At 52.8% G+C, this 72,089-nt stretch overlaps 1 pseudogene; it reads left to right on the forward strand.

The window, feature by feature from the left end:
• Positions 1 to 19,419: 19,419 nt before the first annotated feature.
• LOC142422316 (glyceraldehyde-3-phosphate dehydrogenase-like) lies at positions 19,420 to 20,516 on the forward strand (annotated as a pseudogene).
• Positions 20,517 to 72,089: the final 51,573 nt, after the last annotated feature.

Consider the following 72,089-nt stretch of genomic DNA (forward strand, 5'->3'; position numbering starts at 1 on the left):
AGGAAGTGATGAGTGAGATGGATAAGATAAGGCGGTCTCTCTCAACTTGTTCTATTGCTCCAAAGACCGGGATCATGGAGTCATCCATGGAAGGCTCCGGAGACTGGCAGTCAGGCCAGTGAGCCAGTATGAGCAGAGGTCCTGGTCAGGAAAACTGCGGCACCTTCCCAGAGTCAAGACCTGCAGTTACCGTGTCACTCCATCTCCTGAAGGGGCTTCCTCTTTACCTGCTTTTACCAAGCAGGCTGACTTACTGCTGACTCACAGGATGATTGCATCAGACCACACAATGCAAGGTAATTACATGATGCTGAAAATCGTGGCCTAGCCAAGTTATCACATTTGGGGTGGGGTGTGGAAGGGCACAACTCAATGCATGACCTTCAGCTTTCAGTTCTCTGACGAGGCAACTCTTATGAACACACCGCAGGAGTCTTTCCTCAGGAGGCTGGTCCATCAATGTGGGAGATGCAGAAGCTCTCCTATCCTGTTGCTATAGTTACTGCATCCCCGTCCCAGGCAGGGATGCTTTCTTCCAGGGAAGTAGTGACTTGACTCTATTTGCTAATAATTTTAAGGCAATGGCAGGGTGTGTGTGTGTGTGTCCTTGATTAGAGATCAAAGTTAATCTTAAAAGCAAACTCTATTCTTAAATGTCATGATAATCTGGCCTTTTGTTTGGAGCCTGTGAGTCATTTGGAATTGAAGACACTTCTGCCATGGAGCAGAATACCTAACCACTGTTCCCAGAGGTGGGTTCATGAGCGTGAAGACAGGTGGTGCAGTGACTAAGCATTCGGTTGCTAACAGCAGACTGACATTTGAACTCATCCAGTTCTGCAGGAGAAAAGATCGGGGTACCTGCTCCTATACACCTGCTGGCCCAGGAGTCCTATGGTGGAGTCCACTGGGCCCAGGGGCTAGGACACTCTCATGCTGGGTTCTCGAGAGAAGCCAGACCAGTCACGTGTGTACGTGTCACAGAGAAAGAGATTTACATCATGACGTGGCTTACACAGATGTATCCACAGGTCAGCCCAGTCTGGTCAAAGTCAGACTTTGGATTTGTGGAAACTGACCCAAAGGAAGACCACAACAAGTGAAGGGGCTAGAAGCAAAATCCCACAGAAGGCGAAGGGCCAAAGAGGATTTGACTCTGCTCTTTCTTTCTGATCCAAAAGGTCACAGCCCCAAGGAGGCATCAACCAACTGAGACCCAATAGATCGGTTGGGCTCTGCCCATACCTTCACTCAGGTGACTTATTGACATGAACCCTAGCCATCGCAGAGACTGTAGTTGGGAATGGGCTTGATGGGGTACACACACGGGCTAGTGCCTATCAAGTGCACTGCTACCGCGGCTGAGAGCGGTCATGCCTTGGCCTCCGCAGGTGCAGTTCTAAAACTATAAGTTGACAAGGACAGGCAGGGCAGTCAAAGCAGGCCCAAATCCCAGGAGTCTCTCCAGGTCCAGGGAGATGGTGTGTGCATGGACTGAGGAGAGGTCAAGACATGGTTTTACTGAGGAGAAGAAGCGGGGGGCTCCAGACAGTCTGTGATTCACCTCATGGGTCTGGAGCGAGTTGTAGCTGAGAATCGGAGCGCTGGCGGGGCCTCTGCAGGGGAGCAGTCCTTCCCTGGGCCTGTAGCGAGCATTCACGGATGGAGATACTGGATGGAGACTCAGAACTTGCCTTGAGGACCTTGTAGGAAAGTGACCTGGGCGGGGAAAGGCCAGGTCCGCATGGACATCAGGGCTGCTGGTTTCAGTTCCCCTGGGCGATGTCATTTACTGGCGTTGGGTGCCCTTGTGCCCATCCTGACTCATGGCAACCGTACGTAATAGAGCGAAGCCCTGCCTGGTCCCGCGCCATCCTCGCCATTGCCCTTGGAGGCAACAGTACCACCCCCTTTTTGAATATGTCCCCACCACAGAATGTTCCCTTTCCGCCCCTGAGCCCAGTGACCCCTGGTTCATCTCCTATCCTAGGATTCACCTGAGGATGGAGTCATGCACATCATCCTGGTCTGTGTATGGCTTCTGCTGAGTGGGCTAAACACAAGGTCAGTGGTTCAAAGCCTTCCACTGCTCCTTGGGACTAAGAAGAGACTTTCTGTTCTCATAAAGATTGACAGCCTCGGAAACCCACGTGGACAGGTCTTTTATTTCCTAGTGGGATGCCATGAGCTGGAGCTGAGGGTGGTTGGGGATTTTGTTGAGTAGTCTGATGCATTTGGTTCTCACCCATGGGGTGTGTGTGTGTGTGTGTGTGTGTGTGTGTGTGTGATTCATGCATTTCTCTCATTGAGGGTTGGAGTTCTACCAGTTTGTCTCTCACTTCCCAGTTAAGGGACATTTAGGTTGCTTCCAGTACTCGACTGTGGTTGTTTTCAGTTCCAGTGCCATACACACTTGCATGTCGGCTTTGGCATGAGGGAAGGTTGTGAGCGCAGGCTGGTAAACTCCCAGGAATGGGACTGTTGGCTGTGTGACTGTGTATGGGACTCCAACATGATTGTGCTTTCTCTCATCCCTCCAGCAGTGGGGGCTCCGCCCCTCAGAGCTCTGGTGGTGCCTACGTTGTCTTTCCCGTGTGCGTGGGTTTCCATTCTGATCTGTCTCACGGTGAGTTTTACGTGTATTTCCTGAGCCCTGGTCACACAGTCGTTAAGCTCTCTGATGATATAACTAAATGGTTGGTTGTTCAGATCCCCCAGTTGCTCAGTGGGAGAATTGCTGTTCTAGCGAGTGTAGCTTTAGGAGCCCAGCTTGACTCTGTCCCGCAGGTCTGCTGTGAACCAGAAGGGACTCAGAGGCCGCAAGTGTGGATTTCACTCTCCCAGGAACGTAGGGCCTCATTCCACGTGTTTTTATTCCATTCATAGGTGTCATTTGGCAAAGTGCCTGTTCAAATATTCTAGCTTGCCGTGTTGTTGTTTACTTCCCTTATGTATTGAAGGGCCTGCTGCGATTTTTATTGCAAAGGTAAAAGAGGAGAGTACAAGAAAAACCACACCGTGTGTGTGAACAGATGGGATACAGGTTGAAGTAAGGCCTTCCAACTCTGCATCTCGCTTCCAGTACTTTCTACAGAACTCCAGATAAGGGTGACATGTGGGAGCTCAGCACGGTGAGGCAGACGCCCTCCCCAACACAGCACCATCCTGATGACAACTTTCAACTGCATGTCCTGAGCTGTATTTATGAAGAGGAAGTAGTCAGAGTCTGGTCATTGCTGTGGGGGATGCTGTCATGGTAATTGTTCCCAAATCATGAATACTGTATGCTAATTGTTTAACAAACCTCTTTTGTTCGTTACTTAACAATGGCCCTGTTCTTCGGGTCCTCTGTTTGTTTGGAACACCAAGATCGGTGTCTCCAGAGAAATCATTAAAAACTAAGATATGACCTACTAGAAATGGACACTGGTAAGTAGGTCAATAGATGGCAAGATCCGGAGCCCTAGTGGCTAAATGGTTCAGCACTTTCCTTTCAATAGAGGGGTCAGAGGTTCAAACCCATGCAGTGACTCCAAGGGAGAAGGACTCACGGTCTGTTCCCATAAGCCCCCTGGCCAACAAACCCTGTAAGACAGGTCTGCCCTGTCATGTGGGGGTGCTCTGAGTCTTGTTACCTCCGTGATCTCCAGCAACCACCACATACAGATGTGCAGGGGAAGGGGCGCTCGAGGGGGAAGGGGGAAGAGACATGAGACAACATAAGAGACAGTGGGAAGGACTCTTGGTTGAGAAGAGAAGAGGGGAGCAGTGGTGTGTTGGGGGCCATGGGGTTAGGGACTTCACTGTTCAGAGCAAAAGGCATACACACAGAAGGACATGCAGGGTTAGGAGTGGGGAGGAGCTGAATTCCAAAAGGCCAGAGAGCGGGAGGCCGAATGCTGGGGGTGAGTCCCGACCTGAAGCGAGCCATTGGTCTTCACTCTCCCACTCGTGAACTATTTCCCCAAGGTTTACACTGGGCAGGTGAAGCTGCAGTGGGAAGACCACTTGAACCCGCTCTGCAAACCCGCTTGCTAAATGGAACCATTCTTGTCAATGTCCTCTTCACAGGTGGCCACCACTTCAGCCAGAATATTCCTTCCTGTTGGATCCACACTCGATGTCCACGGAAGCGGCAGTCAGGAAATCAACCCACATATTGCACTGGGCAAATCTGCTGCAGGAGACCTCTTACAATCGCGGACAGTGTAAGATATGACAAAATAATAACAATTTATAACATATTAAGGGTTCATTGGGGATGAGGGAGTGGGAAGAGAGGGGATAAATGAGAACTGATACCAAGGGCTCAAGTAGAAAGCAAATGTTTTGCGAATGATGATGGCAACAAATGTACAAATGTGCTTGACACAATGGATGCATGTATAGATTGTGATAAGAATTGTACAAACCCCCAATAAAATGAGTTTTAAAAAAATCTCACACAAGCTGTGGTAGCTACATAATCTGTTGTCAATTGAGATTTATGAGTGCAGGGGTGGAGTCTAGCCTGTCAATCAGGTCATAGCCAATGAGGCCTCTCCTGAGGATTCTGGGAATTTCTGCATTCCTCCTTGGAGGTGGGGAACACTCTTTTCCTCAGCTCACTCCCTGGGAGACACTGCAGCTGACAAGACACGTGGAACTACAGTAGTTCCTTGAGCTGAATGAGCCAAGTGGAGACCCCTGCCAGCGCCTAGATGCTTACAACGCCACTGGATCCACAAGACTTCCCACCCACTGGCCTGTGAGCTTCCTGCATTCAGGGTTATTGCATGTGTTTCGTGAGTCTGAAGAGGACTTTATAGACTGGTCTTGGGCATATGGGCTAATGTCAGGTTTACGGACTTGCTCTGGACTGGGCTGGGATGTTTTCTCAATGTTCAATTGCTCTTGCATGTTAAGCTCTTTCTCATACACATATGTGTGTCTATGAATTTGTTTCTCTGGTCCACCTGGGCTAACACAAGAAAAGTTGCCGCCATGATGACGAGGTTGCATGGCCTCAGCCACGGCACTCTTCCTAGCACACATGCATGCAGGGGTGGATAACGAAGACAGAAGACTCAAGAAGAATCGACATACTTCAATTAAGGTGTCGGCAAAGGAGATTGGAAATGCGCATTAGGAGTGAAAGTGCTGAGATTTGATCTCATGTACTGTGGCCATGTTATGAGGTGGGAACGCACCTTGGAGAAGGGGCCTCGTGCTCGGGAATGCTGGGGTCAAGGTAAGAGGGAAAATACTCACTCAACAAGATGAACTCACACCATGGCTGCCCAAACACGCTCCAACAAGACCGCCATTGTCAGGCTGGCCCTGGACTTGGCTCTGTTGTACCTCTCTGGCCACTGGGCAGGTATCTTTTCATGGGCTGACTTTACTCCAACCAGAGAACCCCTAACATCATATCAAACAAACAGGCCCAACCCGGGACTTGTGTATTTTGTCCAAGGGAAGGAAACTCCCCACGTTGTCCAATGGGGATGCTCGGCGCGGCATCTCATGAGACGATGGGAGAACGCTTCCTGGGCCTCCAGCCCGCAGAAGGACCTACCAATGTGCCCGCAGCGAAATCGCTTTCCTTTAGGTTTTTGGCCACTTCTCAAGTTCCTTACATATCTTCTACTTAGTTTCTCTTATTGAACAAGCGATCCATATGGGCATTGATTCGGCTGCAACAGGAACAATGATTCTTTCAGCTGCTGTGGAGAGAAATCTATCTGCCACGGTTAACTCCATGGTTCGCCCAAGTCCCCAGGGACCACCGTGTGCAGGATGATGTGCGGGGCATCCATGGCTGGGTCTTCATCTCTCCAAACAGACACTTAGCTGTCGTTGGCCAGGCTAAGCACTCGAGAAGCATGCGGTCAATGAACCACAGAAAAAGCAGCACATTGACCTCTTGCTCTGGATTCAGCTGGACCCTCACTCACTTGTCCCGTGACTTCTTTGGTCCTTCTAGGATGGCAGCTCCACGGAAGCCCTGCTGCCACTCGGTCTGTAGCAGGGTCGGGAAGAGATGCCTAGATGGTGCAGGATGAGGAGGCCTTCTGAGCAGACGCTGCAGCCATGGGGTCGCTCCTGCAGCCATGGATTCGCTCTGTGCCCCGGGACGAAGTACTGCAAATCTGAGAAGTAGCCTGCAGTTGGGTGCCTGCTTGCTATTGCGGTCGGGTGCGTTCATTGGTCCTCACTCAGGAAGACTCGGTGCCAGGGTTGACCCGTGCTCCATGCCTAGGGGTTTGATCACCAGGCCTGTCTTCTGAGGTACCTTTGAGTGGGTTCCAAATGCCAACCCTGTGGTGGGTCATTGAGCACTGTTGAACTTGTGTTCAGCTGCTCAGGGATGCCCGTGCTAGGTCTGTTGGTCTAGAAACTCCCTTAGGGGAGCAGGAGCATGCCATTACACAGTGGCTCATCCCTGTGGCTTGTGCAGAGGCCATGTCAGGGCTGGCTGACCATTCCCATGGCTGGGCCTCCCAGGTGGCCTTGGTCCTCAATCGACGTGCTCGAGCGCTTCTGCAACGCCTCCCCAGTGGTCGCTGTGGCATGGGCTGCTGGTTTCCATCAAGTTGGCTCTGCCCCTCGGTGGCCTTGGGTGTCACCGACGGGATCACTGTCCCAGCCTCTGCCATCGGCATCCTCCTTGGTTTGCCGGAGTCCGTTGTTGCGGCTGTTGTGTCAGTCTTCCCATGAGCGCTCCCCCCACCACTTTCTGTGCACAGACCCGCGCTGGGCCAGGCCTCCACCATGGGTCTTCCCTGTTTGAAGAACGTGAGGCCAGGGCCCACCATCCTGGCTCTTCTTCCTCCAAGACGGCTCTGTCTGTTCCCCTGCGAGCCCATAGCAAGTCCGCCTGCTTCCTCCCCAGCCCCACCATCCACGTGCTTCCTCTCTGTCTCCCTTTCTCCTTGGCCCAGCTTGTGCACGCCAATGAGGCCGCAGGAAAAGTGCCCTGTGGGGTGCGGGTCAGTGCACCTTGGTCATCCCCAAGGGCAGTCTCTGCTTTCGAAGACTCAGAGAGGCCTTTGGCACCCGAGGTCTCAATGCAATGCATCCTTGCACAACCCACCCACTGCTGCTTCTGTGCATAGGCTGTCCTGGGCCACAGCTGCACCTGTCCCTTTGAGTATCACTGACGACTGCGCAGGTGGAGGTGCACAGTTGCGGTCTGTGACCGACGGCTGCGCAGGTGGAGGTGCACAGTTGCGGTCTATGACCGACGGCTGCGCAGGTGGAGGTGCACAGTTGCGGTCTATGACAGATGGCTGCGCAGGTGGAGGGGCATGGCTGCGGCTGAGCTGTTGGACAGCTCTGCCTCCAGCTCATTATTTGGCCTTTTGTATGCAGGCTTTCTCAAGTCTGATAGACATCAGAGAGTCGGCTTCCTGTGGCCAAGGTCCCACCCCTCTGCCCTCTGGGACGGGTGACAGCTGACACAGCTTCTCAACCCTTGACTGGGCTGTCCATCCACTCCCCCACCCCAGCCATGGCTCCCACCTCCCAGGGCTCCTGGCTTCTTCTGTGTTTGCGTCCCTCATTGTGTGAGCTCGCAGGAAATGTGCAGGGCACTTGATGGACTCTGCCTGCGGCTATCGACAGGCACGATATATGTATGTGCAGGAGGTGGAATTTAATGATGTTTGCAGTTCAGGCAGCCTGGCCTGCAGGGGATGGGAGATTGCCCAGGTGACGCTGGGGTGGACTGGGCAGCTGTGCTGGCTCCCGCGCACTCCCCCACCTCCATGGCGCGGCGCTTAATTGGCCAAGAGCAGAGGTTTGGGGTGGCTCGCTTTTCTGTTCCAAAGGCAGTCCATGTTTCTTTTATTCTGGTTTGTGGGATTCCTCCTCCTGTTGAGTTAAGCAGAGGCATCTGCTAGCTGAGACACCTGGGCCACTCAGCCTGCAGGGGAAGGGCTCTCAGTCCAGCTCCTGCGAGCAAAGGCTTCTGGGGTTCTCGTTATGATAAAGGCCCCAATGCTGCAATGTCGCACCTCGTGCTCAGTTTTCCTCGCTGGAGGGCAGCATGTGGGAATGTAAACATAAAATCCCTCCTTCTCTTAGAACTTGAGGGTCCCAGCCAGGGACTCCAGGACGAGTGACCCTGCTTGAAGGAAAGGCAGTCTTCCTCCCGAGGCAAAGAACTTGGGACCCTCAGCCTCGGAGTCAGCGGAGTGAGGAACTGGAGGCCCACCTGTGTCACACAACCACCACCACCGCCAGCGCCGCCGCCACCACCACGTCCATTTTCAGTTAGGGAGCGCATCTCCGTGTCCCCAGTCAGCAACGTGTGTGTCACTCAGCAGCACAGTCTGAATCTGTGACTTGACTGTTGAAGTCACATCAGTGTGGGGGCATTACACGTCTATTGGGAGGGGACGACGCCCCCTCCCCTCTGCAAGTCCCCAGGGCTTCCCATGGGCTTCTGCAGAGCTGTGCTGATCCCCGGGCGTGGGGGGTGGGGCAGAGAGGCCAGGTGGAATTCACTGGCAGAGCCCAGCCCCTGAGTCAGGTCTGAGGCGTGATCGATGGGCACTTAGGCGGCCCACCGTGCCCTCTGTGAGCTTCCACTCCTCATTTGTGAACAGTTCGTCTCCCTTAGCGAGGGCTTTCTTCTGTCTCGCTGGACATCCATCCTGCCACGGAGGCCGCAACTGAAACACTGGCAGACGTGGAAATCAGGAATGAGGACTGGGTTTCTCTGGAACTTCCGGGCATGGCTCAAAGGTGTCCTTGCTCTGGAAGGGTGCGTGTCTCACTGGAAGGGGTGAGGAAGGAAGGGTGTTTGTAAGAACTCTTCAACCATGAAGTCTCATGTCTCGGGGCTGAGGGTGTCTGGAGGTGGGAGCAGGGACTGGACATCGCAAGGGCGGCCAAGAGCTCACCCTCAAAGGGCCTGGAGCTCTTGGGTCCCTACCATCTCCTTTTCATCGTAGGGATGTCATCACAAGAAGATTGGCTGGGACTCTTGTGGGTCACAGCACCCGACTTTCCAGCTCCCCTCGCAGATTGCTCCCATCCAGGGCTCAGTGTGGTGTCCTTTGGGAAGGCCCCTGGGGAGTCACGAGGACACATTGCAGAGGGAACATCACCTTGGCTGTTTCCCGGCTGCCCCAGCACTGTCCATTGGGCTGTGTTTCAAGGTGGGGGATGAGGTGGAGCTTTGTGAGTGGTGAGGGAGGGGCGGGGTCCTGGTTTCACCGTGGTTGGGAGTTTGTCCCCCCCCCCCCCCAGTGGCTGAGATCTGCTCCCATAAAGAGCATCCCAGAGAGACCTGCCTGTTTAGACAATCCCACTCAGTCACCTGGGGCAGCCGTGAGTCGCAATTGACTCCCTGACCCTCTGGAATGACAACAGCAGACAAGGGAGGCGCACCAGGGAGCCCTGTGTATGTCAGCATAGAACTGGGCTCCTTGGGAAGCCAGGTACATCGGGTGCTCTCTGATCCCTGGCAGCCCCGTGGGTGTCAGAGGAACACCGGGCTCCGCCAAGTTCTCAGTGGCCGGTCTGACAGACAGAGACCACAAGAACTTCCTTCCAAGACACCTCCCAGTAGGCCACATGGCCGTCGGGTGGAGAATGGCCAAGGCCAGTCCATGTCATCTCTCAGTGGCTAGGCCGTTGATCCTTATGTGACCCACTTCATCGATGACCACTCCCGATTTCCCCAGGGTTCTGCTTTCTACATTCCACAGTCCAGCTGCGCCTGCTCATTGGGAGTCACGTCCCATCAGAAAATGGAGATCCTAGAAAGTGACATACTTAGCAAGCTGCATCACCAAGGTTGGCTCTGTGTTGAGGAGGCAGCTCTTGCTTGGTCGTAATTTTCCCCTATTAATTTCCATGCATAACTTTGTATTTTTTAAAATCATTTTATTGGGGACTCGTACAACTCTTATGACAATCCATACTTCAATTGAATCAGGCATGTTTGTCCATATGTTGCCCTCATTCTTTTCTAGACATGTACTTTCTATTGAGCCCCCTCCCTCCCCCCTCAGAACCCCTGATAGATTGTACATTGCTATTATTTTCACCCCTCTCACCAACCACTGTCCCCCTCCCCCATGTTTCATGTTGTTCTTCCACCTGTAGAGGGGTGTATGGTTATGTGTCCATCGTTGCGATCGGTTCCCCCTTTCTCCCTTCCTCTCCCCCTCTTCCCCCTACCCTTCTATTATCACTGTTCCCACTCCTGTTCCTGGATTCTGTGTGTCATGAGCTCCCATCCGTTTCTATGCCTGTGTACATGTTCCGGTCTAGTCTGAACTGGGAAGCAGCACTGGGTTGTGGTAATGGGAAGGGGGTGGTTTGAGGAAGCCTCAAGGAACCAGAGGAATATAGTGTGTTTCATTGATGCTTACTGCACCCGGGCTAAATCATCCCTTCCCTGTGGCCCCTCTGTGGGGAGATTGTTCCACTGTGTACACATGGGCTTTGGATCTCTGCTCCAGCCCCCTTCATTCTCAACAATATGTTTTTATTTGTTATGTGTCTGCTGATGCCTATTACCCGGTCCCTATGACTCTTCATGATAGCACCGGCGGTGTGCTTCTTCCATGTGGACTTGTTGTTTCACTGCTGAATGGCGGCTTGTGTAACTTCAAGCCTTTAAGACCCCAGACGCTATATCTTTTAATAGCCAGGCATCATCTGCCTTCTTCACCACATTTGCTTATGCACCCATTTTGTCTTCAGCAATTGTGTCAGGAGGGTGAACATCTCAGACTGCTGATTGGTTAGAACAAAGTGTTCTTGTATTGAGGTAGGGTATGAGCAGAGGCCCAAAGTCTGTCCCCCCACCCAGTGAGAAGTTGTCTCCAGAGATGTTTTGTCATTTTTCTCCCATCATGACCTGCAAGGGCTGTCTTAGGAGAGTTTTGCTGGGAGATCTTCCTCCGTCCACCCAGAGCCCTGGTTGTGTCCCTTCGGATGTCCAGTTGTCTTAAAAACTCAAAAACCATTGGTTTGAGTCGCTCAGGATGCCCAAACTTCCTTTTTGATGTGGTCTAAGTCAAAGAGTGCAGACCACCTCGGGAAGGTCTAGAGAAACTGAAATAACACCTTTCTGAAATGTGTGGCACTAGACGAGGGCTATGCTAAAACACAGTGATGTGGCATGTTTATATTTTTGCTTATAAGGGTCCTACAATTTTGCTGGAATCTCTTTACTTATCCTGGCGCTCCAGCAGACATGTCAGATGAACGACATTAACAGAACGGTGGGATTCAGTGCTGCTCGCTGCTGCTCCACCCACACACTCCTTTCCATGACTGAACTTCTTGATGGGGCCGCCGTGTCCACCCATCTCGAAGGCCTTCTCTTCCCACTGGCCCTCCCCGGCACGGAGTCCTTCTCTCGGAGCCGGGCCCTCCTGGGAGCAGTAAGTGAGGACACATCTTGCCACCCTCACCCCTAAGGAGCGTTCCGGTTGTTCTTCCTCTCTTCTTCCGGGAGCCCCGGGTATCGTGCAGAGTCTTTGTCAACAGCTTAATTCAAAGGCATCGTTCTTCTTCTGCCCCCCCCCCCCCCGGGCCCATTGTCCAGCTCCCAAATGTGTATGACTCGAGTGGCAACACCATCGCTTGGGTGAGGTGCATCTTTGACCTCAAAGAAACGTCTGCTTCTAAATCTTGAAGGAGGGATTTGCAGCAGACGCCCCAACGGAACAGGCTTTCTCATTTTATTTTGCCCGCTACTTCCATGGATGCGGATGGTTGGTCTGAGTGAAGTGACATCTTTGAGCACTGGACTGTTCTGGTCATCTCAATGTGGGCTGCCCCACTCCACACCTGCCTCCACAGGGTGCCCATTGGTCGTCTTGCCTTTAGACCATGGGCTCTCACCAATACTCAACAAGCCTACCCGCGTCGTGCTAGGTCATGAACCTTAGAGCAGTCAACCCGCTCTCGTCTTCTCCTCTTTCCTGTAAACCAAGTCCCCGGTGTCAGTGGCCAAACTCAACCCGTGTCTTTATTGCTGCATTTGCCCCCCTTCCACTCAACAAGTAGATGCAGGTGGTCACCTAGCAAGCATTTCAGCCTGCTCACAGGCTCCCTTTAGCATTCAGTCCCAGAGAGGAGTGTTCTTCATGGTTCCAGATTTTTTTCCAGCTTCTGAGGAAGACCATTGGTTCTGGAGTCCTCCAAAGCACCGGGTGAGGCATATCTTTTCAAAGCTTTCTTTACAGACATGGTCTAAACCCATCTAAAGATCATTTTTTTAAATGGCTGAAAGCAAGTGGGCTTACAAACTTTCTATTTTAATATTTCTCTTATTTTCCCCAGAAAACACCAGAGCAAACAGTGTGGCTTTATCTGACCTCTGGCTAGACCAAGAATGAAAACTACCATGGGGGAGAGGTCAAACAAACATCTACTCTCCATCTTATGATTTGTTTCTCCAGTACCCCACTCCCAAGGTACAATAGTGTGATAGTCTGGGCACTGTAGAGAAACAAATCCACAGAAACTCATGCATACGATAGAGTTTTACATAAAGGGTAAGTTCACACCAAGAAAACACCCCTACCAAGTGCTGCCCAAGCCAACAAGTCCAACATTAACCCATTTGTCCGACACCAATCCTCAAAGTCCTCCTCCACCTCACAAAACACACACTACGATGCCGACTGCAGGAGGAATGCCTAATCAGTGAGCATGTAAGCATCTCAGTGCTGGCAGGGGTCTCCACACGGCTGCTCCAGGTTTGGGGATTCCGTTTGAGTTTAGATTTATCCCATTAGATGCCGTGCAACTTTGGAACAGTTTTGCAATACTCTACATCTCAGAAAGCTGAATCCTTCATACAATGGGTATAACTCTTATCAACTGTAAAGGGCGGCTGCTGCCAGCTGCGTTGAGTCAGTCCCAGCTCATGGTGACCTGCCGGGAGCAGAACAGAACAGTGCCTGGTCCAGGGTCATCCTCATCGTCATGCTTCCATTCCACCGCACCTCGGAGACCCCTCGGCTAGCGCAGTTCATGAAGAGTCCCCCTTGGTGGGATGGATTCTCCCTGTAGTCCCAGCTCCACCAAGGTCAATGTCCTCCTCAAGGGCACCCATCCTTTCTGATGACATGTCCAAAGCTAGCGAGTCAGACAATGTTCTGCTGTGATCCACACGGCTTCCCTTGACCTTGGCCCACACGTGATGATGGAGAATCGTAATAATGAGGACGCGAGGCTAACGAGGAGGATTCCGTGCCGGATGCTGCCCTTCCAGCACCGTTTTCCCAGGGGCCCGCTCTCCGCCCAGCCCAGGCCTTGCCTGTCAGTCTCCGGCCTCATTAGAGCCGTGCTCTTAACGAGCTGAGTTAGAACCCAGCCTGCCTGCAACAAGGTGACGTCCAATGACACAGAGGTGCCCGGAGAGAAGTCCAAGGATAGACATGGTCTGATTGATTCTTCCTTGGCCTCCTTTAAACGTTGACCGGGGAATGTGCCTGAGGACCCCCCTCGGCTTCCAGGATAATTACCCAAATTTGGATCTCTTTGCTTTAAGGTATTTTTCCCCCCCTTTTCTTTCTAGGAGCTCAGGAGAGAAGCTAGTGCCAAAGACATTTCTGTCCCTGCAAAGCTGATCATTTATATCTGTTTTGCTGTCCTTCTGCATGTGGGGGAGGTGTGGCAGTGGGGAGGCGGGTGCTTGGAGGGAGGGTAGATGTGCCCAGCTCGGCTAGCTGGGACAAGTTTTGCAATATGGAAAAGCATGGTATGGCTTTGCTTCCCGTTTTTGCCTTTGTGTTTACTATTGTGTGTTTACAACAGGACACCACGGTCTTGCGTGACTGTGCTTCCGTGTGCTTGAGTTGACTTCCTGTGATGCTCACAGCTCCCTGCAGGAGGGCCTACAGGACAGATGAGGGCCTTCGATGGCCCTGGACTTGCCCTCGGGGACAGAGCCTGGTTCCTGACTCTGAGATAGGGCCCCTCTCACTGAGGTGTCCAGGCCTCTGCACTTGGAGGAGGGAAGGTGGGAGACATCTCAGACGATAGGTCTGCCTGATGACCGGCTTCCGAAAGGTCACAGCCATGAACGTCTTCCGAAGCGTGGTTCTAGTCTGCACATCACGTGGGGTCACCATGATTCAGGGCCCATCGATGGCCACAGAGAACCACCCACCCCTACCACGTTCTCCCATGTGGGCTCTGCCGTAAGTCCATTACCTCTACAGCCTTCCACCTCCGGCGTCTCTGTAACTCACATCTCTGAACATCCCGGAGGGAATGGCTGAGGCCGGCGGCATCGACACACTGTGGGCTGCAACGCTGCCTCTGTCTGTCTGTCTGTCTGTTGCCCCATGTCACACCCACCACGAGTGGTAAGAAGTTCGGGGAAAGGAACAAAGGACAAGACCAGCAGGTGGCCGTGGTGCAGTTGGTAGTGACTGGAAGGCCCAGTGAGCGGGGTCTGCCCGTTCCTGCACCAGGGCTTCTGAAAGTGCCAACCTCCTGGCTGCTGACTGAAAGCCTGGGGGAGCCAGAGGCAGCTGAAGAACCAGACCATAAGCCCACCGGAGCACAGCTCTGCTGGCAAACCCATGGACTGGGTGCTCACTCTCTCTGCGGGCTGGGGTGGGGCTCAGACCTACTCCTGCTGTGGGGAGGGGGCTCCAATCTTCCTCTGGGACGCTGCCCCAGGCCTCCATGCCTGAGTGCCCCCTACCCCCTTCCTGTTCTTCTCCCATTGCACCAGGATGGTCTTGTCCTCTCCGGTGGCCTCTGGGTCAGCCACGTCCTGAGCTCAGCTCCCCAGCCCCGCGTATCCTCCCCTTCCACCCCTGTAGCCTCTCTGAGGCCTTCCCTGTCCCCATCTTCTGTGTGGCCCCATCTCATCTCCCTGGCCCCTGCCATCTCCATGGCTGCTGCTGGCCTTCCTCCACCCTTCGCAGTTCCTCTGGGCCCCTTTCACAGGGAGGCTGACCTCCCCCTCTCCGCCCCCTCCCCCCGCCCCACAGCCCCGATATAACCTACTTTGGATAGAGCCATCAAATACAGTGTCACTTACTCAGTGCCCATCACCACATTGAGGAACCCTGGTGCCACCTTGGGCCAAGCATTGGGTTGCTAGTCCCCTGGTTGGTGGTTCAAACCCTGGAGCTGCTTCTGGGGAGACAGAGGAGGCTGTCTGCTCCTGGAGAGATTGCCGGTCTATAGGGACGCGTGAGTCATTTGAACCGTAGCTGAGTGCCTGGCAGTGAACGCAGATGTCTTGAGAGGCTCCAGGTTCCTGCAGGGTAGGGCTGGTAAGTCCACCGCTGTCTACCCAGTGCCTGGGAGTCTCTACCCACTGGAGGGAGCCTGGTGGCACTGTGGTTTAGTGCTCAGTAGCTACTCAGGGGTGCTGGTCAAACACACCTGAAGCCTCCCTGTGTCCCCCTGTGTCCATCCTCCTGGCTCGGGAGGCCTGCGGGTTACCGCTCTGAGTGCCTGTGTCCTATCTCCTGGCGTGGACGCAGGCAGTCGTGGTTCTGGATGAGTCTGCAGAACAGGTTGGGAGGTTGCTGTGTGCCCTGAGCAGAGGCCAGGCTCCTCTGACTGCCCCTTGCCCATCTCCGTCCCTTCCTCTCTGCCTTTGTTGAGGGTCCTCTGCTGCGTCTTATGCCCGATCATCCTCTTTTCATCCATTCCACCCACAGGACCCCCCCATAGGCTGGCGTTGGCCTGGCCACCCACTGAGGGTGCAGAACCCCATCCTTCCAGCCTGCATGCTCTCGAAGTGGGAGGTGCTCTCTGTCACCCAGCACATCGCGGGAGATGGGTCCACGCACGGGCTGTCCATGGCCTGCAGCACCGCCATTGGCTGCCACTGGTCAGCACCGCCCTGACCACCCTTCCAGCAGCTGAATAGTCTTCCCCGGGAGACCCCTGCCCCTCTTTCAGGGTCGTATAACCTTCAGGAGAGGGACATTCCCGTGAGCATTGGGAGAGTCCCCCGCCCCCGCTGTACAATAGCCTCTCCCTCCCACCCATCCGGAACATGATGGGTGGACTCTCATACCGACAGTTTGAAATGGAGCTGAAGTTAGCAGCCCCGAGGCTCATGGGGAGCGGGGGTTACTGGAGAGGCCGGGTCAGGGGCTGACTCCTCATCCCGCTGATGTTCTTGCGTGGTCTGTGGAACAGGTCCGTGCTGAGCACGGAACCTCTGCCTCCAAGACAGAGCCTGAGAGTCCCTTGGACATTGGCTGGACTCCTGAGAGGGCTGCCTCCACCTTCCCTCCCCCTGGAAGCTGTAAAGTCCCACCCAGTGCTGACCAGTGGGATTGGCACTCCAGACCACGGCCCCCCAACAGAGGGACATGGCACCGTGTCATCACTGATGCAGCGGAGAGCAATGAGGGGGGCAAGGGAGGGTCCCTTAAGCAAAGTTGCCCTCTAAATGCAGCTATAAATCCCACACTCATGGTCACATTCAATCCATCCCCACGAATCACGCTTCCACAGGCCGCAGCAGTCCCGGCACAGCCTTGCAGGGACGGGGTTGAAGAAGATGAAGAGTGTGTCTCTCGCGAACACTCTCTTCTCCACAGGACACTGCGTCTGCTGAGCTCAAATTAGATCTCCCACAGGTCAAGGGCCCAGGCTCATTCCCTCTTGATTGACTGTGCTTTTGAAGAGAGTCGGCCACAAAGTGGATAATGAAATACGATGAGACAGGGGAAGAGGGTCATTATAACCGAGGGCCGAAAGATCAGAATGGAAATTGGCTTCAAAGCCTCTGTGTTTGACTGCACACATGACGAAGTGGTGGCTTCCAGCCAGCGGGACGCGTATGCATGTGGGAGGGGTGGCGGTGGGCATGGCTTTGAATCCGAGAGTCCTTCAGAGGTGGCATCTTCACCATCTGTGGAGGGGACCTCTCTGTGTTTTGTGGTTCTGAAAGGTGACTCAACAGAATGTGGAAATTATCGAACAAGGGCATGGCTATTACACACAGGTGAAATCTTGCTGAAGATCACCTAGCAATGATTGCAGCAGAACATTGACAGGAAGCTGCCGGAAAGTCAAGGCAGATTCAGGAGAGGGCTGAGAACAAGGGCTATCAGATGTGAGCTGGATCTTGGCTGAAAGCTGAGAAGACCAGTAAGATGTTTTCTTGTGTTTCACTGAGTAGGCAAAGGCCCTGGACATCGTCCATCAGCACACACTCTGGATAGCCCCGACAAGAATGGGGATCCCACCACACTTCACTGTGCTCATGAAGAGCCTCTACATGGACCATGACGCAATTGTACAGTCAGGGCATACTGCGTGCTTCAAAATCACAACGGACCAGTGTCAGGGTTGTGTCTTTTTCAGACCGAGTCACTCTGCATGCTGAGTAGGTAACACAAGAGACTGGATTACATGAATATATGCGGCATAGGGATTGGAGGAAGGCTCATTCACAATCAGCAATACACAGATGACACCACCTTGCTCTCTGAAGTTGAGGTTACCCCCCACCCCCACCCCACCTGTGGAGCACAATAGTGGTCTCTCACCTGGAGTGCCCAGGAGTGTCGCTCAGGAGCAAGCCATCCTCGCTGCCCCCGTAAGCCAACAGTGGGTGACATGTCTGCATGTGATATGCCCGTCGGTGAATCGGGTCACAATTAGCCGGTGCCTGGCTACCTGTCTTGCTTCAGCAGGTAAGCACACCAGGTGGGCCCAGGACCAAGGAGCGAGGGGGTAACCTCACTTACAGGAAAATAAGTGTCTATTTTGGAAGTCAGACGCAAGCTTGCTCTGAAACTCTGCATTGATCTGCTTACTCAGGCCAAGGGGAACCCAAGCCTGCTGCTCACGTACCCAAAGCAGTCTTCTCCCAATATTCCTTCCCATCTGGACCCTGCCCATCTTCCTGACTTCATCTCCTACCACAACTCTGCTTGTCACTATGCCTTAACTCACTGCCACTGAGTCAATTCCGACCCAGAGCGACCCACAGGACGGGGTGGCACTGCCCCTGGGGTGAGGGGACTGTTGCTGTTGGCAGGAATGGAGAAGCTCAACTTTCTCCCACAGAGGAGTCCAACCTTCGGTTAGCGGCCCAACAAGTAACCACTACACCACTGTGGCCCCTACTTTCTTCCTTCTGAACCCGAAATTCTGCTCACCTAGCCCCTCAAAGTGAAGGTATCATTGTGGGGGCTCAGGTGCCATCTCCTCACGCATGCAGAGGCCGGGTGACGAAGCCAGGACACGGTGAGAGCAGAGGAGCTTGTGCAAGGTAGTTCACGGGCCACACACTTCCAGATCATCACTGGGCGGCTCACCACAAGGTCGCCAGCTCAAAACCACTAGCTGCTTCCAGCAGCAAGATGGGGCTGTCTGCTCCTTCGCAGCCCTGAAAATGCTACAGAGGAGGAACGGACTCAGTGGCTGTGGTTGGTGCCAGAAGAGCACACATCTCCGTCTTACAAGCTGTCCATCCAGAAGTGTAGTGAGATCTCATCTCACCTAATCTGGACCCATTATCAGGAAGGACCCGAACCCCCAAACCCCCAAAACCCCAAGCTAAACTCACAGCCATTACGTGGATGCCGACTCAGAGTGAGCCCGCTCTGGGTTTCTGATACTGTAATTGTTTATGGGACTAGCAAGCCCTCTCTTTATCCCATAGAGTGGCCGGTGCTTTCTAACGGCTGACCATGCAGATCAGAGCCCGGCGCATAACCACTGTGTGCCATTAGGGCTCCTTCAGGAAGGGCCCGGCCCTGGAGAAGGACATCAGGCTTGGTACCCGGCGGATTGACACAGTGGCTAGCACCGCCGGCTCAAGCAGTTCAACAACTGTGAAGACGGCTCAGGACAGTCAGGGTGGATGGTCCTGCTCTGCACTGACCTCAGTGTAACTTAACAACAACCCCTCAACCCCGCTCCTTTTGCCCAGCTGACTCCTCTCAACTGCGGCTGGGCCGTATCTCCCGACATTGTTAGTGGGGGTGGGGGTGCCTTCTCAAGTGACCTTTTTGCTACCTTTGAAAACCAAGGTGCTGTAAGGCAGGCTTGTGGTTGTAACATCAGTCTTAAGAATGGAAAGGGGGGGACATAGGGACACAGGGACACCCCAGCTGACCAAGCATGGTGACTGAAGAGCAGAGGCAGGGCTCCCCTGGGCAGGGGTGGTGGTCCTCCCATTTCCATCCCGACTGTGTCTCCTCTCACGTAGTCCTTCCCAGGCCTCCCCATGAGTGTGTCCAGGTTAGACCAGCTCCACGGGGTTTCAGAAACACCACAGCTCTGCCCTCCTCGGATTTCGACCGTGAACCTCCCGGAGCCTCCCTGGCACAGGGCCAGCCTTCCACTGTGGTCCCTCCTGCCCCTGTCTTCCTTAAGAATCAATCCACAAGCTCTCTGCTCCTCCTCATGCAACAGACAGCTGCCTCTCCCGTTCCCATGCAGTCCCAGCTGCATCCCTGAGACACGATGGTGAAGGTTGGAATGAACGGATTCGGCCGCATTGGGCGCCTGGTCACCAGGGCTGCTTTCAATTCTAGCAAAGTGGATGTTGTTGCCATCAATGGCCCCTTCATTGATCTGAGCTACATGGTCTGCATGCTCCAGTATGATTCCACCCGCAGCAAGTTCAATGGCACTGTCAAGGCTGAGAATGGGAAGCTTGGCATCAATGGGAAGGCCATCTCCATCTTCCAGGAGCGAGATCCCACCAACATCAAGTGGGGTGAGGCCGGTGCTGAGTACGTCGTGGAGTCCACCGGTGTCTTCACCACCATGGAGAAGGCCGGGGCTCACTTGAAGGGCGGTGCCAAGAGGGTGATCATCTCTGCCCCATCTGCCAATGCCCCCATGTGTGTGATGGGCATGAACCACGAGTACAACATCTCCCTCAAGATGGTCAGCAATGCCTCCTGCACCACCAATGCTTAGCCCCCCTGGTCAAGGTCATCCATGGCAATGTTGGCATCATGGAAGGACTCATGACCACAGTCCACACCATCACTGCCACCCAGAAGACTGTGGATGGCCCCTCTGGGAAACTGGCACGATGGCCGTGAGGCTGCCCAGAACATCATCCCGCATCTACTGACACTGCCAAGGCTGTGGGCAAGGTTATCCCGGAGCTGAATGGGAAACTGACTGGCATGGCCTTCCGTGTCCCCACCCCCAATGTGTCCGTCGTGGGTCTCACCTGCCATCTGGAGAAAGCTGCCAAGTGCGATGACATCAAGAAGGGGGTGAAGCAGGTGTCTGATGGTCCCCTAAAGGGCCTCCTGGGCTACACCAAGGACCAGGCTATCTCCTGTGACTTCAACAGTGACCCCCACTCTTACACTGAGGACCAGGATGTCTCCCATGACTTCAGCAGTGACCCCCACTCTTCCACTGAGGACCAGGTTGTCTCCCGTGACTTCAGCAGTGACCCCCACTCTTCCACCTTTGAGGCTGGGGCTGGCATTGCCCTCAACGACTGCTTTGTCAAGCTCATTTCCTGGTATGACAATGAATTTGGCTACAGCAACAGGGTGGTGGACCTCATGGTCCACATGGCCTCCAAGGAGTGAGAGCCCCCCTGGACCAGCAGCCCCAGCAACAGCACTAGAGGAAGAGAGGCTCTCAGTTGCTGGGGAGTCTTCACCTCCAATTCAATCCCTTAACATACTGAGAATATAACATCCGAACCCCCTGAAGGAAGGGGAGGGGCTTAGAGAGCCGGACCTTGTTATGCACCATCAATAAAGTACACTGTACCTGGAAAAAAAAAAAAGAATCGGTCCCCTGCCCACCTGTGGACCAGTCATCACGCTGTCCTGACGACCACATTTTCACTTTCTGCCCATGGCTATACTCAATAGGTCTCTGCGGAAGCTGACCAAAGGCAGCGCACGTGCCTTGGCGTGGTGGGCATGGTGGGGACCCTGCGGGGTGTTTCCTGGCATCCTTAGCCATCTTGGGGAGAGGGAGAGTGAACACCTGAGAAATGGGGGCTGTTTCTGGAGGTGGGTAGAGACCTCCCTGCAGCCACTAAGTTGGCATCTTGAGCCGACTACGATTTCTCCTCTCTCCTGTCCCCACATCTCCCTGACGATCTCCATCCATCCATCTCTGCCCTCCGGGGCCACCATGGTCCTCTTCTCCGTCGTGATCACACTCAGCTGCCCGCACGCCAACACCGCCAGTGGAGGGATGTCAGCGCCATCTGTAGCCCTGCCCCCACCCCCTACTGTCCATACGGCTGCTTTTGCCCAAGTCGCCTCTGCTCAGTCGGTCCCTTCCTGGCATGAATACCCTGTGTTTCAGAAAAGAGTTAGCTGGCCGTGTGGGGCTGAGGCCACGTGTGGGTGGGGCACTAAGCAGACCTGGGGTCAGGCAGGACGGCCGAGGGGCTGGATTGTGGGTGGTGTGGTGTTCAGGAGTAGCAGCGGTCCCACAGCTTGCAATTTGGGTCGGTCCTCGGAGCTGGTATTCTGCATGGCTGCAGGAAGGCCCTCCCTCCCCTCTCATTGGGTGACCAGAGCGCTGGGCACAAGGGGCATCCCCATCGCACACTGGCCTGTGGTCAGCACTCGTGCTTAGTTCCTGATGCTGCGGCATGTTCTGTGTGCACTCAGGGCCCTTTCTGGCTGAGCCTGTTCACAGGCTAGGGGCACATCGGTGTACTGAGTGCATGGCTGGGTGGGGGCCCTGCAGGTTTGGGGCAGATGGACTGCCTATGGAGACAGAAGTTCACTGGGGAAGGGACCTCCAAATCCTACATTCAGCCCTTTACGTTCTGGGTGGTGCAGTCAATTCCTATGGGGTCCCTCTCTCTTGGGTACCCAACTGACAACAAGGAATGAGCCTTACCTGTGAGTTGTTGATTTAACGTGTCTCAAGGCTCAATCTTACATGTGACTTTGGGCTTATGAATGATTTTACTATTAAGTGAAATTATAATTGAAATCCAAGCAAAAATTCCCATCATCCCACTTCCTACAATGTTTTAAGGTCTATATAAATTTTTAGCCTAAGTTCTTCGATTTTACTAAAAAGACGTAGGCTTCTCAGAACACGAGATTGTCTGTCTTGTTCACTGCTATTCCTGGTGCCGGCACTCGGGAGGTGCCCAGTCCCCTGAAGTGTCTCAAGACCAACACATTTAGTGAGTGGAGAGGTGAATGAGTGAGGTTTTATAAAATATATTTGGCACAGTGTAACAGGCAACCTTTGTGCTACACACTGCAATTAACGACCACCCACGCCCACTCTGGGTGATGTTTGGGAAAAGGGTAAATAACAAACAGGCCCTTAGAGTGACCCGCCCCCTGAGTCTATCCCAGTGACCTCATGTCCAACAGAGGCAGCCCGGCCCAGCCCTGTGTCAGCCGGACAATTGTTGACCCCGTGAGTCCACTGTGGTGCCACGGTGTCAGCCCACCTCTCGAGAGGGTCTTCCTCTGTCCACTGCCCTCCTACCGTGCCATGCATGATGCCCCTCTCCAGGCACTGCCCCTCCTGATGCCATGTCCACAGCTCATGGAACAAAGTCTCCACCGATGCCCTCACGTCTCGGGAACAATCTGGCTGGACTCCCTCCTCCACAGATCAGCTTGTTCCTTGCCCTCCATGTTCCTCGCCTCGCTCCACCATGCAGATTGTCGAGAGGACACGTGGTGCTGTCCAGGCAGTGGAGGCTCTGAGAACTGGAAGGGTCTTCAACCTGCATCCCCCCAGAACCACAGGTGTATCACACTTCCTGCGCCCCAGCAACATGGAGAGGTAGCCTGTTTTGACTCCCTGAGAGTGCTGAAGGCTGGGGCTGCCTGCAGGATCACAAACAGCACCCCGCGGTGCCCTAACTGCAGCCTTGACCCATGTGCTAGACTAAGAATCCACTGGCCCTGCCGCCTCCCCAGTATGCGCCCACCCGACAGCATGCCTTGTGGAGGTTCTCCCGCCGCTGCCACCTCTGCTGAGCCGGGGGACACTCCAACTTCTCCCCTGGGGTGGTTCTCCACCTTCCTCGCACCCCCACCCTGAAAGCCCACCTTTCCCATTGCCTTTCCCCTTGTCATCCGTGGGTTGGTTGCCACTGCTGTAAGGCCCACGGTGGGCCCTGGGAGCAGGTGATGTGGCCTCAGGAAGGGTAAAGCCCCGCCGCCTCCCCATTGGGAAGACACGCAACTCCTTCCCCTTAAATCCTGTAAATATGTCAGAGCTTCTCTGCAGAGTGCACAGCAGCCTGGAGCACTCAGCTGAAGGCGCAGGTTTGAGAAATTTGTGACAGTTTGGCTGAGACAATGAGAAGGAGGGAGGGAGGGAGGGAAGTGGGGAGAGAAAGAGAGAGAGAGAGAGAGAGAGAGAGAAAGAGAGAGAGAGAGAAAGGGAGGGAGCGGGAAGGAGAGAGGGGGAAGAAACACAAGCCATTGGAGAATGAGATGGGGAGGAGGAAGAGGGAGGTGGAGAGAGAGGGACGATGGTGAGAGACAGAGTGGGGAGAGGCAGAGGGGAGGCGGCAGGAGGGAGAGGGAGAAGAGGCAGAGAGCCTCAGTACTGAGCGTGCCATTTCTCTTCCTTAAAGAAGGCACCAGCCCCGACAGAGCCATCCTTTTATTTCCATGTTAGGGTCCCCAGAGCATTTTTATTTAGGTACCAATCTCTTTAAAGACACCGTTTTCAGCAAAACATACAAACACCCAATTCACTGGGGGTGGAATCTGCCACGGCAGTTCTGTGGATGAAGAGCTATTTTGTACTGTTTTGTGAACAAGGCAATTTTAATGGTTGGAGACCCTCCTGGCTGGCTGGAGGATTCCCGTGGCTCCTGGCAGAATCCCTGGTCTGCGGCGCTTCTTCCTGCACATCACTGGCACCTGGAGGCTGCACCTCCTTCCACCCCAAAGGGGATGTTCCGGCTTGTCTTGTCCCCATCCCTCTAAGTACCTGGTGCTCCTGTGCAAGCTGACCGCTCTCCAGGGCTTGGTGCAGGGGCAGGGGAGATGAGTCCTGGGTGCCGGCAGCTTTGAGTGCCCTGTAGCTCCTCTGACTTCCTCCTCTTGGTTTCAGAAGGGGCCTGAAGGTGTCTTCATACGACCTTCCCCATCACGGGCAGTAAGGTGCCACCAGAAATGGAAACATGCCCTTCACACGGCCTTGTCCTTGGCACCTGGCCAACTCCAGGGCAGGCAATCAGGACTCCTTCCTGAAAACCGCTGGCCCAAGGGTACAGCCTTTTACATTCTGCGTGGTGTTAGCCAATTCCTTTGGGAAACGTGTCTCTTGGGTACCCCACTGACAACAAGGAATGATCCTTGCCTGTGAGTTTTTATTTAATGTGTCTCAAAGTCTTAATCTTACATGTGACTTTGGTCTTATGAATGATTTTACTCTTAAGTAAAATTATAATTGAAATCCAAGCAAAAATTCCCATAATCTCACTTCCTACAATATTTTAGGCCTATGTAAATTAGACTGTACTAAAAAAAAAAGTGTGCTTCTCAGAACATGAGACTGTCTGTCTTGTTCACTGCTATTCCTGGTGCAGGCACTCGGAAGTTGCCCAGTCCACTGAAGCTTCTCTAGATGAACGCACTTAGTGAGTGGAGAGGTGAATGAGTGGAGGTTCCGTTTTATAAAATATATTTGGCACAGCTTAACACCAACTCCTGGCCACCCTTTATAGGGTTTCTAAGACTCGGTAAATTTTTATGGGAGCAGGTGTTCTCACCTGCCTCCTGAGGAGTGATGGGTGGATTAGAACCACCGACCTTGCAATCAGCAGCCATTTCTTACCAGAAAGCACCACTAGAGCTCCTTGCAATGGCTATGACATCAGGCTGGTCTTCCAAGTTTCCTCCTGTCTCTGATTCCCGGGAAATCGCCAGAGTCACCTACAGCATTCCCTGACTTTCTCCAGGAGTTTGCATTTGCTCAATAAAGCACAGGCTGGTGACGTTACTCTGTGTTCTTACAGGACCATGGCCACCCTTTTATGGGGTGCTGGTGGGAGGCAGAGTGGGATACATGTGGTGCTGCTAGCTGCAAGGTCAGCAGTTCGAGTCCATCAGCTTCTCTGCCGAAGAACGAGGAGGCTTTCTGCTCCCATGAAGATTTAGCCTCGGAAACCCTTAGGGGCAGTTCTACTCTGCAGGGTCACTGTGAGTCTGAATCGGGCCCCAGCAGTGAGCGAGCGAGTGAGCGAATGAGCAAGTGAGTGTGTTATGGAAGATTTTCAAGTCTTAGTCTCGGTGAACGTGACCTTACTAGCATTGAAATTGCATTTTTGTGATGAGATGCTTTCCCGTGGGGCCACACTAAAGGAGGGTCCCTGGCTGAGGGTCATGTCCTGACAGAGGCAGAGATTCAGGTGATGCTTGGACAAACCCAGGAACCCGGGGGTCACTGCCTCCCCAGGAAGAGAGAGACAAAGGGGGAGTCTCCCAACGTTCTACGAGAGCTGGGGCCTTCCTTTCGGAAGTCCAGCTCGCAGCACCGTGTGAGAAGAAATCCCTGCTTTCCGTGCCATCCCTTCCAGGCACATTGTGACCACCCCCGGGGGACGGCTGCTCGGGCTCCGTGCCGGTCTCCCACCTGCTTCTCTTGCTCAACCAGCCACCGGGCACGGGACTCTGGCAGAGGAGGGACAGCTCGGACCCGCGCACTGCCTCAGATGGCTGCCGGGCATGTCACAGGGTGTGTTGGACTATGTTTCCTCTAGGCTCTTCCCAGGGTTTGAGATCTCTGTACGTCGTTCATACGCGGAACCCGGATGGCACGGGCAAGTTCTCAGATGCCAACCAAAGATTGGTTATGCAAACCCACCTGGCGGATCTGTTGGGAAACGTCCTGGCTTTCTGTCCCCATGGAGACGGCAGCCTGGGGGTGCCGCGCTAGTCTACTCTGCCCACAGGGCCACTGGGAGTCAGAAAGGACTCTGTGGCCGTGAGTCTCGGAGACCTGCGCCTGCGAAGACGGCTGCTTTGGAGCCCCCGGGGGCAGTTCCTGTGAGTGGGGACTGATTCAAAGACACCCGGCCTTAGCGACAGGGTGCCAAGCATAGCACATTGCTGCCCTTCAGCAAGGGTGTAGACTATGGCTTTCCCTTCAGCGTTTGGATTAGCTTCTGTTTTTCATTTAAATTTTAACGCATTTGGATTTTTCTGATGTAAGAAGTGAGACTTTGATATGATTTTCTCTCTCTCAACTGCTTGAGTAAACACATCCCCATTTGTGTCATTACGGCTCCTTCACTAACTTGACATGGCAACTAAGCCAATGCCAGATCTTCTGTGACCCAGAGCGCGCGCCTGTTCCATTGATCTATCTATTTTGATACCCGTGCTGGGAGCTCGCCTTACACAAGGACACGTGGCTGAGCTACTGCCCGCTTCCTCTCTCCACCCCCTCTTCCTTGCTCCTCTTCAAACTCTCCCATCGCTGATAGTTAGCCTCCCTGATGAAATTCAGAAATAATTTTTAGATCCCCCTAAATATCTTACCTCAGGCATTTGTTTGAAATTAGACCATTGGAGAGGTAGAGGGTGGGGATGGACCTTATAAGAGATACTTGGTTTTCCTTTCCCAAGACATGGAATTCTAAGTTCCAGCATCAAGTCTGGGTGCATTTATTGCGCAGCCCCACGTGATGACTACAGGGAAAGGGCAGCACAGTGGAGGGCAGCGGACAAGGGGCAGCCCTCAATGTGATGGCCTGGCACAGTGGCTTCCACAATGGGCTCAAACATAACCTCCCTGTGCGGTGACACGGGTCGGGCAGCGCGTCATCCTGTTGTGCGTGGCATTGCACGTAACAACATCCCTCATGGACTGTTACCTCCATCTGCTGAGAGCATCTGAGGTGTTTGCGATACGCTTCCGGGCTTCTTCTTGCCTTTCTATCGTTCTCCTGCTTATTTGACACATGGTACTAACCCAGCGCATAGTTAATGCATTGAAGAAAAGGAGCGTTGGTGACAGAGATCTTAAAGCACTGGGCTGCTCACCAAGAGGTCAATGGTTCCAACCCACCCATTGGCTCTAGGGAGAAGGATGTGACAACCTGGTCCAAGGAAGATGGCAGCTCTGAAAGGCCCGTGGGACATTCTACTCTGTCACGCGGGGCCCTAGGAGTTGGAATGGTCTCAACAGCACTCACTGACGGTCCAGGTTAGGGATTGACCCGTGGCTCATCCCACTGTGGCTTCAGTTTGTTATTCTACTTGCAGTTGGCCCTGGCTGACGATGGCATTGCCTTGGGATGATGCTCTTCTCAATTTACCTCTGAGGTGAGTAACATATCTCATTACTGTATCATTTTTCATTATGATCTCTTTTATTAACAATATCTTTATAAATATAATCCCATCCTTTGTGGTTGGACACCTACAGAGGTACCTTGGTGCAGAGCTACCAAGCCTGCTATCGTGCGGAACCCCACTCACAGTGGGGTAGCGTCCCTGCAGAGGGGGAGGGGCTAACGCTGCCCTGGTGGCTTTCTCAGGTGGTCAGCCACTGCAGGAGTGGCAGTCTCATCTGTGTCCTGCGGATGGGCTGGTGCGTTTAGACCATTGGCCTTTCGGTACACACAGGAGCACTTTACACTCACTGCCATCCACTCACTGCTGACCCAAAGCAACCTCTGTGGGATCCGAGACTATAACTGTTTGTGGGCCTAGAAAGTCCAGTTTTCCTCCCGCAGAGCAACTAGTGGTCTCAAATTGCCGACCATGTGGATCAGAACCTCAACTCCACCAGGGATCATAATGTACGCATACACGAAAGGGGGGTCTCAGGAAGCTTGTGGGAAATGAGAATCAAAGAGAATAGACTTTTACCATGGAAGCTCTTTCACACATTAAGCAACCGACAAATCATACAAATTTACTCTGATGGAGAAGAAGAGTCAGTCGGACACTCAGCGTTCTGTCGGTGTGGCGATAACTTCCTGGGTAGAAAGTTCTGGAAAATCTGGATTATCTTTGGGGACAGGGACGACACTTCTAGTCAGAAATTCAGGGAGAGTGGCACGTACGGCCCTTTTCTTCTCCTGTGTGTTTTTTGGTAATATTCCTCTCCTTTCTGGTTTCTGCTAACGGCATTAGGGAGAGGACGGTCTTTGGGGTTAAGAAGCAGGGTCCCCTGGGGCCGTGGGTAGCCCCTCCTGGCCCTGTTAGTGTTTTCAACAGTAAGTCATGCACTTGAACTCCCATCGGCAGACACCTGGGAACGGGAGCCCCAGCACATTGCAGGCGGTGACATTGCTGACGATACGATGTGCGCAGTAAGGACTACAGGAAGATCAGAGATCTGGGGTCGCCTGCACTGGATAATGAGGATCTACTCTAATGGATGGTGTCTCCACAGGAGAGAAACGAGGCTCTCTGCTCACGTAAAGCACTGCAGGCTCAGAAACCCCAGAAGCAGATCTGCCCTATTCTATAGGGTTGCTGAGACTCAGCCTCAACTTGATGGCAATAAGTTTCACTTTGAATAGACAAATATATATATATATATATAACTATACAACAAAATTGTATTTAGTATACATATACACACGTATACATATACAAATAATGTTATAGTTATATATAATATATAAAAATTATATTATAATTATATACAAAAATTTCTCTCTCCATATCTCTCTACAGATTTGGATCAGTGGCTCTCAACCTTCCTAATGCCACAACCCATTAATACAGTTCCTCATGTGGTGGTGACCCCCAACCATAACATTATTTTCATTGCTACTTCATCACTCTCATTTTGCTGCTGTTATGAGTCAGGCGACCCCTGTGAAAGGGTCATTTGACCCTAAAGGGTCGAGACCCGCTGCTCTAGATGACATACGTAAAACAAGGTACTGGATTACTCTGTCGAGTGAAGCAAGGTTTCATGAAAAGGATTGTGTGACGGGCTTCTCAGGACTCTAAAACTTGCTCATCACGAAGCACTGACACACATCTTGAATGAGGGTCCAGGTCTGGGCAGGGCCACTTAGCTAATGGTCTCCCCATTATGACTGAAAACGGGGACTGTTCCCTCAGCGTGGGTGGGGGGAGACTAGACTGGGGAGAGGAGTCTTAGAGACCCATAGACTGTGCTTGGGAAGAAGCCACACTTGACCCCCAAGACCAGCCCCTTAGCTCCCCTCCGCCCCTCCCTGAGGTGCTGGCTTCTCCCTGCGCGGTGAGTCAAACCCACGGCCCGGATGACGGAGCCCGAAGAGAGGAGCCACGTGACAGGAGCAGGTCCTTGGGGAGCTCATCCCCCAGCTTTGCTCTGCGGTGCTTCTGAGAATGAAGCGTACAAGGAAGAGATGAAAGGCTATCCTGGGGCGGCCACCGAGCCTTCCAACACAATGAAAATCTCTGTTATTTTAATGAACACTGACAAACACCTGTGCAGGTGTCTATAGGATCCTAAGAGGAACCCCGGAGGACTGTGGTGAAGCAGAAGGCTGCTGACAGGGTCGGCCCACCAGCTGCTCCACACGGAAAAGACCCCAGGATGCTCGCTGGCAAAGATCACAGTTCTTCCCTGTCCTACAGGGCCATTGGCTCCTCGACGATGGCTTATCTGATCCTACAGGAAGACACACTCTGTGTCCGTCGAAACCCCACCATTGCATCTTGAGACGTACTCTTGGTACGTCGTTAAATGGCGTGTAGATCTTCCGTCAGAGGACTCTGCTCCTGTAATTGACTCCTCTCCCTTTTGGTGGTCATCCCCCCGGGTTTCCCTCCTCTCTCCGAGAGCTGTTGACCGTGGGGAAGAGCGAAGGCGCTGCTCTGAGCACTGAGCTGCGTCTGACTGAGGGCATGGCTTGCCCATCACCTCTCACGCATGCGGAAGCTGGACACTGAGTAAGGACATCGGAAGAAGAATCCATGCACTGCTATAACGGTGCTGGTGAAGAACCTGGAAAGTACCGAGGACTTCCTGAAGGACAAACAAATCTGTCCAGGAAGGAGAACGGCCAGACAGCCCCTTAGCAGCGGGGATGGTGAGACTTCTGACATACTTTGGGCATGTGATCAGACAGACCAACCACAGGAAACGGATGCCATACTTGAGACAGCGAGGGGCAGCCTGAAGAGGAAGATGCCAGACCTGGTGGATTAGCGCAGCGTCTGCAAGGACGGCTGGAGCTTGATGAAGACGGTGAGGAGGGCGCAGGGCCGGGCCGCGGTTGGTTCTGTTGTGCACAGACCCTCTGGGAATCACAGCAGACCTCACACACCGCCGTCATCCACTCCAACCTGCTGTGTTGTTCCAGGCAATAGGTAGCAACCCATGTGGTAATGATGAAGTTGCCCCACATAGGAAGCTCAGGTGATACACAAGTATCTACAATGTTAGGATCATAACATCGCCCTACGTTAATAGTTACATCCAGATGAACTTCAATTTTTTAAAGCGAGGTGTAAGCTATTTGCTCTTTATTAGGTTATCATCCTTAAAAAAATCATTTTATCGGGGGCTCTTACATCTCTTAGAACATTTCATACATCCGTAGTATTGAGCATATTTGTACATAGATTGCCATCATCATTTCCAAAACATTTTCTACTTGAGCCCTCAGTATAAACTCCTCTTTTCCCCCCTGCCTTCCACACCTTCCTGCCCTCGTGAATCCTTGCTATTATTATTTCATATCTTCCACTGTCCCTTGTCTCCCTCAACAACTTTATATATAAATCATATAGACGGGTTTCAAAATGTTTGCATATGAATTCCAATATCTCTTCATTTTATTTTTCCAGGCCAGGAATTGTGTGTGTGTGATGGTTGTTTGTGTGTGCGCATGTATGTGTGTATGTGTCTAGCTATATATTTGGGGGTGTCTTGTAGTATTAGGGGTGTGATGTTCTTTTTACGGAGCTCTTTTTGAATTTCAAGTACATTTGCATTGAACAAAGAGGAGCTAAATGCCCAGGGAAGTCGGCGGATGTTATTTAATGCCTCTGCTTCTAGTAAGATCATTTCCGCAGGGTCAGACCTGGCAGGGAAGCCCGGAATGTCCCACTGGACTTGGAAGGGAGTCTTGCTGTGAGGTGACTTCTGTGACAAAAGGAGAACAAATAACCTTCAATAAATCAGCTCCGAGGGATGAACACAAAGAGCCAAACCAATAAATCAAATTCCGCAGCTCGGAGAGAAACCCCAGACTTAGTCCTCGCCTGCCTCTGAGCCTCTGAGGACAGGCTTCCTCTCTGGACGGCTGCAGCAAGGACAGCAGCTGCAGGCCTGGACGGAATGAAAGACCAGCCCTCGCCATGTCCACTGAACCCACCGTAGGGCCTGTGGCAGTGTGCCCCCAAGATCTACTCTCTCCAGGCACTGCCCACACGTGAGTGTGTCCTCAAGCACAGTCCTGTCCAGGCACTGCCCACACGTGAGTGTGTCCTCAAGCACAGTCCTGTCCAGGCACTGCCCACATGTGAGTGTGTCCTCAAGCACAGTCCTGTCCAGGCGCTGCCCACACGTGAGTGTGTCCTCAAGCACAGTCCTGTCCAGGCACTGCCCACACGTGAGTGTGTCCTCAAGCACAGTCCTGTCCAGGCACTGCCCACACGTGAGTGTGTCCTCAAGCACAGTCCTGTCCAGGCACTGCCCACACGTGGAAATCTCGAGCTTCGCAGACGCTGTGAAGACGTCTTGGCCTTCAGTCATTCCCATTGCCCGTTGCTTCCTGGATGCCGCGGGCCTTTCTTCTAGGCCACGTCTTTGTTCTAGCCACACACTGCTTAGCCCTCCAGAGATGCACCACCACCGGCTGCTGTCTGTGAGCCCGGTGCTCTTCTCCTGCTCACTCCCAGGTCCGAAGCTGGAACCCAGCAGTTACCCCAAGGTACAAATATAGGGCTTCCCACTCCTGTCAAGATGTACAGCCTTGAGATACCACATGGCGAACTGTCCTGCACAACACTCTGCATGGGTTGTGGCAGTTGGCTGGCAGATACGGATTGATGTCAAGTGAATTCTGCATCCTGACAGGCCTGTGTGTGGCAGGGTCGAACTGTGTTCCACAGGTCATCAGACCACCAGACTTTTATTCTGAAGATGTGCTTCTGTGTGGATTTAGTCTGCTAGCTTTTTCAGTTAGTGGTGGCATGATTCACAGTTTCCACCACTCAGGCAGCCTCAGTGTATCCAATACACCTGTGCTCATCATCACCATCTCCATCACCACCATAACCATCATCATCACCACCACTATCATCATCACCACCACCACCACCACCATCACCAGCACCACCACCATCATCACCATCATCACCACCACCATCACCACCACCATCACCATCACCACCACCACCACCATCATCATCACCACCACCAACATCACCACCATCACCATCACCACCACCACCACCATCATCATCATCATCATCACCACCATCACCACCACTATCATCATCACCACCACCACCACCACCATCACCAGCACCACCACCATCACCACCACCATCACCATCACCACCACCATCACCATCATCATTATCACCACTACCACCACCACCACCACCACCATCATCACCACCACCACCATCATCATCACCACCATCACCATCATCATCATCACCACCACCATCATCATCATCATCACCATCCTCATCACCACTATCACCATCATCATCACCACCACCATCATCATCACCACTATCATCATCACCACCACCACCATCATCATCACCACCACCAACATCACCACCATCACCACCACCACCACCACCATCATCATCATCATCATCACCACCATCACCACCACCATCATCATCACCACCATCACCACCACCATCACCACCACCATCACCACCACTACCATGACCATCATCATTATCACCACTACCACCACCACCACCACCATCATCATCACCACCACCACCATCATCACCATCATCATCACCACCACCATCATCATCACCATCACCATCATCATCATCAACACCACCACCATCATCATCACCACCATCACTATCATCATCACCACCACCATCATCACCACCATCACCATCACCATCACCACCATCATCATTATCATCACCACCATCATCATCATCACCACCATCATAATCACCACCACCATCACCACCATTACCATCACCATCACCATCACCACCATCAGCACCAACCATCACCACCACATCTCTATCTTCATCAAAGAGACTAACCAGAATTCATGTGAAAACCGGAGCCTGCTGAGGAGATGAAGGTCTACAAACAAATAGAAACCCTGGCGGCTCTGACGTCCAGGATGCAAAGCCACCAGCGGCTCCAAGGGAGAAAGGAGCTGGGGCTTCCCCTGCGCATGATCAGAGCACAGCAAACCCGGCGGGGTGGTGCCACTTGGTCTCTGGGTGCCCCGTGAGCCAGAAGCAACTTGACAGCACCCAACAACAAGCTGCTCTGGAACCTAGCTAATGGTCCGTATCAATGCCAACTTCCTGGTGTCGACTTCAGATATCACCTGGAGACAGAAGACATTGGGTAAGGAGTTGGGTGAGGGGTCTAAGGCAGTCGATGTACTAACGGTGCAACTTCTTGTGAGCTTAAAGCAACTTAAAAATAAAAACCAAGACTACAGAAGCCCATCAGATCGCTCCACGCACAGGCAATGGATCTTGGCCTCATAAGCAACCTAATTGGTTCTGGCGAGGATGGCTACAAAAGAGAGGAAGACGAAGACGAAGAGGAATATTTAGAGGAACTTGTAGGGTCAAAGGTGATTGTAGGGAGGACAGAGGAGCCACTATAAACACCTGCTCCGGAGGGTCTTGCTGGCAGAGATTAATCAGCTGCCTTGTCTGAACTGCCCTGCAGGAGAGGCACTGAGACCCTTCTTGTCCCTTCATTGCTGTGCTCACAACTCTGGGTCCAGGAAGGAACATGCTATTGGTCCGTCTACTGGAGCCAGGGTGCAGGGAGGGAGACATCCGGGCAGTAGTCTCACTGCGCTGAAGCCAGGGCTTCTGCATTGCGGGACTGTGGCCCCAATCGTTGGCTAAATAAGACCATCATGTCCCTAGGGATGAGTCAGAAAGCAGGGGACAGGGATAGGTGGGGCACGCGGATGGGAGGGATAGACAGGGTTTCACCCATGGGTGGTGCTCCATGCTCTCCCATCTTTGGAAAGTCCCTTCCCCTTAGCTTCGCAAATGTCTTGGCTGCTGTTGAGTCCCTCCTGTCAGCAGTTACAGTCTCAGAACCCACCGGCGGCACGATGAGCCAGGACTGACTCATGGCACTGAGCAGAGAGGAGCTGAGTCAACGCTGAGTCACGGGGGCCAGGCCACATTGCGCGGTCTAGCACCAGCTTCATGAGCATGGCTATGCTGGGGTCCATCTTAGTGGCCATTTCTCCATCCTGGCTTGTTCTCCTACCCTGAGAACTGAGAGTCCATCGCTGAGTTCTAGTACACACCGATGGCACTGCCATTGAAAGAGATGCTGTGACCACCTGCCGGTCCCACTGTTAGCATCTCTCCTTGTTAGGTGCCGCCCAGTCGATTCTGGACCACGTGACTCCATAGGAAGGTGTAGAACTGCCCCTTAGGGTCTCCGAGGCCACCTTATGGAAGCAGGCTGCCACATCTCTTCTCCTGCAGAATGGTGGTGGGATGGAAGGCCGACCTACCAACTACCGACAGCACGCGCCACCCACCCACCCCAGCCCCTGGGGTCCCGCCCCTTCTAGTCAACTGCATCCCCGTCCTTCTGTGTGGCTTTATTTCGGAGCATGGTTGGTGTTTCCTTTTCCTTAAGTTGGAAGCAGACCGTGGGCATCGGTCCGTCCATCAGTGTGTTTGGGGACATTCTGGGTGGCAGAGCTGCGGCTCTGGGTTCCGGCCCCGCATCTCCAGGGTGGATGTGGACAGTCACCCCTGTCATCGACGCCCGAGCAATGGTGGCTTTCAGAAAACATGGAGCTTTGCTCATACATAAAACCGAGTAACAGTGACACGGATCTTCCTGCTGTCAGCAGTGACTGGGGCGTCTTGATCGTGGAACAAAGTCTTCGAGGGACGGACGCTCTCAGCGTCCCCTCTGCCCTCCTGACGAGAGGGGCGGGTGATGCTAATGGAGGGGTGACATGGTGGCCTGGAAGAGCTCATGAGGACGGAGCAAGTTGCCCACGAGCAACCCAGGCTTCCCTTGGGCCACGGTCACCTCCACATGTCTGAAGTGCAGTGTTTTCACCAAACAGAACTCACTGCCATCGAGTGGAGGCCCTTAGACCCTATGGGACCCTACAGGGCAGGGCAGGACTGCCCCTGTGGGTTTCTGAGAGTGTAACTCTGTCCAGGACTAGAAAGCCCCATCTTGCTCCCTCGGGGCAGCTGGTGGTTTCAAACTGCCGACCTTGTGGATCGCCACCATGCCATCGGCTCTTGGATCGAGTCATACATTTGCCCGGGGCGTCCTCCCCTTGGGTAAGTCCTCCTCTTGTTGTGGAAACGGCAGCCTCTGCAGAAGGACTTTCTTGGAAAACCGCTCGGGGTCAGAGTGCGGTGCCTGCTGGGGAGAGTCGAGGCTGCTGTCCATGGACAGGTCCACCTCCTCCGCTCAGGTGGCCCTGCTCTGGGGATGATGCCAACAGCCTGATGCTTTTGTAGTTCAATGTTAACTGCATATTGGCCACTCTGGAGTCACGCAGAGCCCAGCCTGGGAGCCACGCTCTCTGTCTTTAAGTCCCCTGTCCCTCCTGGTGGCCCAGGACTCCTGTGTACAGATGCCCAGAGGAGGTCCTTCATGTGCACATGACACCGTGGTGTGCTGCCATCACTGTCGTCCATTCCCAAGAGATTTCAACACCCTAAGTACAGGCCGAGTGGCCCTGAGATTGTTCATGTTAGGTGTGTGCTTGGCTTGGCTGTGATTCTCAGGGGGTTGGCAGAGAGTAGACAAGGTGCTCCTCCATAAAGCCCTATAATCACCTCCCATGAGGTGATACAGTGTAGATGTGAACGCCCAGAAAAGTGCTCTCTCTCTCTCTCTCTCTCTCCCCCTCTCTCCCCAACCCCCGCCACTGCAATCTTTGCAGAGCCTGACCTCTGGTTCCTGAAACATTAACCAGCATTGGTCTCCAGCCTGCCACTTAGCTTACGTAGCAGCCTCATAATTTCATGAGCCGTTTTCTTGAAGTAAATCTCTCTGTGTAGCTGCAGAGAGGGAGCAAGAGAGAGAGAGAGATACTGTTATTGTTTTCAGGCCGCCCTCGGGGATATTCAACATTTGTTGCCAACCCCGTAAGTCAAGTGCATTGATCCTTCTTCAATCTCCCTTATTCATTGCCCCGTTCAGCGCGTATATGAAGTAGCTGAAATTTCCACGGCGTGGGTCAGGCTCACCCCTGTCTTCAGTGTAACGTGTTTGTGTTTTAGCATTTTAAAACGGCCTTTCGCATTCATTGGTCCTTTGCAACGTGCTGACCTCTGCTTGATCTCTTGACCTCTGCTTCCACGAGTGCTGATGGCGGTGCCAGTCCAGGGACTTGCTCGACCATTTCCCTCCGTCCCATTTACCAGGATGTTGTTTGTTGGTCCAGTTGTGAGGGTTTTGTTTCCTGTATCTTGGGGTCTGATTTGTACTGAAGGCGGCGCCTTATTCTTCATCGGTACATGCTTCAAGTGCTCTGGACTCTTCACAAGCAAGCCTGCGCCATCTGCCTATCAACGGTTGTCGATGAGCATTTGTCTGTTCCTGATTCTGCTTCCTGTAGTCCAACTTCTGGGATGGTTTGCTCAGTGACCCGACTGGACATGTCAGGTGGAAGGACACAGCCCTGATGCCCTGCTGTCTGATTTTACACCCTGTGGGAACAATTGCCTCTTGGCTCTCTCTATGCACAGGGTCCACGCGAGCTTGCTTACATGCTCTGGAAGTCTGTCTTCTCACTGTTACCTCTGAGGTGTATCATCCACGCTGTCGAATGCCTTTGCATTGTGAGGGAGCGCAGACAATCATCTCTCTGATCAGCCCTGCTTGTCAGCCAAGAGCCACCTGACAGTCATGAAGGGTGTCCCTTCTTCCACGGCCTCCTCTGAACCTGGCTTGCATTCCTGGGCGTGCCCTGTGGATGTAGGGCTCCAAGCACGTTGCAATGTCCGTCAGCGCAACGTATTGTGAGTGGTGGTAATGATGTTGATTAACAATGTCCACATTCCGCACTGGGTCATCTTTCTGTAGAACAGGCCCCCAAGGAATTTCTTCATTTATTATCATTCAGATTGCTACCTTCCAGTGTTGCCAGGGGAACTTTCACTTCTTCTGAGACCAGCAATCAACTTTTCAGTACAGCGACTCTGTGTATTCCTCCCATCTTCTGTTGCGGCATCTTGCCTCGTTCCTTAGTTTCTGCACAAAATCTTTCAAGATTGCAGTGTAAGCCTTCCTCCCCCCCCTCCCCCCATCTTTCAGGTTGGGAAATGCTGAGTGTACAACACTGAATTCTGGCTCCTGGTCTTTTGACAGTTCGTCACAGCGCTTTGCTTTGTCTTTATGAATCAGTCTTTCAATGTTCTACTTAGCTATTTTCCCATAGTTTCTTCTGCCCTCATTAACCACTTTGCATTTCTTTTGGTTTTTGTTCTTTCTTTCTATTTTTAATCATTTTATTGGGGGCTCATACAGCTCCTATCAAAATCCATCCACCCATCCATTGTGTCAAGCACATGTGTACATATGATACTATCATCATTTCCAAAATACTTTCTTTCTACTTGAGCTCTTGGTATCAGCTCGTTTTTGCTTTCTTTTTCATGACTGTTTGATTTCTTTGTGGGTGACGTCCTTAATGGCACCCCCCAACTCATCTATGCATCAGTATCCAATGCACCAAGTGTCGTCTTGAGACGGTCCACACATCAGGGGAGATCTCCTCAAGGTCATACTTGGCCTCCTGTGCACTTGTTTGAGTTTTCGTGACCTCCAACTGGAACTTGTCATATGTGCAATTGCTGGTCTGCTCCACAGTCAGCCCTTGGCCTGGTCCCACCTGATGAGTCGTCTGATTCCTCTTCTTTTGCCCGGTGAGGTCCCCTTTCATCATTGCTGTTCAGGCTGCTGTGGAAGAGATCTTGAGTGCATAGGCCATTGGTGTGAAGAATTCTGTCACATAATCTCTGTTGATACTGTTGTCAGCAAGGCCACGGCTCCCGACCACCAATTCTACATCGGTTCCAGCTTTCGATCCCCAATCACCAGGCATCATCAATGCATCTTCATTGTAAGCCTGATTACTTTTAGGTGCACAAGCTGGTCGACATCTTTAATTTCTTCATCTTTGTCATTCACCGTTGGCGCTTCAGTTTGTAGTGAAATGCTATCAACCGCTCTTCGTAGCCATGAGGATCGGCAGATTGGGGCTAGACGTTTTCAGCCAGAACATCATAGGGCACCTGGAGCTGGGAGGGACACATTGCAGAGGGACAGAACTGCATTCACAACAGAAGAGAACATCCTGTCCGGAAATACAAGGCTGCCAGCATCAGGAAGCTATCTGTGCGCCCACTAGGCCCATCGGTAGGGAGGTAGGCAGGTTGGTAGGCAGGTAGGTAGTTAGACTGGTTTGCGAGCAGGTAGGTAGGTGCCTCCCTTGTTTGCTTCCCCGGAGAGCCTCAGACGGAGACAGCTCCTTAAGCGGCAATTCTCTTGTTCCCACTCCGCCTCCCCCCCTGGAACCACTAATACTCTTTGGACTCTGTGCCTCCCCTCCTCTCATCTTTTCACACAAGTGGAGTCAGATAATATTCGTCCCCAGCGTCATGCCCCGTGTGACCTGGTCCAGGATGTCATTTCCCTCGGAGGCTGACGAGTGACTTCCTGGTGCACATGCAGCACATTGTGCTGGTCCGGCTGTGGCCTGATGGGCACTGGGGTTTGGCCCATACTTTAGCTGCCATGAGTTGTGCTGCAGTGAACACTGATGCATGGACAAGTGTCTGTACCAGCCGCTGCGTGCCACTTTCTTGACCGTCTGCCCGGCCGGGGATGTCTGGGTTGTGTGGTGAGTCTCGGAACCACCAGATGGATGTCTATGGAAGCTGTGCCATTTGCATCCCTGTCAGCAATGGGTGCATGCTCTGAGTGTCTCTTTTTACAGGCCCCTTGGGCCACCCTAGGGTGCTTGGGCGATGTGGTGGGTTACGTGCCAGGCTACTAAACAGAGGGCCAGCAGAGCGAACATACCAGTGGCTTCCTGGGAGCAAGCAGTGAGCCTTGGTACCCCCAAGGAGTGCTAGGAACCCACTGGGATGGTGGGTTCGGCTGTGTGCTATGGGCCCCGAGGTGTCAGGACAGACCCCATGGCAGTGAGCAGGGGGAGGGTGGGGACGCAGAGCCAGGACAGGAGTGGGGTGTGCTGCCTGACACAAAGAAAGAACTCCTCTCTTGTGGGAGTAGGGAGTTCAAAGTGAGGCACATGAACCAGATCGCTCCTCCCTCCCTCCCTCCCTCCCTCCCTCCCTCCCTCCCTCCCTCCCTCGCCCTCTTCCTTCCGCTCCCCCCTCCCTCCCTCCTCCTTCCCTTATTTTGTGCACTTCCCGCATTTCCAGCACATCCTGTAGACACGAGGCAGGGAGCGACTGACTTCACGTTCCTTAATGCTGAAAGTCTTGGCTGGGAGAAGAAAGCATGGCCCTCAGGAGGCGCGATCGACGTGACGTGCCTCTCCCTCCAGCCCCCCAGCCCCAGCCCCCGGCTGCTGTGGGCCTGCATGATTTAAAGGAGGCAGGTGTGCACCTGCAGGTTGTGCGCTCAGGCGAGATGCAGGTGTAGGGTCGTAATTACTCTTAGCTTCCTGCTGGATGAAGAATGCTCATTTATACACACACACACACACACACACACTGTTCACCCAGAAGATACTGCGGGTGCATCCTAGAACACCTTGTGAGCAAGCAGGTCTGGGTATGCAGTGTGGACTCAGGGGGATGTGGCCCTGGAAGTCAGGTGAAGGAACCTGGGCCCTCAGGGACCTGCCAGCCCACCGTCAGTGAGGAAGGAGGGGTGCTGAGAGCACCCCCTTAGCCCCTGTGTCCCAGCATCCAGCTGTCGGATGCTGACTGTCTGACGTGTTGTGCCGGCTGCAGGAGGCAGCTGTCCTGGCCACAGCCTACTCCTGCCCTGAGGAAACCACGGGCAGGGCACCATCCATCTTCCTGGGCTTGGGGGGCCAGGCGGGGTAAGTAACAGCTTGTGGGAGGCTCGGCTTGCCCAAATGATCCTGGCCATTACTCTTCCTGAGAGCCCCGTAAAGGGAACATAAACTCACTATAAATCAGGAGCGTCTTAATGACTCACAGAAGAGAAACTTCCGCAGGCCAGAGGGGTGTGTGTGGCACTCTGCCAGCTGAGTCTCGGGTGGGGCATCCCAGAGAGAGGACACCTGTGTGCCTGGCCCACGCTGCTTCCTCTCTTTCTGCCCCCCCTCCCCACACTTCCTTTCTCCTTCCCTCTTACTCTCTTCCCCACCCTCCTCCCTCCCCACCCTCTGCCTCTCCCTGGCTGCTTCTGGGGAAAGTGTATGAACATGAAACACATTCTCCTCTTTCCCCCACGAAGCCAGAATTCACTGGAGAAAGAAATCTCAGCCTGGGCATCGCCTCCTGCCAAGCAGCCTGTGCAACCTCGCATGTAAGCAGCTCAGAATCCGACACCAGGGGGTTCCCAAAAGTCCATGGGGAAAGAGAAGGAAGTGGTAACGGAATCTTCCCAGGTGCTTTTGGAAAGCCCCTCATAGTGCTGGAAGATGAATCCCTCCAGATGCACCATGGACACAACTGACGGGAGCATCCCAAACAAGACAAGACACACAAGCAGAGTCACCGCCAGCGTCGACGTAGACCCACAGCCACCCTGTAGGACAGGGTAGGACTGCCACTATGGCTTTCTAGATTGCTACTCTTTGTGGGAGAAGACAGATTTTAGCTTTCTCCTATAGAACGGCTGGTGGTTTCGAACTGACAACCATGAGGTTAACAGCCCACTTCTTCATCACTATGCCACCAGGGCTCCTGCCAGCAAAGGGCTAAAGCAGAGCAAAGGAGAATAAAGAAGGCGCAGGATTGGGCAGGATTTCTTTGTCGCCATGAGCTGGAGGTGGTTTGATGAGAACTGACCATGCTGACAACTAGCTGGAGAGATGGGCGCCCTGGACGGAAGTGAACTGGACTTCCGGGGGGACGCCCCACCCCACCCATCGCACAGAGGCTACTAACTAGTGCCCGCTGAGTCAGTAGGGCTGGAAGGGGAATCCATTGGAGACAGCTTGGTCTATGGGAAGAGGTGGGTCTATATTATTGTATCTAATAACATACTATAATAAGAGAAAGAGTGGACCTAAGGCCTCACGGCGGTGTTCCAGGTTGCTCATCGACACTTACTTACAAAATAACAAGAGTGGAAACAACTGGAAAATCCTGGATACACACTGATTATAACATCTTGTCTACACTCCCAAAATGGTCACGAAAGTCTATAGCTATCGGTCTGAAAATGTCTCCATGAGACGCCACTTAGAGAACAGTCGGTTGCTAAGTAGCGTGGCGTCTGATTTTGTCATCCGTGCATTTGAATGACGGTGCCGTCGAAGACTACTGAAAGGACCACGGACTGCCAGAGGACAAACACGCCTCTTCTGAAACAAGGATAGCCAGCCGGCTCCTTAGCAGTAAGGATGGCGAGGCTTTGTCACGTGTACTTTGGGCACGTTGCATATCCATGTCTGCCAAAGGCTCTCATGCTTGGTAAGTAGAGGGTCAGGGAAAATGAAGAAGACCCTGACACCGTGGATTGACACAGTGGCTGTGCCTCTGGACTCAAAGAGAGCCACGGCGGAGAGGGAGGCACAGCGATGTTTTCTTCTGTCGGACACACGGTCGCCATGACTTGGGACTGATGGACTCAAAGGCACCCAACAACAACAACAACAACAACAACAACAACACTGGATCTGCCTACGTAGACATTCATCGGTAAATAAGAGACAGCCGAATAGTGACATTGGTGTATTTGCATGTCGGAATCTGAAGGTACTTTTATTGCCTTCTTATATAGCATTCTGCATTGGCTGAATACGCATGTCTACAAACACACCTATTGTAATAAACATACACTCATATGACGATGACCAGCCATCAGCTGAGTAAAGAGATACATACGAGGTGTCTTCAGGTGAAGACGTTGCTGTTAGCTGCTGTGGTGTCTGTTCTGACTCGCGACCTTGTGCACAACTGAGCAAAACCCAGACGGCCCTGCCCCATCCGCACAATCTTTGTTGTTGAACACGTGCCTGCAGTCACCGTGTCACTCCATCTAGTTGAGGGTCTCCCTCATTTTCGCTGACCCCATATTGACCAAAGCAGCCCTGATGGCACAGCGAGTTGACTGTTTGACTGTCAACCAGAAGGTGGGCGGTTCAAACCCACCAGCTACTGATCCGTGGGCACCGAGGGAGAAAGACAAGGCAGTCTGCACCCACAGACTGAGCGTCTCAAAGACCGCCTGGGGCGGTTTGACTCGGTCCTGTGGGCTTGCTATGAGTTGGCATCAACGGGTTGGAAGTTGGTCTTGGTTTGGGTCTACTTTGCCAAGCATGATGATCTTCCCCAGACACTGGTCCTTCCTGATCCCTTGCCCAGAGAACATGAGCTGAAGTCTTAGCACCTCCCTGCTAAGGACCATTCTGGCTGTAATTCCTCCTAGACAAGACTGAGTGAGGCCAGATTTCCGAATGCGAGAGAAGCGTTCTCGAAAGGCATTTTACTTGAACACGGAGCAAACGAACCGTTGGGGAGGGTCCTGTGTCTAGGCGCTGTATTCTATCTCCTTCAGCCCAAATGCTAAGGCTGTTTTTCATAAAAGCTCTTTATCAAATTGAAGCCTGCTTCCCCTATGCGTGTCTTCCATTTTTCATCATGTGTCAGCTCTGATAGAAGCATCAAAAGCAGGCTTGCCTGCTCTTACCCATATCTCATTATCTGTGCCGCCACCACGGACTAATCTGAAGACGCTGTCTCCTGCTGGCCCATGGTTTTCATGGTGATGAAATCCCCAAACCCACTGCCTGAGACTGATTCAGATGCACCGCAACCCAGGGGGACAGAGTAGAGCTGTCCCGTGAGGTTTCCAAGGCTGGGAATATTTCGGAGGCAGACTACTTCATCTGGGGCTTTGGAGAAGCCCATCATAGTGTGAGTCCCTGCTGAGAATCTGCATTTCACCGCGCGTCTATTGAATCAGAATCTGTGCTTTAGCCAGATCTCTGGTTGATGGATACACGCAAGCGAGAATCATCTGAGGATCGGTGGAAATCCCCGGGGAAGTAAGAGAACTGTAGATTTCTGGTTCAGTATATTCAGGACCGAGAGGAAAGTTCTCAGGAGGGATTCAGACCCGAATGGGCTTTTGCAAAGGCCTGGAAGTGGCCATGGGCTTCTGGATTGAACTGGTCAGGAGCCCTTTCCTTCACATTCTCCCCAGGTGAGGCTGCTGGGTTCCGACAGTCTTCCATGAGGCCCCAGGGTTTCTTTGGTGGCAACAGAAGCCAGGAAAAGAGGTTGCTATAGCTATCCTGGGCAATGTTCTAGAGAATGATGGGAATATCTGCCCAGCATCCTCCTCCCATTGAAATCACCAGCCTGAAGCTGTAGCAGATGAGTACCCGGACTTCACCCATCCATCTTGCCGAATGGAGTCAGTGTAGACTTTAGGAATTTATTTGGGAATCAAGATGATCTGTGTCTATGAACAGTATAACTGTCCCCCACCCCTCCTGTAGACATGTCAGAAATGGGATGTATTGTGCGCATACACACATCTCTGTATACACACAGAACAATGACAAAACACTGGGATGTATTTGAAGATCAGGATAATCTGATCCTTTTTGAATGTCCTCCACCTCTTTTGTTAAAGATGTGTTAGAAACAGGATAAATTGTGCACACGCATGCGCACACACACACACACACACACATAGAACAATGACACAACACTTGGATATATCTTTCTGTGCAATGTAGTGGTTGAACTACTCAGCTGTTAATGGAAAGGTCACAGGTTTGAACTCAGGAGCTTCTCCACAGGAGGAAGGTGAGGCAGACTTTGTCTGGACAGATCACAGCGGTGGAAACCCCGTGGGGCCATTCTGCTGCCCACTTACAGGGTCGCTGTGAGTGAGGATCGTCTTGATGGCATGACAGCAGTGGGGTGGGTTTGGGATTAGACCATTTTTTAATGGTGATGAATTAGGTGTGTTGCTAAATGAGACAGAGACCATCACTCATGGAGGATGGTATGAAGAGGAATTTAATTTAGCTGTATCTTCTCAGAATAGTCCCAGGGAAAAAAAAGGAAAATGGAAAGTAGCAGTTCTTGGAGAGATGGAGGTTCGGAATTGGGGAATTAACTCCCTGAGACAGTCGTGAGTACTTAAGCTTCTCTGGGAAGCACAGCAATAAATCACTTGGAGGCCCTGGGAGCTTGCCTTCTGCGGGCCACTTCAGTACTGACACACTCACGTGGCCAGACACCAAGCAGGGCAGGAGACCCACAGAAGTTTGTTTGCTGAGGAGGATTAAGCAGGCTTAACGCTCCTTGAATTGACGTCATGGTGAACTTTTAAGCTCATGATCAGCTTGCTTCGCCAATGTCTCCAGCTGAGGTGTAATCCTCACCAGCCAGACACACACTGTCACCGCATGTGGATGCTTTCTGGACTCCGTGATGTGTGCTCCCAGAAGTGTCCACACACAACCCGAAGCTCTCTCACCTGGGGGCCCACTCCAAGCCTGTTGACTTGGATTCTCTGCCAGGCAGTCTGGGAGCTGGGTGTTCATTCACAAGCTCACTAAATGGCTCTTCCACACATAGGGGAAAATGAGCTGATGGTGCTTCTGAGCTCAGTATTCCTTCCTTCCCATCAAGACTCAGCAAGACCTTTTGTCAAAGGTCAACTAGCCTGTGCCGGGTAAGTAGGGCGAGCTCCACAGGCAGGGCAGTCCCTGCTGTACTCACTTATCTAGGCCTTTGTAGAAGGCAAAACAGGCAGAGACTGTGTGCAAGCAAGTGGGACTGGCTGTGTCACAATAAAGCATTACTTACAAAAACAGGGCGGGGCCAGACTTAGTCAAAGGCTGTAGTTTCCTCTACAGGAAGTCCATGGTCTGCTTTCATTTCAACTTCATTATCATCAACATCATGATTACCATCTTCATCAACATCACCACCACCACCACTACTATGACTGTGACCAACATGATCATCACCACCATCATCACCACCATCATCATCAACACCACCATCATCATCACCATCACCACTACCATGACCATGACCACCATCATCATCACCACCATCATTATCACCATCACCACTACCATGACCATGACCAACATCATCATCACCACCATCATTATCACCATCACCACTACCGTGACCATGACCAACATCATCATCACCACCATCACCATCACCACCATCATTATCACCAACATCATTATCACCGTCATCACCATCACCACTACCAGCACCACCACCACCACTACTATGACCATGACCAACATGATCATCACCACCATCATTATCACCACCATCACCATCACCACTATCATTATCAACATCATCATCATCACTATTACCACCACCACCACCACCCCTACCATCCCCATCATCACGACCATCCCCATGCCGCATCCCCATCACCACCCTCATCAGTACCATCTTCACAGCAGCACATGTGCTTAGCTTGATCTTCCACCTCAGGGTCACTCTTCTTTCTTGGGAGGGTCCTCTTAGTCCCTCAGACTATCACCTCCTCCTTTCTCTGGGGTCGGCGTGCTAGGCGGTCTGGTTTGCAGGGGCTTGAAGGCAACCATGTGAGCTGGTGTGAAGAGTGCGTCAGATGGGCCTGTTGAGAAGAGCAGGATCATGATGCAAACAGGCTCCAGCACGTTGGTGGAAAACTCCAGTAATCTCTGACTTCCTCTTCTCCATGAACTTTTTTATTTTTTAATAGGAAATTGGCCTTTTCTTTTTTTTTTATTTTAACAATTTATTGGGGCTCATACAATTCTTATCACAGTTCATACATATACATACATCAATTGTATAAAGCACATCTGTACAGTCTTTGCCCTGATCATTTTTTCTCCTCTTTTCTTTTTTTTACATTTTATTAGGGACTCATACAACTCTTATCACCATCCATACATATACATACAGCAATTGTATAAAGCACATCCATATATTCCCTGCCCCAATCATTCTCAAGGCATTTGCTCTCCATGAACTTTTTGAAGCCTCCTTGTGTTCATTGACTGGGCCGGACATTAAACTCCTTTTGGGAGGAAGAGGCATATCTTAGCTTTCTGTGGCAGTTGTAGCATTAAGAAAAACTGTCATCATTGGGAGACTCAAAGCAACAGGATGTTATCCTCACTGTCCTGGAAGCCAGGAGCCTGGGGTGCTGTGCACCCTCGGAGCCTCTGCAGGAGCCCATCCTCGCCCCCTCTGGCAGCTCCAGGTGCTCCTCGTTTTGTGATTGTCCTGTGACTCTCCGCCTCCACCCCTTCGTGACTTCTCTGTACTTGTCTCTGTGTGATTCCCCTCGACTGACTCTTACAGGGAGAAGCCATGACATTTAAAACCCAGGTTGGATCATTCTGACAAGACGTCCTTTCTCAATGTGTATGGTAGTCATGACTCCACAGAAGACAGAAGTCTCAGGCTTTGGGGCTCACAGCATGGGGGGGGTCTCTTTAGGGAGGTCCCCACGGAACACACTTCGAGGGAGACAGGGAGTCCCTGAAGCCTTGCTGCTGTCCTTTGGTGTCATCTAGTCCATTCTGATTCATAGCGACCCCAAACTCAACAGAACAAAACAGCACCTGGGCCTTCGCCCTCGCACAGTTGTTCTCATGCTTGAGCCCAGGGCTAGCTGCTTGTGCTTGCTTCTGTTTTAAGGCTTAAATGGCTTAAAATAACCAAGAGGTGAATAGATGACTGACTGAGGCAGACATCCTGACTGAGCAGGCTCTGCAAACGGGCTGCAAGGGGCCGGACGGGGGCTGCGGGCGAGTTCAGACTGGGTGTACGGCGGTAGAACACACGGATCATTGCCGGCAGGCCCCCACCCGACTTCTTTCCCCCCAGCTTCTCATTTTCCGCCCAGGCTCCTCTGGGTCCTGGAATTTGAGTGGGTGTAAATTGAACAGCTCTCTTCTGGGGGCTGAGTTAGAGAATGAGGAAAATGATAGATCTTCCAATGCCGGCCCTATTTTTTGCTGTGGAAGCACATTCCCCACCTGAGGCATACGGGTCTCTGGAGGGCTGGCTGTTAACTGGCTCAGGTGGGAGCCGTGTTTACAGCTGGTGAAAACCATCCCCCTCCGCCCAGGCTCCTCGCAGGCTCCCCAGACATGCATCCATTGGGTCTATCCAAGCTCCCAACCTCTGCAGAACCAAGCGACTCAGCAGAAAGCAAGCTCACACGCATTTAATTGAAAGTAAATTAACATTGGATTTTTAATTTTGTTTGAAGAACCGTCTGGTCCTAAGGACACTCCCCTAATCGCCGCACACCCAGTAACGCTGGAGGCTGAGGCAGGGGGGCTCCAGGGTAGACTTCTCTCTTTCCGTGAAGGAGACCTGAGTTCAATTCCTGGCCAACTCATCGCACACACAGACACCACCTTTCTGTCAGCGAAAGTCAGTCTCCAGTTGCTAGGACACTGATGAGGGCGATAGCCAGTTACTGCAAAGCCCTGAAGTCACAGAAGGGATGTCACAGACTGGGCAGCGTCGGCATTTGGTTCCAGGGGTCCAGGGCTGTTTCGATAGTGGCTCTCATAGCAGCAGCAGTGGCAACACCTGCAGGATGGACCTCAGAGGCTTGTGCTGGCAAATGTGGGAGCCAGATCAAGGCTGCTTGCCTAACGTCCAAAACATCCTGAAAAGTGAGTGTGTGAGTCTGGGTCGACTAGAGAAACAAACCCAGAGACACTCATATGTGTATAAGAAAGAGCAGTTGTATATTAAGAAAACACCGCTGCCCAATCCTGATCAAGTCCATAAGTCCGATATTCGTCCATAAGTCCAAGACTAGTCCAAAAGTCCTCTTCAGACTCACACAATACATGCAAGGATGATCAATGCAGGAAGATAGCAGGCCGGTAGGTGGAAAGCTTTGTGGATCCCATGGTTGTGGAGGCATCTCCAGGGTTCCAGTGGCCATCAGCGTGGCTCCATGTAGCTTGTCCACAGAAAGGGGTAGCAGAGAGAGATAAGGGGGGGGGTGTTGCCTTTTCTGATGGCAGAATCAAGAGAGAGGAAGTTCTCAGAATCCTCAGGAGAAGGCCATGCCCACACAGGCATCATTGGCTATGACCTGATTGACAGGCTAGACTCCATCCCTTCACTCTTAATACCAGACAAGAGATTATGTATCTACCACATTGGGAGTCCCCTGACCACGCAGCCTTTGTAAAGAAAGTCCTATTGGTAGGAGGCCATGCTGGCTGTTTGCGTCTGGTCACTGAAGCATTGTAGAGCCGCTGCTATAGAGGCCATACAGCTGGGAACGAGGGCAATATGTCCCCTTCCCACAGACACACACCCACATACTGACCCTTGCTTCATCTAGGGAGTGAGAGCCCTCAGTGGGAATAAAAAAGAAAGAGAATAAGCATCAAGTCCAATGTCAATTCTGAAAGTGTTCAGAGGGACCAAGGGTTAGGGACAGGAGGAGAAGGAGGAGGGGAGAATGTAAAGAGAGTTGAGGTGGTGAAGAGGTTTGCCTAAGACCTCATAGAGGAGTGGGACTAGACCTTGCCCTCAACAGCAAGCTCATCTGCTGTCTGATCACAGGTACCTCTGAAGATGGGGGCTCAGAGTCCCTGGCATCATCGGCACACAGGTCAGGGGCTTTTGGAGCAGCAGCTGAGGTCTGGATTGCTGATACAGATGCTGAGAAGAGAGTGGTCCCACCTCCATCTATCTCTGCCCTCCACAGGGCCAGGTGGGGGGTAGGGGTGTCGCTGGACCCTGATCATTATACTGCATGCAGGTTGTTGGGGGTGTGACGTGCAGGAGTTAGCACCCAGGCTTAGGTGGCAGGATGGCTTTGGTGCAAACCCAGACCCTCCCTCTTGCCTGTTGCTTATTCTCTGTCTCTGAGCTTTAGTTTCTTCTCTGTAGGACAGCTGTGGTAAGACTGTAGCCAGAAAATGCATGCCCGGGCACAGGGCCCAACACAGTAAGAGGAACTTTAACACCAGGGGGCCATGCAACCAACCAACCAACAGACTGACTGACTATCCAACCAGCCATCTAACCAGCCATCCAACCAGCCATCCAACCAACCAACCATCCATCCAGCCAACCAACCAACCAAACAAACAAACAACCATCCAACCAACCAACCAACCAACCAACCAACCAATCAACCAACCAACCAACCAACCAACCAACCAGCCAACCAGCCAACCAACCACCCACCCATCCATCCATCCATCCATCCATCCATCCATCCATCCATCCATCCATCCATCCATCCATCCATCCATCCACCCAATCAACCAACCATCCATCCAACCAACCAACCAACCAACCAACCAACCACCCAACCAACCAACCACCCAACCAACCATCCAACCATCCAACCATCCAACCAACCAACCAACCAACCAACCAACCAACCAACCAACCAACCAACCAACCAACTATCCCACCATCCAACCAGCCAACCAGCTACCCAACCACCCAACCAACCATCCAACCAACCAACCAACCAACCATCCAACCATCCAACCAACCATCATCCATCCATCCATCCATCCAACCAACCAACCAACCAACCAACCAACCAACCAACCAACCAACCATCCCACCATCCAACCAGCCAACTAACCATCATCCATCCATCCATCCATCCATCCATCCATCCATCCATCCATTCATCCATCCATCCATCCAACCAACCAACCAACCAACCAACCAACCAACCAACCAACCAACCATCCAGCCAGCCAACCAACCAACCAACGAACCAACCATCCAACCAACCAACTGGCTGTGGTAGTTACATAATCTGGTGACAACTTGAGACTATTAAGACTAAAGGGACAAAGATTATCCTATCAATGAGGTCACAGCTTGATAACCTCATTTGGAGGTGCAATGGAGATAAATAGCTCATTAGAGGCCAGATACATTCACTCCCTGAAAAACATTGCTGTTGACAAGTCACATGGAGCTTTGCTGATAGAGCCAGAGCCCTGGAAGTGAAGGAACCACATGGAGACCCATGCCAGTGCGGAAATGCTTCCACTGCCACTGGATCCACAAGGCTTTCCATCGACTGGCCTGTGATCTTCCTGCATTTGGCATCATTGCAAGTGCATAAGTCTGAAGAAGAATTTATAGACTAGTATTGGACAGATGGGCTAATATCAGACTGATGGATTTGGTCTGGACTGGGCTGGGATGCTCTCTTAATACACAATTACTCTTTGATATAAAGTTATTTCTTATACACATATGAGTGTCTATGCATTTGTTTCTCTAGTCCACCCAGACTAACACACTGGCTGACTGACTAATGGATCAATGGATGGATCAACCAAGAATGAATGAAAGGACGGAAGGAAGGAAGGAAGGACGGAAGGACGGAAGGAAGGACGGACGGAAGGAAGGACGGAAGGAAGGACGGAAGGAAGGAATGAAGGAAGGAAGGAAGGAAGGAAGGAAAGGAGGGAGGGAGGAAGGGAAACAGGTGCATTTCTTTCTTTCCTCTGGGAGCTCATTGTCTTTGGATCAGCCCAGCATGGTGACGGGGGAAGCCCATGTGGGCAAGTCCTGTTTGACTGTCAGTGTGGAAGAGGCTCTGGGGCTCTGGGAAAGTTGAAGTTAGGTTGAGGCAGCCCTGGGCTCGGGCAACGTTAGTCACTCTGCCCCTCCTTATTTCTTGCACATGTCCAGCAGATTCCCAGCCCAGGGCCTTGGCACGTGCCATTTTCTCAGCTCACACCCACCTTCCCCTATAGATGTGTGTGTCTGACGTCTGATCATTGTAGTATGGGAAATAGAATCACAGGCATCTTACTGTGATTGGGTTGTTTCCTGACCCACAGAACCAGTCACTTCACGGAACTCCTGACCCAAATCACTGCACCAGCTCCCTTCCCACACCACCACAACCCCCGGCAAACTCACTGCCACTGAGTCTGTTCTGACCTGTGATGGCCTCATCCTCAGAGCAGAGCGGGTCCCACGGGCTTTCTGAGACTGAGTCTTTATAGGAGCAGAAAGCCTCATCTTTCTCCCTTGGAGTGGTGGGTGGGTTTGAACTGCTGACCTTGCAGCTAGCAGCCCCATGTCTAGCCCACTATACCACCAGGACCCCTCCTCTCCCCATGCTCCCCTTTTACTTTCACAAGAAGTTGCTAACCTTCCTTTCCTGTTTGAAGCCAGTTCGCTCTGTGGGACAGGGGCTGTGCTGGGAAAGGACATCCATTGACCTCACTGAAATGGGGAGGTCAGGGTTCAAGCAATCAGGTCCCTATTAGTGAATGATTGATTGTCTGTATCCCCCCCCACCACCCCGTGTTCACAGGCCCCCTGTACCTAGCTCTGAGAACCATTTGCTTTTCCCAGAATCAACGTGGCAGACAGAGCATGCCTTCTTTCAAATCTGATGGCTTTAAAATCATACTTAAGGTTCCAAAGGAAACACTTTCCCTACGAGTGGTCCTTCCTAACCACCCACTCGAACTTCTGTCCCCTCCCCTCCTTCCTCCTTCCCTAGCTATTTACACTCCCGTCCTTGGAGACCCCGTGCTCCCCTCGTGGACCTACTGCTAATGGTGGGGCCCTTGTCTCTGCTCTGCCTCCCTCTTGAGGGCAGCTCTGGGTCAGTCCCGGTCCCCCAGTGGTCATGGTCCTGCCGCTGAGTCGGCCCTCAGTCTTTGCGGCAGGGGCAGATCAGTCAGGACTTTGAGCTGTCTGATGGCGATGGGACAGGCAGGAGGAGGGAGTGCTTGTGTGGCAGGAGAGTCTGACGGGAGGTTCTGGGGCAATTTTGGATCAGGAGCAAGGCTGAAGGCTGCACCGTGCCCACCTCACCCACTCTTGGTCAGAGCGAGAGGAAAGGTGGGTGGACCCTGCGGTCTTCTCCGGCGCCTCGCTGCTCGCTCTTGGGAATGAATTCCCTGCTCTTCTGCCCTGAGCTCTTTGACAGAAAGGTTCCCATTTGCCACCAGAGCCGCTGGAGAAGGGGCTTACTGGATGTTGTAAGAAGGGTTTTTAGGTGGAAGACCTCATGCCCTTGAAGGCAGTGGGCCTCTGAGGTCAAAGAAAGCGGGAAACGGCTTGAGGACGTTTCCTTCCTAAGGGCAGCGCAGATCGTGAAATCACTAACCTGTGTGGTACGGGCCTTTCCTGTCCTCTGCGGACGCCTGCAGCGTGGAAACATGTCTGCGGAGCTTTCCCGAGTGACTTGAAAAGCAGATGGAAGCCAGCAAGCCGACGCCATCTGTCCCAGGAACGCCGTCATTCATTTCCTGGGTAAGTGAGTAGAAAGGCTGCCGCGTCCCGCCGAATGCCGAGCACAGAGCATTTGGCCCCCAGCGAAAGCACAAATCATTTCCATGCATGATGAGTCCTTCCAATAACAAGGACCTGGAGAAGACGGGATCAGGCGGGGTCAGTCGCTCCTGGCGCTCCAGCGTTCGGCAGCCGGCGCTCAGCCACAAGTTGTGGGGGTGCCATGCAATTTTATCTACCGTGTATACCTCTCTCTCTCTTTTTAACACCCCATCTTTTGGAAACCTAAGAGGTGAATCCCCACTTCCAAGTACGATCAGGGAGCAAGGCAGAGAAATGTCAAGTGTGTGGGACTCATCACCAGGAGCCTGTAATGGGTTGGGACCCTCCTGCCTGCTCCCTCCGGCGCATACCTTTTTGTAGCTCCATGTAAGGAAGGAGGCAACACGTGTGTATCCGATATGTCCCTCACCCTTTGGTCTCTGGGTGAAGAGACCTGGGGAGCTTGCTGGTCTCGGTGTGTGGCACAGTGTTGCCACTGGTCTGTGTGTGGATCACCTTCCACCTGGGTCTCCCTCGTTTGCTCTGTCTTCTCAGCTCCATGCCAGCCTTCTTCTCCAGGGCTCTTTTCTGTGCTGTGTCGACCCTCACACAGGTTTTCTTTCTCTGACCCATGGCTTGGTGATGGGGTGTTGCATTGGCTTATCCTTCAGCTTCACTCCTTTTAGGGAATACTGAGCATCCCCAAATCCTGACCCACCTGCCACTGAGTCGATTTTGACTTACAGGTCGCCGCGCGGCAGTGAGCCTGCTCTACAGGGTTTCCATGGCTGGGGTCCTTAGGGACCTTCCTGCTTCATCTTTCTCCAGGGGAGCAGCTGCTGGATTCGAACCACCCACCTGTGGGCTAGCAGGGCCATGCTTAACCCAATGTACCCAAGGGGCTCTTTTAGGAATTCCACACTGGAGGCATCCATTCCTCTCCTCGTGGGCAGGGAGCCTGGGTGACAAAGTGGTTCAGCTCAGCTCCTAACTGCGAAGTCGGCAGTTCAAACCCGCAGGCAGCTTTCTGGTAGAAAACGAAAACACGCAGGCGATCTCCTCCTGCGAAGATTGGGGGGACTGTGTTCCATCATGGCGACCCCATGTGACCGAGTGGCAGTGTCCTCCTGGGGGGTTCTACGTTAGCGACTGAGCAGTGAGTCCATGCCCACCGGCGAGGCCACACCACGGACAGTTCTGCTCTGTCCTCTGGGTCCCCGGTCATTGGACTTGCCCCCAGGTTTGTTATCCAAACAGTATCCAAACATGGGAGGTACATGTGAAACCACTGGGGTCTCTGTATGAACACAGACACGGGGCGGGAATTCCCGCCCACAGGGAAGAGGCCCCTCTTGCTCCCTGCGACTCAAATGTTCTCTAAAAGGGCAGCCTGGGTGGGCAAGGGTTCTGCTTGCCCCCCAATCCTTTCATCCCATGACTTTTCACTTGCTGCCAATTGTTGTCATAGACACATTTGTCTCATGTTGCCCCAATGTTCATTTAACTGCGTGTTTGTGCAAATCTTCAATCCTCATTAGCCACGATTTGTTTTTCACCGAAGACTCTGTTCCTGATGGGAACCCCCTCCTATTCTGGGACCCTTTCCCATTTCTTCTTGAATTGCTAGTGTTTCTTCTGGTCGATGTTTGGATTTCGCCAGCTATTTACATGGTACACTTCAATGTCAGGCGTTTGTTTACCGAGAGATGAAAGAAACAGCTTGTCGGAGAGGCCTAGTACTCGGCAGGCTTTTATGTCATCTTGTGAGTGTCCAGCACAGAGCACGCTCTCCTACATCTCTCTGTCAGCGAGTGGACGGACTCACACAAGAATCTAGGGAGGAGAGCGTGGGCTGAGGTTAAAGGAGAGTCTGGAAGTCGAATGGGTCTTCACACTAGGAACGGCTTTGGCGGCTCCCAGTGTCTGGCCCAGTGGCTCTGAGCAGGGTCCTCGCCGATTCTGGATCACAGTTTTCCTGCAGAGAGGGCAGGGTCAGGGGGCTTCTGTCTGCCCTCGACCTCTCTGAGGACCAGACCGTCTTTGACGTCTAGGAACAGGTGGCATTTGGCATAAAAATGGACATTCCTCTAAGAACATGAAATAGTCAACCCGGAGCCTGAAAGAATGATAGCTAGACAAGTGGACAGACAGTTGGACACCTGCATAGGGATGAAAGGGGTGCATGGTTCCATGGGGCATGGATGGGTGCGTGTGTGGGTAAATACACAGATACAGGAGGACATAACACGGAATATGTACCAGCTACATAGAAAAACAGAATGACATACATGGAATGGATGGGTGGCTGCATGGGTGGATGAAGAGATAGATACTTGATACATAGATCTCAACAGATCTATTTATACACACGTGAGGGTGGGTAATCCATGAATAGATGTATGGATAGGCACATGGGTAAGTGTAAGTACATTTGCATGGATGAATAGGTAGATAGGCACAGACAGATACATGCATACATAATAAAGATGGACGATGGATGGACAGATGGATGGAGAGACCGACACAGACAAACACATCTACATGCACACACGTGCTACTCACAACTACTATCGCCGAGTGGATTCTGAATTTCAGTGACCCTCTATAGGGAGTCAGAGACTGAAACTCTCTACAGGAGCAAACAGCTTCATCTTCCTCCCCTGGACTGGCTGCTGGGCTTGAACCACTGACCTTGAAGTTAGCAGTCTGACACCTAACTCACAGTGCTATTAGAACTCAACATACACAGGAGGCAGCTTCAAAAAGTGCTCGGAAGAATTGCATTGATTTTTAATCCCACTCTTCCACAAATTTTTGAAGTCTTTCATCCATCCATCCATCCATCCATCCATCCATCCATCCATCCATTCATTCATAGACAAATATATCAATGGGCAGATAGATGAACTGACAGGGACTTAGATGGAGGGAGGAAGAGAGCCACTCCCTAATTCCTCATTCATGTTTTTACCCCTGAAAGAAAAAGACGTGAATTTAACTGTGACACAGAAACCATCAGTTAGCGACACTTCTCGAGGCCTGAGGTGCTCTGTGACTTCGGGTCCATCTTGTCTGAAACACAGGCCGTGGGTGGGTCAGGGGTCCCGTCCACATCCACAGATGGGCCTGCACTCAGATCTTGCTTCTTCCCCCAGACCCTGGGTCTCCAGGCCCCATGACGACAATGCTCCCGTGTGAGTGTTGAGATTATAATTCAATTTTATTTTTCATTTTGCTTTCCAGCTTTTCTGCTTTCTCTAGAGTTAATGTGCAATTATGGTCCAACTAATGAAAATAATAGATGGCATTAAAATAATATTGGTGACGCAGATCACTGAGAAAGTGTTCGTAACACTTGAACGCCGTAACCTGCTGCCGAGCTGTCTGCCCAAGTTGATGACAAGTGTGGAGAAAACTACACCGAACAGAAACGGACAGGGAGCAGAGATGAGGCTGTCTTCTCCCGGAAAGAGTTACAAGCTTGGAAATCCTGGGACAATTCTACTCTGTCCTCCAGAGTCATTAGGAGCTGGAGTTGACTCTGTGGCAGTGAGTCTGGCTTTGTATATTGCTTTACGTGATTTGAGAGTCACTCCAAGCCCACTACTGTGAAGCCCACCCGTGTGTGTGAGAGTGGGGCTGTGCTTTCAGTGACTGAGTTTCTGAAGCAGATCACCAGAGCTTCCTTCCGAGGCACCTCTGGGTGCTGTGATAGGTAGGTTTATTGTGCCAACCTGGCCAATGGACACATGTGGGATTAACTGAAGGGCGGAGAGATAAATGGCTCGGCGAGCCTTGCCTTCCTTGTCTCTTGCTCTTTGATGATTGGACCAGTGTGAGGCTGCCTCAGCTGGCTCTCTGCCTCAGTTTGCAAGGTACACTGCCTGTGGGACACCTAACCTGTGGACTGTGTCCCTCTAGTTTGAAGTTCCTTAAAGACCTGCTTCACCACGCTACTGGAGTATACATCACTTGAGCTGGGGACTGTCGGACCCTGTTGTCTGGCTGACTGTTGCTGACCTGCCTTGCTGTTTGCAGCTATGTCCGGTTTGCCTGAATTGCTCTACAGAAGACTCAGCTGTCACAAACCCCTCAGGACCAGCGGTGAGAGTGGCGACACTGGGAGGGTAGGGGGTGTAGAAAGGGAGAACCGATCTTGGGGATCTATGTGTAACCTCCTCTCTGGGGGATGGGCAATGGGAAGGTGGGTGAGGGGAGACGCTGGGCAGTGTAAGATAAGATAAAATAATAATTTATAAACTATTAAAGGTTCAGGGGGAGGGGAGCAGGGAGAGAGGGGGAGGGAAACAAAGGAAAGCGAGCTGATTCCAGGAACCCAAGTGGAAGGCGAATTTTGAGAATGACGAGGGCAACGAATGTATAAGGGTGCTTTACTCAATTGATGTATGTATGGATTGTGATAAGAGTTGTATGAGCCACAATAAAAAGATTTATTAAATTAAAAAAAAGACTCAGCTGTCTGCTTCCATGACTTGCACCCAGCGGCCCTCAAGACTTGAAGGACTGCCAGTGTATTAGCGGCCTCACAGAGTGAGTTGCACTGAGCCATTTGTACTGCTCGATTGAATAATTAGCTGTTTGTTTGATATGTTGTCGATCTGTCTATATACATATATATAAAATCCTAAGTGGCCTGGTTTTGTTTCTCTAGGGAACCCTGTCTAACATGGGTGTGCTCTCACACCTCCACCTCTCTGGTTAGAATCCGAGGGCTGGAAGCATCTGTACAATTGGGCGCCTTATCGCATTTCAAACCTGTAAAAGCCAGCAAAGCTTTAGTGATATGCAAATCTTCCTCCAAGGACAGTGTCCCAGACTCCCCATCCTATGTCTCCAAACCCAGCTTGTCTGGGGACGTAGGAGCGATGGGGCTGAAGTTTTGCAAAGCTCGAGGCCATGGGAAGCTCCCAACATGGGGATGGCCTGTTCTGGGAAGATGCTCATGTGTGTATATGATCGATCGTGTGAGACACACACACACACACACCTGGGGTGTGTTCATCCACCTCTGTTGCCATGCGTTCAGATTATTTGGGGGTCTGGATGTTATACGCCTGCTATTATTCTCACGGGCACACCTCAGAGATATCAGGCCTAAGATGCTCTTCAATAGACCGCGCCACACGAATGTGAAAGTTATGTTTGCACTAGACTTTGGCCTCCTACGGAGCCCTGGTGGGGCAGTGTCTAAGCATCAGGCTGCTGACCCCCCAATCTGCCGCTCCAGCCCACAAACCCCTCCGCTGGAGAGAGAGGAGGAGCCTGACTTGCTGCACAGCAGTGCCGTTCTGCCCTGTGCAGGCGGGGGTGTGTCGATCAACCCCACAGCAGTGGGTCTGGATTTGTTTTTGTTCATGGTCTGCCGAGTGGGCAATGGCTTAATGGAAAAATTTGAAATATTGAGAGGACTACACAGATGGGACCCAGAGGTGGAACCTGAGCCCGCACTGTTGGAAAATGGCACCCCAAGACTTTCTGGGGGGCAGGGGTTGGCAGCAGGCCTTGCATTTGCCCAACGTGCTCTCTCTGTGAAGTGCAGGGACAGGGGCAGGCCTGTACCGGCAGGGCTTCCTGAAAACCCACGGCTTCTTTTTCTTCCCTGCTTGGTGCACCGCTGCCCGGTGGTGTGTAGGCCAGGAAGCCTTGCCGAGCAGTTTGCCAGTGACTGCTGGCCTGAGACTGCGGGGCACTGGCCTCCCACGGAGGTGATGCTCCCTGGATGTCGCGTGTGGGCTGGGCGGGAACTCTGGCTCTCTGAAAGGGCAGGCCTCTCCCTCCATGCCTTCTCTGGCACTTGCCACGTGGTAGCTGGCCCCATCCCAGCTTCCTGCCATGTGATTACAGCCTAGTTACAGTTGGCTTCTCGTTCTCCCTGCTGTGGAGGAATCTCTGAAAGCGTTACAGTGCCACACCTCCCGTTGTGTGGCTGCTCCTCCTTCCCTCCAGCGGGCTTACCTGGGCAGGCCACGGCCCTGCACCACAGTCTCCTCTGGGATGCGTGGGGATGTGGCAGATTGCCTGGGTGTCAGCATGGGTACACACACATCAGCTGCATGCATGTCTCTGGCGAGGGACACTCATGTACCATGTGCATGTATGCTTATTACAGCTGATAGCCTTGTACCAAATGCATGTGTGTTCACTGCCGTGAATGTTCACACAGGAGTCACAGGTTTTTCCCAGTGAAAGTCGATGTCATGGATGCAGGCAGGTGTGCTATTATAGCAGGTATTCAGGTGCCGGGGGCACGTGTGATTATTTCAGTAAATGTTCATGCAGCAGACGCATGCACATGTGCTGGGCATCTGCTGTGTGGCAGCACTGCATGGCAGCTGAAGATGCAAACAAGGCAGGTCTTGCCAAGAGGCAGTGGAAGCTCACATCTTAATGAGCAGCACTGTGTACAGGAAATCCAAGTACAGACCCAGTAGGAGCCACAAGGAGGGCACCTGGGAGGATGGAGGATAGGAGTGGAGCACAGAGGAGACACCTAGGTAGGCCAAAGCATAGAGACAGGAAGCAGTTGGTGGTCACGTGGGCTGGAAGGTGGCAAGGTGGCAGGGCATATAAAGGAAGTTATTCCCAAATGGAGTACCGAGTTGAGTTTCTGGTTGGCTACACAGAGTGTGGGTGGGCTTAATGCCCCGGAAGTGTTCCCTTAACACTGTTTGAATGGCCAATTATGTGATGTATATAAAAAAAGAGCAAGTTGGGGCCATCAAGGCCAGTGGCATGTGACACCCCCAACCCCCCAAGAGCCCATGAGTGACACGGGAGGAATATGGTCCCCGGGTGGCCAATGACTGATGTTTTAGAGCAGATGGCCTAGCCTTTCCTCCGAGATGTTTCTGGGAGAACTCCACTCTTCACACTTCCGGTCAGCAGCCACACACATTAACCTCCGGGAAGCGGGGTGATGGAGCACGTCTGTTTCCACTCCTGAGCTCCGAATGTGTGCGTCACGGCCGAAGGCAGTGCTGCTTAGACACAGATGCTTGTTGGAAACAGTTGGGCCAAAGCAAGCCCACCTGATGGTTCTCAGGAGTCTGCCCTGGTGCCTCCATGATCCAGGTGTGAGAGTGTCTTCTGCCCTGGTGCCTCCACGATCCAGGTATGAGAGTGTCTTCTGCCCTGGTGCCTCCACGATTCAGGTAAGAGAGTGACTTCTGTGAGGGCTGTTGGCCAATCCCGGCCAACCCGCGGGCGTCGCTCTGGAATGGATGGGCTGCGAGGTTGGAGGCTTGCAGCTGGGGGTGAGGAGAGCTTGTAAACATCGTTTATCTTCATGTGGGAACTGCCCGAAAGGCCCGTCCGCTGCCTCCCACGCCCATCAAGTTAGCTCCAAGACAAGAGCCTGCTCGCACCCGGGCAGAAGGCCGGGGGGCCGCGTCCGCTTCTTATCCGGGGCTGTGACCCTGCGCTCGGAGCTCCAGGCGGCACTCCTGTTCGGGCATGTCGGGAATCAATCATCGGAAAAGAGCATTTGTCAGCACCCGTGTAGCTCCCAGAAAAAGGCGAGTCAGCTCCTTCCGCTCCCTGGCAGCACGCTCCCTTGGACGTGAAACACCTGCCTCCTCCTTCGGTCTCCAAGAAGAGGTGCTTGGATTTTCAGCTTCAGTGTGTCCTGCCCATGTCCCACGAGGCATCCCCCTCCTCCGTAGCCTTTGCATTTTCAAATACCAGACCCCAGGGCCTTGTGGGAATGCGCCTCCCTGGGTGTGGTGGGTGTGCCTTAACGAAGGACACACTGGTTGGCATATAGGCATGCCGAGGCGCAGCTCCGTCACCTGTACCGTAACGCAGCTGCAGTCTATGGAGAGCCCCCCAGCTTCCTCTAAATGAGAGTGAGTGAATGGAGACACTAGGAAGGAGGCGCCATCCCAGAGCACGCTGTCTCAGTGATTCAGGCGGAGCATGCAGTCGCATGTAAGCCGCTGCGGTCCCCTTGGCGCTTCTCTCCCCACCCCTCACCTCGTGGTGGCTGTGAGCAGCTGTTGAGCTGGCCCCCAGCCCATGGCGACCCTGCTGGGGCAGGGAGGGGGCGTCAGAGGAGGGCTGTTCTCCGCAGGCTCTGAGTGGCTGGCTGTGGGAAGCAGACCACCATGCTGTCTTCCTGGTCTCAGCCTGGGGGCTTTGCTGAATGCAGTCCAGCATCACAGCAAGAGTTCGCCTTCCCTGTCAGGTGGCCAGTGGCTGCAGGTGAGGCGTATTGGCTGGGAATCACATCCGGGTGTCCTACGTGGACGGTGATCATTCTACCAGTGGGTCCATACGGCCCCTCTAGGGTTGCCTTTCTCTTCTTGGTGGCTCTACAGAGTCATGCCCAGTGGAGTCCATGCGACTTGAGGGACTTGACTTGTGCCCCTGCGTCTTCTCATCCCAGAGGTCACTTCTTTCCTATGAAGACATCTGTCAACAGGTCCTGACTGGGCACCCTCCCCTGCAGACTCCTTAGACTCCACCAGCCTCCTCAGATGCCCCGTACCCCTCCTAGGAGCATGGAGGTGATTGGGCTCCTTTCTCCCTGAGCCTTCTGAGTTCTAAGGAGAATGAAGGTTTGTCATGGATCGGATGGTCTCCCTTCTAAATCATCTGTTGACTCAACTTGACCATGATTCTCCACAATTGGCAGCTCTGTAGTACTGCAATGTTTAATGTAACCATCCCCCAACCCACGATGGATCAGGGGAGAATGCAGCTCCTTTAATCCTGTCACCGCTCTGTAGGGGAGTGTCCCGGAGCAAGTCCTTAAGAGAAGACAACAGAAACGAGAGGCAATGAGAGAAAGGAGAGACCTCGTACCACCAAGAAATACAAATAAGGAGCAGAAGATATTACTTGAACCCAGGGTCCCGGTGCTGGGAACCTCCTAGACCCAGGGGAGGATTGATGCCAAGACACATGCAGGTCTCCAAGGAACAGTGGGCCCACAGATGTTGGAGAGAAGCCAGGGCCTTCCCCTGGAGCTGGCACCCTGGATTTGCATGGGTAGCCTCCTACAGCAGGAGAGGACACATTTCTGGTTTTCAAAGCCATCTCTTCAGGGTACTTCCGTTCTGGCATAACTAGAGAACAAAGAGAGCAGGTACCCGGATGGTGAGGTGCTGCTTGGAATGGTCCGGTGAGAAGGATTATGGTTGCATGTCTTGCCTCAGTGCAAGATGCGAGGACCATGGTGGATTAGCAGAGCCTGGCTCTGATGTGGGAAGAGAGTCACACGCCCCATGGTTGCCATCCTTATGCCGTGTGAGCCTCTACTAACATCATGAGACCAGATTTGGGAGTGAGCAAAGGGTTGGGCGATGTAGACTGCAGTGGTGAGATGGGGAGAAAGGACGAGATTTGCTGAAGGCCGATGTCATCTCTTGTTTGTAGGTGCTGTAGACTCATCGTAACCCCGTAAGACAGCGTTGAACCAGCTCATGGAGTTTCTTGGGCCGCCCTGTTTATGGAAGGAGCCCCAATGGAGCAATGATGAGGGAGGTGCTCAGGGCTAATCAGATGGTCCACCAGCGCCTACGTGGAGAGACAACAGCCTGGGAACTCTATGGGCTCATCCTACTGCAAGTGGTAGGATCTCTTTGAGTTGAAATGGACAGTAGTGATTTAAGAAAAAAAACAACCTTATGCAGGAAGTTATGGTGGTGCACTGGTTAAGGAATTGGCTGCCAAGTACAAAAGTTAACAGTTCAAATCCAGACAGTGGCTCCCTGGGAGGAAGTTCTGGTCTAGAAAACTCTATTGGGGAAATTCTCTGCCCTCTGGATCGCTGTGAATCAGAGTCCACTCCATGACACATGACAAGAATTCGTACGGAAGATCACCAGACCTTCATGCTCTGGCCCAGTAGGGGAACTGGAACTAGGAGTGATCAAGGCGCTGAGCCCTAACTATTGCTCTTCCTCCCTGGGCTCCTTACTTCCATCCACCCTTCTTGGCTGCTCCTTCCTGCTTCCTGAGCTGTGTTTTCAGGCCAATTCTGACCATAAGGTGCTTCTAAGGAGCACTCTGCCTCACTTCTTCCAAGACAGATATGTTGGTTCTTTGGGCAGTGCGTGGGGCATTCAGTACACTTTCCCAGCACCATGGTTCAAACACCTGGATCCGTATCTGGTCTTCCTTATTCAATGTCCGGCTTTCACGTGCCTAAGGGGGTATTGAGAATGCCATGACCTGGTTCAGGGGCACCTTAGACGTCAGAGTCACATCTTGGCTTTTCAATACTCTGGAGAAGGTCCCCCAGTGCAACGTGTCTTTTGATCTCTTGACTGTTGCTTCCATGAGCATTGACTGTGGATCCAAGCAAGACAGATTCAATCTTTTGAATTTGACAATTTCCACCGTTTCTCTATCATGATGTTGCCTGCTGCCCCATGGGTGCGGACTTCTTTGCACTGAGCTGTCATCCACACTGAAGACTGCCATCCTTGACCTTGATCAGGAAGTGCCGCAAGTCCTCCTCTCTGTTAGCAAGCAGGGCGGTGTCATCTGCCTGCAGATCTTAGTTTGTTAGTAAGCCTTTCTCCAATCCTGATGCTGCCCTCTTCTTCATATGACCCACCTTCTCTAACTATTTGTCTCAGTCTAGGGAGGGTCATGGTGATCGTCAGCTTTTGTGTCTACTTGGCTGGGCAGGACTCTTCGTAGTTTGTCAGTAATCTCCCAGGATATAACTTAGCATACCATAGCCAACTCTACAGAGGGCATCTGCTGTGAACAGCCAAGCAGTTGCGGGATGGTTCAGATGGAATACAGTCCCCCGATAAAAGAAGGAAGTTTCCTTAAAGGGATGGTTGGTCTATGCCATATATAAGTTGACCCCAAGTGGACGCTAACTTGGCTCTAACTGGTCTGGATCCCGCGTCTGGACCCCTGGCCTCCAGTTCTTTGGACGTGGGTCAACGTCCTGCCATACTGTCTGGTGACCCTGAGAACCATTGGCCTCATTGATTCTGCAGCCTCAAGCCTGGCTTGCTGACCTTGGAGTCTTCCCCAAGGTTCCCCCCCAACCCCCACCCGATGGTCTTCCTGCTTCCAGTTTGCAGCCCTGCAGCTAGGAGACAGGAGACCCCTCCAACGTAATGTGTGACCCGTGGACTTGAGCCGGACTGGACTCACCTGCTTCTATAATTATGTGAGCCATTTTGTTGGTATACATCTCTCTCTCTTTGTGTGTGTGTGTGTATGTGTAAAACCGGGGTTGCATCTCTCAAGAACACAGACTGAGAGAATCATCTTCATGGGAGGAGGCGGGAACTGCCGGGCAGAAGTCCTGTCTGAGGAGGACCCTGGGCAAGAACATGCTGCAGGTCCACCCCCACCGGGTCCTTCTTCCCAGTGTGTGATCATTCGGCTTGCTTTTGAACGTGAGGCTGCGATTCTGAGACTCCTGCTCCCCGCAAGATGACAGGGGAGAGAATTCTCAGGTTCAGAAAGTAACCGAGGAGATTGGAAGCTTTCGCATCCTGGTCACAGATTCTGTGTCTGAGAAACAGCTGGCAGAGGTACAGATGTGACTTCCTGCTTCCAGCAAAGCTTGCCAGCGCTACATCAGAGAACTCCGGCAATCCTGTGGGTCCTCCTCAGGTCCTGGCCCCAACACTATCACGCCCCCTTCATGTCTGAGGGGCTGACCCAAATCCCCAGCCTCCCGTTGCACTTGGAAGTTCAAACTGGACATTAATTGCATGTCAGAGTCCCTGGTGCCAACACATTATTTAAATAGAATATTTTAATGAAATTATGCAAATGATATTGGTGGACTGGAATCTGCACTGACTCAGCAATATTTTCAGCAATATTTCATTGTGGCATTTGTAAGTTTCTATGGACCACTGAAATCTTTAGATGTTTATCTCATAGAATTGGTTTGTCTAGTCACAAAAAATAAGGTGGCATCAGCCCTCTGTGTAGTCTTAGAATTAAACATCTGAAATTATACCCCTCCTCTGAAGCCTAAGGAGATTGGCAAACTTCATGCTAATGATTTAAGTTTGAATTTTTGAAAGATATGAGCTCTAGTCTGTCATCCTCACGGAAGAATAATGTATAAAGGAAAAGAAAAGCTTACTCCAATAACAGGGACCTGAAACCACAGGACCACTGCTTGCTCCAGTTCACGCAAATCTCTGAACAATAACTCAAACTAGAAACATTGAAAAATGTGCTTAAGAATAAAAGCAATAAAACACCGAAGACAATTACGGGAAATGAGCATAAAGGCAGCTCCTTAAGTCAAAATCAGTGTCATAGAAATATGTCTCTGAAAAGATGCTTAGAGAGATCAGGAAGGAACATTACTGCCAGAGCCTGGAAGGCAGAGACAATGTCAGGTGCATTTATTTCCAACAGCAGCTAGACCCAACCATTATTCTGGTTCAAGAAGTTATCCAATGAGTGTTTAGTGGCTATGGAGGATGGATGCTACTGGAAAAACAAAGGAAGGACTGATGGAAGGATGGATAAAGGAAGGAAGGAAATAGGGTAGATGGAAGGGAAGATGGAAGGAGGAAGGAAGAGAAGAGGAAAATGAAGAAAATGGATTAATGAAAGGAAAGAAGGGTGCAATAATGGAGGCATGCCTGGACGGCAGGGAGGAAGGAGGGATGGAAGGGAGGATGGAGGGATGGAAGGAAGGATGGAGGGATGGAAGGAAGGATGGAGGGATGGAAGGAAGGGTATATGGATGGAACGGAGGATGGAGGGATGGAAGGAAGGGTATATGGATGGAAGGAAGGATGGAGGGATGGAAGGAAGGATGGAGGGATACATGGACGGAAGGGAGGATGGAGGGATGGAAGGGAGGATGGAGGGATGGAAGGGAGGATGGAGGGATGGCAGGAAGGATGGAGGGATAGAAGGGAGGATGGAGGGATGGCAGGAAGGATGGAGGGATGGCAGGATGGAAGGAAGGATGGAGGGATGGAAGGGAGGATGGAGGGATGGAAGGAAGGATGGAGGGATGGCAGGAAGGATGGAGGGATGGAAGGGAGGGTATATGGATGGAAGGAAGGATGGAGGGATGCCTGGATGGCAGGAAGGATGGAGGGATGGAAGGAAGGGTATATGGATGGAAGAGAGGATGGAGGGATGGAAGGAAGGGTATATGGATGGAAGGGAGGATGGAGGAATACATGGATGGATGGAAGGAAGGATGGATGGATGGAAGGATGGAGGGATGGATGGGAGGAAGGAAGGAAAGATTGTGGATGAATGCAAGGATGTAGTGAGCGGGTAAGCTAGTACCTTCCCCATCCAGTGCAGTGACAACACCTGGAATGGTAGGTCAATGAAGAAGATGGACCTTGGAAGAATTGCACCCATGGGCCAGTAGTCAAAGGATGGGTGGCAATCCTAGGCACTGTTAGCTATGTCCAGGGATGGAAAATGAAAATGTGTGAAGCTGCTCAGTGGCTGACCAACGCCCTCGGTAGATGTGTAAGGTTTGAGCCATGCCTGGTTATTGAGTGGAGAACTGTCTGCATACACAGGCCTCTCGTTCCGCCTCCTCTGGTGTCCGGCTACCTCCCTTTCTTAAGTGCCAAGGATCATTTCTATGTGCCCCTGACCCCCCTCCCCCAGACCACCTCTCCCCAGTGTGTCAAAGTAGAGTGGTGGGCTTTCAATGACTACATGTTGGAGGAGCATCAGGCCTTTCTTCTGAGGCTCCCAAGGGAGGACTTGAAACCTCAATATTTAGGCTCACAGGTGAGCGTCTTAGCCACTTGCACCTCACTGGTTCCAGAAGTGGAAAGGGGAGTGGACTAGGCTGTCCGCTGGACCCGTCACAGAAGAACTCAGTCCTGCTGAGAGCTTGAATGTAGGGAAAGGCAGCCCAGTTAGGATTTCCAATTTCAGAATTGTTAGATAATGGATGGGTATTGGTCGGAGTCACCAGGTTCGTGGCGACTGGTTCCAGATGCAGTTACAGACCCTCCAGAAATGGGATCCCAGGGCCACTGGGCTTTACACGGAGCCTTGCAGAAGACAATACGTCAGCGTGCTCTGTGTGAAGCAGGTGCCAGGCTAACCCAGGGATGTGCCGTACCCTCCAAGGACTTGCCATCACCACCTGAGCACCTGGTCGCTGATTGCCCGCAGAGTGGTGCCTGGTCAGGCTCGCTAACGCGGTTGCAGACTGCACCTCAGGCTGTATTTGCAGTCTTTTGGGGATGAGTCGAAAACTAAGATGTCCCCAGTGCCTGAAATCTGTCAGAGCAGAATGGCAGGAAGTTTGGCTAACATTTCTTAGAAAGGGCCGGGGCCTCGGGGAGGAGCTCTGGTGGGCACTGGCTGATGCCTGAGGTCTCTGTGCAAGAATGAGCCCCATGGGGCAGTTCTACTTGGTCATGTAGGGCCACTGTGAGGGCCATCTACCCTCCTTCGGCATGCTGCATTGTTTATGGGGGCGGAGGCGGGGGCGGGGCAGGTGCCCAGATTTCAACCAGGTGCTCTGAATGGGCTACGGCAGCTCCGGGCTTCTCTGATGAAGTTCTGACCAGTTACAGAACTATTTGTTGATCGAGATCTCAGACACTGCTGGGACCTCAGCGGGCACTTTATTTCTGGCTGTGACTCGGCAAACTTTGAGACCAGCGACCTTTTCCTTCAATCTGTGCCTTGGAGGACACCCCGAGTATTTTCAGGAACATCGTAGCACTGGGGTGCCTCGGGGCTTCCGGCTCCATCCTTCTGTGAGAAGGACGTCCACAGTGGCCACAGGAGTGGGTTCTGTCCAGCCAAGCATCACGGAGATGGTGCCAGCCCCAGCAGTTTGTCTTTCTGTCACACATGGGTCAGCACGAGCCACATGTGTCCACCCTACCCCCGTCCCGCATCACTAGCCTCGACCACAGTCTCCATCTCTCAGCATCAGGTGTCGCATGTCGAAACACCGTCATCTCCACACCGGCATGTAGCTAAGTGTGCAGAGCAGGTGGTGAGAATGGGTCTAGTGGGCTTTGTGGTGGTCAGTTTTCTAACAACCGTGTGCCTCACCCATCAGGCTCATGGTGACGTTAGGGTGGCCAGCTCTGGGCTGGCTGGCTGTGTCCCCGCTTGTTCCCAACAAGCTCGCCTGTCCTCCAGGAGCCCCAGGATGGTGTGCCTGGAGCCAGGCTTAATTTTCATCTGGAACGTGTGTTGAGCACATCACAGGCCACGAGAGAAGAAGCTCAGAGGGTCCCTCACAGACCGCAGGGAAGATGTTTGAGACGAGGCCTGTGTGAGGCCAGGTTGACTAGAGAAACAAATTCAGTGACATTCACATATGTGTAAGAGAAAACTCTTATGTCAAAGAGCAATTGACTATTAAGAAAGCAACCGAGCCTAGTCCAGACTGAGTCCATAAGTTCGATATTAACGCATATGTTCGATACCAATCCATAAATTCTTCAGATTCATGCAGCACATGCAATGATGCCAGATGCAGGAAGATCACCGGCCAGTGGGTAGAAAGTCGTTTGGATCCAGTGGCGGTAGAAGCAGCTAGTGCTGGCGTGGGACTCCACGTGGCTCCTCCAGCTCCAGGGCTCTGGCTCCATCAACATAGGTCCATGTGACTTGTCAACAGGAAGTCTTCCTGGGAGAGTGTCTTGCCTCTGGGGAAGAAGACTGGAGTTCCCAGAATCCTCAGGAGAAGGCCACACCCACACAGAGGCCTTATTGGCTATGACTTGATTGACAGGCTAGATTCCACCCCTTTGCTCACATTGACAGGAGATTATATAACTGCCACAAGGCTGCTGTCCTGCCAGCCTCCCTGTGGGTCTGCTCTGTCTGGGGGACATTTGTCCCTAAGGAACCAGGCCTGGACTTTCACCACAGGCAGTTCTGAAAACACAGGATCTCAGGTGAGGGCGTGGAAAGTGAGGTTCCCCCGGGTGGGAGCCTGAGGTCACACGGAGTCCTCCTCTAGATTCTGCACTGTGGTTTAGGGACCGTACCTCCAGCCCCCCACCTCCTCCCCAGATGAACCCGTCCTGGGTAAGCCTACCTGTAGCTGGCACGGCGGTGGGGAGGGGGAGCTCTCCGCACTGGCCCTCCAGCCCCCCTTGGGGAGAAGCTGGCCCTCGTGACACTGACCCTGACCCCTCAGTGCTCAGGCCGCACCTGGCCTGTCCCTCACCCAGATGTCGCCTGCACACAGTGGCCTGGCACACACCCTGGGCCCTGCTGGCCAGGTTCCTTTGCTGTCCCCGTGATGTCCCTGCCCCTGCCCTCAGGGCCCCAGGGCCTTCCTGGCTCATGTGTGGGTGGGTTTGAGCCGCCTGACTGAGAGCCAGCTCAGAGCTTGTCAGCAGCTGCAGAATCAAAGTCCCCTGTCCACAGGGCCGCACACCTGCTGTTGCAGATCAGGGGGCTGTCAGGTGCTTGTCAGTCAGCCGAGGAGGCAGCCTCAGGCGAGCCTTTCAGGACAGGCGCAGAGAGTGCACCCACAGGCAGAAGCTGAGCCTAGGCTGCCAGAGGGGTGGAGCCGCTCATCTCCCAGTCTGTCTCTGTGTCTCCTCCTCTGCAAAGGGGCAGAGGCCTGGGCACACTGCCACTTCTGAGTGGATGCACACAGAGACCCAGATGGTTGGTGTGGGGTCCATGTAACACGGGCAGGACACTGCAGAGTCCACTCATTCTGCCACATGGGGCCCACTGGATCACATGGTCCCTGGAGGTGCAGGAGGGAGGAGCCTCACAGGCTAGAGAGGCTGTGACCAAGAGTGTGCAGGGACAGTCCAGCTCCCACAGCCACAAGGGAAGGAGGGCAGCCTCCACCGGGCGGCGGCAGGGTGGGGGGCACAGGGGTACTCCACAGAGAGGCCTGGGCTCGCAATCCAATGCCAGACTTCCCTCCCCACTGCAGGATGGGCGTTCACTGGCGGGAGATCAGACAGGATGTTCACTTGATGAGAGGAGACCAGGCCTTCTCCCCCTGGAAGGACACAGAGGACATCCACTGGTGGGGCCATGCCAGGCCTCCTGCCACCTGTTAGCCTGACCACAGCGACCCTCTCTGCCTGGAGTGACAGGCTACCCATGTCTTGGGAGCAAGCGTTTGACAATGACTAGTCCCAGAGCCAAAGGCACCCCCAACCCCCCCTGATGGAAGCTCAGCATCAGACTTCTGAGTGCTCCCAGTGGTGGGGGTCAAACAGGAATGGGCCGGTTCTGAACGCATGTGCCCACAGCCCTGGCTCACGATGGGGCCTGAGCACGAACTGCAAGAGCACCGCTGTGGTCCCTCTGCGTCCCTGCTCCCCTGTACTGGGTGTTCTGTGGGGTACCAGCCACACTCCCAGGCCCCGCACAGCATCTGGCCCATTTCCGCTGATGGATTCATCTCAGAACACGCACAGTTTCTTATTTCCCGGATCCAGGCCCAGAGTGAACAGATGGCTCTTGACCTCAGCTACCTTCCAGTACCAGCTTCTGCCCAGCTACCTCTGGCCACCTAGTACCCTGGGCACTGCCACTCTGCGCAGCGCGGTGGACCATTACTGCAGAAACCTGGTCCTGGGCCCCCATGTTCCTCACTCACAGAACCCACCATTCCTCCCGAGTGCTGGGCAGGGGCTGACCGGTGGTCTGGGTCCTAATCGTTTTAACACGACGGTGACTCAATCTGACTCCCACCCGAGACAGCGAGACTTGTGGGAACAAACGCAGGTGCCGGATTCCAGGAAAGGCAGCAGGTGTGCTAGGTAGTCTAGCAACGATGCTGTGGGTAAACGGCCGAGAGCCTGCGATTTGTCTTCACTCTCGAGTGCCCTCCTGTCCATCCATAGCACCTTGTGGAGCGGGAGTTTCATTTGGGGGGGATGTGATTATTTGATGGATGTTCGTAGCCCCACAAGGGTCTTAGAAGAAATGCAACCATAACTTTCTGCAGAGGCGGCAACGGGGAGACTCCGGCCTCTTGCTAGGGACCCAGGGCCAGGAGAGAGCCACCTTGGGCCAAGAATAGTCTGATTGGCTGGTGGAGTACAGGCTCGCTGAAAGAGGCCATGTTCTGAGAGATGGCCTGACATGTTGACGCGCCCACAGTGGGCCCAGAAGAGCCAATGGATAGGACAACAGGCGGGTTTGGGCAGCCTTTGGTTGCTGTGCTTTAGGTCACCATGGCTCCGAGGTGCCTGGAGGGCCCCCAACAGCAGCAGGGGCTCCAAGGTCCTATAGGGCAGGACTGTTTGTTTTTATCCTACACGGACTCCCTGCTGCCCCCCAAGGGCAAGGCACATGAGAGGTGGCCAGGGAAGATTTCTAGAGCCAGTGTGCATGGCCAGCATCCACCAGCAGGACAACCCGATCCATGGGATGATCCACACTGACTCTGGAGAAAGATGCTGCTGCCGGTGTCTATAAAGACCTCAGATGCCCGCGGGCCAGTTCTACTCTGCCCGCAGCCTGGCCATGCGTGAGAGCCAACCCCACTGCAGCTGCTCGTTTGGCTGTTTTGGTGTTGGCTAGATGGTGCAGTGATTGTACATTGACCCTGATAACCTCAGGGTCAGCAGTTTGAAACCACCAGCCACTACCCAGGAGAAGCATTTTCTGTTTTCAAGAGGTACCATCTTAGAAATCCCACAGGAGTGGTTCTACCCTGCCTTATGGGGTCACTGTGCATCAGAATGGACTCCGTGGTAGTGGCATGGCAGAGCTGTGGCTGGGGCTGGTCTCACTGCACCTCCTGACCCAAGTGGCCAAGAGGGTGAAGCCTGCTGCCCTGATTCCCACTGCCCTGAAAAGCTGGCCACACACACTCCCCTTGTACCTGCCTGCAGCCATCATTCTGCACTCAGGTCTACACTGGCCAGTGGCACCCGTGTGCATTTGTTCCCCACTCCATGTGGGCACTGGTTCGCCCTCCTGCATGTACAGAATCTGGCCGTGTGTTGGGAAAGCCGGTGGACGACATGAACAGGCAGAAGGGAAGACCCTGTGTTTACAGAAACCAAGTTGAAAAGCTACTGCCCTTGGATTGGGCACAGGAGCACCAAGGACTGGGCAGAGGGAACCCTTCTCGCCTGCTCCCCCTCAGCCATGGTCAGCCGGGACAACATACAAGTGATTTCCATTCATGTTGCTGCTATTGGAGGGGCCCCCAGTAGCACAGTAGTTTAAACTCGTGGCCACTAACTGAAAGGTTGGTGCTTCAATCCCACCAGTCACTCTGTCAGAGAAAGATGAGGCTGCCTGCTCCCATTAAGACTGACCGTCTTAAAAACCCCAAGGACTAGTTATACTCTGTCCCACGGGGTGCCTGGGATGCTGGACCTGTCCAGCGACAGTGGGAGTTTTGTTGGTGAGAACGCGAGCACACCGATTCAGCGATTTCTGCCTGCTTCCATTTGTGCAGCCGTCCTCTGGGGGATTGTGCCTCCCTCCAGTGGCACGGACTCGACTCCCTTGGGGCTCCCATCTAACCTTTCGCGTTGCTGAGATTCAATGTGATGCCACGCAGAGAGATCCCGAACGAGCTCAGTGCTCCGGGCAGGCATCCTTGACTGCTTCAGTGCAAGTGTTACCAGTGAATTTGAGTTATTGCTCTACTGAAGAGAA

The sequence above is a fragment of the Tenrec ecaudatus genome, chromosome 12 (assembly GCF_050624435.1).
Source record: "Tenrec ecaudatus isolate mTenEca1 chromosome 12, mTenEca1.hap1, whole genome shotgun sequence".
Classification (NCBI taxonomy): Eukaryota; Metazoa; Chordata; class Mammalia; order Afrosoricida; family Tenrecidae; genus Tenrec; species Tenrec ecaudatus.